Source organism: Panicum virgatum, chromosome 8K (genome assembly GCF_016808335.1).
Source record: "Panicum virgatum strain AP13 chromosome 8K, P.virgatum_v5, whole genome shotgun sequence".
Classification (NCBI taxonomy): domain Eukaryota; kingdom Viridiplantae; phylum Streptophyta; class Magnoliopsida; order Poales; family Poaceae; genus Panicum; species Panicum virgatum.
Genome location: NC_053143.1, coordinates 52,052,226 through 52,118,678, shown reverse-complemented (window position 1 = coordinate 52,118,678; position 66,453 = coordinate 52,052,226). Strand labels below are relative to the sequence as shown.

The 66,453-nt window shown below is 43.2% G+C and overlaps 8 protein-coding genes and 3 long non-coding RNA genes across 19 annotated transcripts in view; 6 read left to right on the top strand and 5 right to left on the bottom strand.

Moving 5' to 3' along the window:
• LOC120645162 overlaps window positions 1-3,939 on the top strand; it is a 10,130-nt gene extending 6,191 nt beyond the window's left edge. The window contains exons 2-14 of one of the 3 annotated variants that reach the window (XM_039921930.1): window positions 405-803; window positions 896-1,576; window positions 1,742-1,858; window positions 1,960-2,305; window positions 2,384-2,497; window positions 2,599-2,717; window positions 2,797-2,850; window positions 2,946-3,017; window positions 3,113-3,226; window positions 3,321-3,451; window positions 3,531-3,590; window positions 3,677-3,755; window positions 3,836-3,939. In XM_039921930.1, coding sequence (XP_039777864.1) covers window positions 441-803; window positions 896-1,576; window positions 1,742-1,858; window positions 1,960-2,305; window positions 2,384-2,497; window positions 2,599-2,717; window positions 2,797-2,850; window positions 2,946-2,951 — 1,800 coding nt within the window. In that variant the 5' untranslated portion in view covers window positions 405-440 and the 3' untranslated portion in view covers window positions 2,952-3,017; window positions 3,113-3,226; window positions 3,321-3,451; ... (1 more) ...; window positions 3,677-3,755; window positions 3,836-3,939. The remainder of the gene's footprint in view (window positions 1-404; window positions 804-895; window positions 1,577-1,741; window positions 1,859-1,959; window positions 2,306-2,383; window positions 2,498-2,598; window positions 2,718-2,796; window positions 2,851-2,945; window positions 3,018-3,112; window positions 3,227-3,320; window positions 3,452-3,530; window positions 3,591-3,676; window positions 3,756-3,835) is intronic. The other 2 variants (XM_039921931.1, XM_039921929.1) reach the window with 2 other exon arrangements.
• Window positions 3,940-4,308: 369 nt separating this feature from the next.
• LOC120645161 lies at window positions 4,309-5,590 on the top strand. Of its 2 annotated transcripts, none has more exons than XM_039921928.1 (4): window positions 4,309-4,512; window positions 4,600-4,710; window positions 4,806-5,096; window positions 5,189-5,590. In XM_039921928.1, the coding sequence occupies exons 1-4, from the start codon at window positions 4,420-4,422 to the stop codon at window positions 5,297-5,299; spliced, it is 606 nt and encodes a 201-aa protein (XP_039777862.1). In that variant the 5' UTR covers window positions 4,309-4,419; the 3' UTR covers window positions 5,300-5,590. The 2 variants fall into 2 exon arrangements, with proteins under 2 accessions (XP_039777862.1, XP_039777861.1); XM_039921927.1 differs by having other exon boundaries at window positions 4,785-5,096.
• A 2,403-nt stretch (window positions 5,591-7,993) lies between these two features.
• On the bottom strand, window positions 7,994-10,655 carry LOC120645947 (protein FAR1-RELATED SEQUENCE 5-like). Its single transcript, XM_039922647.1, has 3 exons — window positions 10,440-10,655; window positions 8,504-9,003; window positions 7,994-8,411 (listed from the first exon to the last, which is right to left on the bottom strand). The coding sequence occupies exons 1-3, from the start codon at window positions 10,653-10,655 to the stop codon at window positions 7,994-7,996; spliced, it is 1,134 nt and encodes a 377-aa protein (XP_039778581.1).
• Window positions 10,656-18,267: 7,612 nt separating this feature from the next.
• Window positions 18,268-23,517, bottom strand: LOC120645160. Of its 2 annotated transcripts, XM_039921926.1 has the most exons (10): window positions 23,291-23,515; window positions 23,095-23,178; window positions 21,645-21,786; window positions 21,247-21,534; window positions 20,998-21,151; window positions 19,982-20,920; window positions 19,651-19,889; window positions 19,504-19,577; window positions 19,118-19,229; window positions 18,268-18,705 (listed from the first exon to the last, which is right to left on the bottom strand). In XM_039921926.1, the coding sequence occupies exons 2-10, from the start codon at window positions 23,148-23,150 to the stop codon at window positions 18,682-18,684; spliced, it is 2,028 nt and encodes a 675-aa protein (XP_039777860.1). In that variant the 5' UTR covers window positions 23,151-23,178; window positions 23,291-23,515; the 3' UTR covers window positions 18,268-18,681. The 2 variants fall into 2 exon arrangements, with proteins under 2 accessions (XP_039777860.1, XP_039777859.1); XM_039921925.1 differs by having other exon boundaries at window positions 23,095-23,517.
• Window positions 23,518-26,914: 3,397 nt separating this feature from the next.
• On the top strand, window positions 26,915-32,339 carry LOC120645157 (kinesin-like protein KIN-14O). Of its 2 annotated transcripts, XM_039921922.1 has the most exons (12): window positions 26,915-28,869; window positions 28,969-29,028; window positions 29,240-29,463; window positions 29,564-29,647; window positions 29,727-29,888; window positions 29,957-30,063; window positions 30,172-30,359; window positions 30,451-30,615; window positions 30,716-30,922; window positions 31,052-31,089; window positions 31,191-31,318; window positions 31,481-32,339. In XM_039921922.1, exons 3-12 carry the CDS (start codon window positions 29,343-29,345, stop codon window positions 32,105-32,107), a joined length of 1,827 nt encoding a protein of 608 aa, XP_039777856.1. In that variant the 5' UTR covers window positions 26,915-28,869; window positions 28,969-29,028; window positions 29,240-29,342; the 3' UTR covers window positions 32,108-32,339. The 2 variants fall into 2 exon arrangements, with proteins under 2 accessions (XP_039777856.1, XP_039777857.1); XM_039921923.1 differs by lacking the exons at window positions 26,915-28,869; window positions 28,969-29,028; window positions 29,727-29,888 and having other exon boundaries at window positions 29,308-29,463.
• LOC120645158 lies at window positions 29,057-31,021 on the bottom strand. The gene is made up of 3 exons (XR_005664159.1): window positions 30,731-31,021; window positions 30,128-30,628; window positions 29,057-30,053 (listed from the first exon to the last, which is right to left on the bottom strand). It is a non-coding gene; the product is annotated as an uncharacterized LOC120645158 (long non-coding RNA).
• A 395-nt stretch (window positions 32,340-32,734) lies between the features above and the next one.
• LOC120645159 lies at window positions 32,735-34,288 on the bottom strand. Its single transcript, XR_005664160.1, has 3 exons — window positions 34,140-34,288; window positions 33,194-33,246; window positions 32,735-33,112 (listed from the first exon to the last, which is right to left on the bottom strand). It is a non-coding gene; the product is annotated as an uncharacterized LOC120645159 (long non-coding RNA).
• A 281-nt stretch (window positions 34,289-34,569) lies between these two features.
• On the top strand, window positions 34,570-39,167 carry LOC120645155 (sodium/hydrogen exchanger 2-like). Its single transcript, XM_039921921.1, has 13 exons — window positions 34,570-35,141; window positions 35,233-35,351; window positions 35,903-36,000; window positions 36,076-36,135; window positions 36,218-36,459; window positions 36,531-36,577; window positions 36,665-36,731; window positions 36,836-36,936; window positions 37,062-37,169; window positions 37,249-37,387; window positions 37,472-37,534; window positions 38,311-38,394; window positions 38,571-39,167. The coding sequence occupies exons 1-13, from the start codon at window positions 34,971-34,973 to the stop codon at window positions 38,913-38,915; spliced, it is 1,644 nt and encodes a 547-aa protein (XP_039777855.1). The 5' UTR covers window positions 34,570-34,970; the 3' UTR covers window positions 38,916-39,167.
• Window positions 39,065-39,959, bottom strand: LOC120645156. The gene is made up of 2 exons (XR_005664158.1): window positions 39,682-39,959; window positions 39,065-39,496 (listed from the first exon to the last, which is right to left on the bottom strand). It is a non-coding gene; the product is annotated as an uncharacterized LOC120645156 (long non-coding RNA).
• Window positions 39,960-40,289: 330 nt separating this feature from the next.
• Window positions 40,290-49,011, top strand: LOC120645154 (sister-chromatid cohesion protein 3-like). Of its 2 annotated transcripts, XR_005664157.1 has the most exons (23): window positions 40,290-40,444; window positions 40,548-40,701; window positions 41,429-41,541; window positions 41,653-41,745; window positions 41,914-42,077; window positions 42,158-42,394; window positions 42,559-42,703; window positions 42,807-42,985; window positions 43,502-43,647; window positions 43,744-43,871; window positions 43,963-44,136; window positions 45,110-45,271; window positions 45,352-45,552; window positions 45,624-45,761; window positions 45,857-46,057; window positions 46,158-46,302; window positions 46,445-46,551; window positions 46,696-46,836; window positions 47,631-47,896; window positions 47,975-48,099; window positions 48,182-48,472; window positions 48,593-48,660; window positions 48,755-49,011. XR_005664157.1 is itself a non-coding variant. In XM_039921920.1 (22 exons), the coding sequence occupies exons 1-22, from the start codon at window positions 40,424-40,426 to the stop codon at window positions 48,604-48,606; spliced, it is 3,345 nt and encodes a 1,114-aa protein (XP_039777854.1). In that variant the 5' UTR covers window positions 40,331-40,423; the 3' UTR covers window positions 48,607-49,011. The 2 variants fall into 2 exon arrangements, 1 of the variants encoding a protein (XP_039777854.1); XM_039921920.1 differs by having other exon boundaries at window positions 40,331-40,444; window positions 48,593-49,011.
• Window positions 49,012-50,077: 1,066 nt separating this feature from the next.
• LOC120645153 (nodulin homeobox-like) lies at window positions 50,078-57,534 on the top strand. Of its 3 annotated transcripts, XM_039921916.1 has the most exons (18): window positions 50,080-50,268; window positions 51,353-51,478; window positions 51,546-51,701; window positions 52,053-52,136; window positions 52,236-52,361; window positions 53,126-53,338; window positions 53,844-53,975; window positions 54,073-54,168; window positions 54,279-54,440; window positions 54,550-54,838; window positions 54,919-55,041; window positions 55,126-55,195; window positions 55,369-55,429; window positions 55,695-55,802; window positions 55,891-56,355; window positions 56,448-56,482; window positions 56,607-57,186; window positions 57,221-57,534. In XM_039921916.1, the coding sequence occupies exons 2-17, from the start codon at window positions 51,353-51,355 to the stop codon at window positions 57,142-57,144; spliced, it is 2,784 nt and encodes a 927-aa protein (XP_039777850.1). In that variant the 5' UTR covers window positions 50,080-50,268; the 3' UTR covers window positions 57,145-57,186; window positions 57,221-57,534. The 3 variants fall into 3 exon arrangements, with proteins under 3 accessions (XP_039777853.1, XP_039777850.1, XP_039777851.1); XM_039921919.1 differs by lacking the exon at window positions 56,448-56,482 and having other exon boundaries at window positions 50,078-50,268; window positions 56,607-57,534; XM_039921917.1 differs by lacking the exons at window positions 50,080-50,268; window positions 51,353-51,478 and having other exon boundaries at window positions 51,646-51,701; window positions 52,219-52,361; window positions 56,607-57,534.
• The last annotated feature ends 8,919 nt before the right edge of the window (window positions 57,535-66,453 follow it).

The following is a 66,453-nucleotide window of genomic DNA, read 5'->3' as shown; positions in this document are numbered from 1 at the left end:
TCCCGTCGTTTCAGCGCCTCCCTCTCGATCGGACTAGGGTTAGGACGGTGGGACACTGTGACGGCGACGAACCTCGTGACCAGAACCTCTAATCCCCACCTCCACTTTATAGGGCTACGTGACGGGGGCCCACCAGCCTCATCTTGGGCTGGGCGTCCCCGATCAGGACGCGTGTCAAAGTTGGCCCAGTCGTTGGACTGGCCCGGAAGAGATCAAACAAACATCATCGACCCTTCACACTAAACACACCACATAGTAAATTTCTAAATTATTTTTTGCTGGGAATTTTAGTAAGTTTAACATACATCAGAGCTCTGTGTAAATTATCGATGACCACCAATTTTTCAGTAAATTCTCAATGAGCTGCGATACTTTTTTACATTAACCGTGCGTTCCTGTTTCAGGACCCGAGTAGTTGTTTACCTCCTTTTCTGAAGGAGATGAGGCCCCCTCAGCAAATGCATGGGAGACTAAAATCATTCTCAGTAGAAACGTCACAAGGGATTTGGTCCATCGATGTAAGTTCCGTCACTAGTGCTGGACGGCCACCCGCCGATGCTGCTCGGCAGCCACAACCATCAGCACGACCTCAACCACAAGTTCCTTGTGATGCTAATATGGTGAAAACCAAGAACATGCCTCCAACCAGGAGTGTGCACCAATCTCACGCTGGACCTAGCACTGGCAGGGATCTCCATGAAAGTGATGATGATGATGATGCCTTCATGGAACCCCCGCCATGGCGTCGTGTGCTCAAGAAACAATGCACCAATGCAAATGTAGCAGCCAATGCAACTGCGAAGGTATAACATAGTAATCTAGTTCCTCATTTAGGTGCTTTTCGTATCATTGTGATCACATGTTTTTGAACCAGTTTTCTATCTTTGTTGGCCAGACTACCAAGACTCTAGTAAAGTATGCTCATGCTCCAACAGTTCACTGCGCCCCTTCGACATTCAACAAATTTGTTGACAACTTGACCCTCAACCAGCGTATAAAGATCATAGAGATGGGTTTTGGTGGCCTCCTTGGTATATCTGCAGAGAGGATAGGAAGCAGAGAACTATTGAAGTTCTTGTTCGACAGGCTAGACCCCAACAGCATGGTAATCGAACTTGGCAAAAATAGGGGAATCCATGTGACTCCCTTTGCCGTGAAGCAAGTGCTCGGCATACTAGATAGTGATGAAGATCTACCTCTACAAACAAACAACCATGCATCCAAGGCTCTGTCCAAACTCAAGATTATGTTGGGTCTTGAAGAATCCCATGACCTTCACGCGAGCCATCTCCAAAAGATCTTGAAGGATGATTTAGAGCTGTGCTCTAATTTGATTGATGATGAAACGGCAATAAGATTTTTCTTTATCATTGCTTCTAACAAGCTCCTGTTTCCTAGCATAGATAACAACATCAGATGCAAGGATATTTACCTGACTAGGGACTTGTCTCGTTTATCGGATATGAACTGGTGCAAGGCGGTTGTGGATGACCTTAGACATGCTGCTCATGCATATCATATTGACAAGACAAAGAAAGGGACACCATCGCTCCCTGGATGTGCTATATTATTGATTGTGAGTATACCATTGTGTCATCCATAAGTCTGCAGTGACTTTAGTCAATCAATTACTGGGTTGTTCTTCAATTACTATAACAATTCAGTGCTACACTTTTCCAGTAAATATTTTTAAAATTTTCATTATAGATTGTATTTGGATAACCTACAATGCAAACACCAGATCGAACACATGAACACTCCTCGTGCAAAGTACTTCGATCAAAATGTTATACAAAAGATCACTTCTGCTGATAGGACCAAGGACCAACAAGGGAAGGCTACGTTTGGGCTATTACTGGTGAGTTCTATTACTCAGTTTCTGTACATTTTTTAAATTTTTTCCCTGTATCCATGTTGTTTTGTAATGCCACTGTTTCACTCCACTTTTGCCGTGTGCAGCTTAAGAGTAGCAACAATACTTGCTACTATACGAGCCATCACCCATTTTCAGATGTGCCAGCAAACAATGAACCATTGGCTGCATCTTATTTCCCAAGTATACTCGCAGAACTGGGTGGATTTGTTGATCAGATTGATAGCAGGACAAGGCAGTCGGAGGCAAGGGCAGCTCTGGCAAAGTTTGATGCCAAATCCAAGAAAGCGTCAAGCTATATGAACACGGGGCAACTGATGTTACAGAATGCACACCAGGAAGTTATACAAAATCTGCGGGCAATTTTGCAGGACAAGGCACATGGCAACATTGGTCAAGATCATCATCATCAACCCAACACTTCTGATACAGGTACTGGGATGAGTCCAGCTCATTGTCATCTTCATTAAATATCTTTGTTTATTCATTTTTTCCATTCCATGTATGAAGCTCAAGCCAATGATGTCAGCATGCATGGTAGCCATAATGGTCATAACATGGGATCTGAACATGTATTTGACAAAGAGGTTCCATCTGAAACAAGGGAAAATGAGTTGCATTCTGGTAATCCCGATTCCCGACATCGAATGTTAGTTATCATTTGCACAAATTAAAGAACGCATCTGACATATGCCACTTCCCCTCATTTATATCCTGCGTTTCAGGTGGCCACCCTAATCAGGATAAGCCTTTGCAGTTTGCACAAAACGGGGCACGAGAACCAGATCTGCCAAACCATGCAACTCTGCACCATACCCATGATGAAACTTTCCCTCAGACTGATGTAAGTAAATAAAACTAATTTCTTGCTTTTATGGTCGCATTCTTAACTTCGCTCCTAAATTTTCCCCTTCTCTCATCAGAATGTACATTGTGATAAGGACATGGAAGGTGAACCTTCACTAGTTTCCTCTCAAGTTAGGGTACGGTTTTTTCAGTAAACAACTGTACTATTTACCGCACTCTGTGGCCTATCTTACCATTTGAATTCCACAGGTGCATGTTCACATAGGTCTGACTAGTGATCATGTACTACCTCCTGACGTGGCTGAAGGAGACACAACAGCAGCCTTGCCAATTACTAGTATGTATTCTTCTTAACCCCTTTCTTCAACATTTCAACTAAAATTTGCTTATTTCTTAAAACATTTCTTTCTCTCCTTTACTTATTGTATGAAGCTCAAGCCGGTGATGTTTATATGCATGATACTCACACTGGGCACAATATGGGATTTGAACATGAGTTTGACATGCCAATTCAATTAGAAACAAGGGCAAATGAATTGCATTCTGGTAATTCCCTTTTCAAATCAAACTTGCCAGTCCCACACAATCATAAAGGCACCTTAAATACTACAGATTCACTAATACATATTCTGTGCTTCAGGTGACCACACCAACCAAGACATCAACCACGCCACACCTATGCAGTTGGAACAACACATGGCCCTAGAATCAGGGATTCCAATCCCTGTAGCGTAGCACAATAGCAATGACGATAGTTTCCCTCGTTCTGATGTAATTCACTTAACCTGATTACTTTTTTGGTTGTCACTTTCATGATTTTTCCCTAATTCCTCCTTGCCCCCTCCAAAAGAATCACAATATACAGGATGATAAGGAAATTGAAGACGAACCTTCACCTATCTGTTCTCAGGTGACATTTGATGTTTACAATGAACACTTCTAACATTTACCACAATCTATTAAATATCTTACACAGATTTTATTTGACAAATGCAGGTTCCCATAAATGTAACCATTGATCAACTCATGCCTCCTATTGCAGCTGAAGGAGCTACTGGCCCAGACATTGCTGGCAGTACGTAATTTCTTCTTAACTTGTTTGTCCCACATTTCGCATATATTTCCCACATTTCACATGTATTCTACTCATGTCAGTTGCAGGAAGCCATCATAATGCTGATGCTGCAACCTCAAACTACAGTGTGACTATACGAACACCAGGTGTTGTTTTGGACACCGACGATACAGAACCATATCAGGTTGCACAACTTAACCTCCCACTGTAATTTATATACATTTTTGGTGCATTTCGTTTATGTCATAACATTTACTCAAATGTTGGCAGATGGAAGCAACTGATATGGCAACTGACGACCCCCTAGGCCCTGTTGTTCTTTTCCATCCTTGCACTCAAAACGAGCCCATCTAGCGTCCATCAATTGTTCCTAGACCACAATGCCTTACCAAACGCCCAGCCATGTACGTGTCACCTTTTAAAGGTGATCCACAACGAGCAAAAGTTCCTATGTCAAAAGCACTTGTAAGGAAGAAGTTCCACCCTCGCCTAAAGTGTTTAAGGTATTGTTTACGAAATAACTCCTAAACATTATATGCAACCAGCTTAAACTTACAATCATTGCTTTACCGGTGATGTGTTCATCCGCTACGGTCTGAAAGAATTCAATGGAGAAGAAACATTCAAATCGTTCGTTGATGACGAATGGCTTTCAACCAAATTCATGTCCTACTTTGTTGCTTGCTTGAGCCATGATGAATCAATCCACATGGCTGAGGGTGCTGGATACAGGGTCTTCCTATCTCTAGAGATTGGGGTGAGTCCACACGAATGGCACCTTAACTACTCCAGTGCTCAGCCAATAACATAATCCTTGTGTACTAACCTTTATATTGCATAGCAGGAATATGTAAATATAGAGGAAGATGAGGACTTTTCCCAGTGGGATTCTCCACCGGCCCTAGCCATTTTACAGCGTGACATTGAGCACGTCGACCCAACCAAAGTAAAGCTTGTAAGTACCTCAAAACAACCTCACATGATAGTGATTACTTTTTCCTACCTAAAATATTTTTTTATCATATACAGTTCTTTTTGCCTGTGATGGAGGAGGACCACTATAGTGTCTACTGCATCAATTTCATTCACGATCGGATAGATGTACTTGATTCTAGTCCAGAAGACCACACAATTTATCATAATGTTCTCGGTGACCGGATCATTCGAAGGCTTAATCTCCTATTCCAGCTGGCCACGGATTATAGAGTCAAGCAGTTTACTCGATTCAAGCGCCCAATAATTGACGTATGTATGCACTCACACGAGAACGATTGTGGATTCTTTGCAATCAAGTTCATGGAGCTTTGGAATGGTGAATCTTTCCATGTTCCCATCCTCACGGTAAGGCTTACCATTTTTACCAAATATCCATGGGTTTACTTTTCCTCCAACATCCTAAGTCCTGATTTTGTTTTTCACGAATTCAAACGTAGGCAAACGGACGTCTGTATAGGTCTGAGCTCTTATTCTACGGCCTCTACCATCCACTGGACACTATCAAGAAGCTCACTGCTGGACTAGAAGCATACAAGCCTCGTCTGTGACCCTCCTGTCTCCTCCAAATTATCGTCGAAATATGTGTGCAAGTGAACAAGTCTGTTATCAATTTTTTCCCACTAGGACAAGACTGAGTTGTCCCAGGGTTGTCAGTTACTGTATTGGAGTAATTATAGTTATCTATAAAAAAATTCTAGAATACTATGCCCATATCTATGGCATGGAAATACTATTTTTCAATGTTAATTATCATGATTCTGTACCAATCTACTACCTTGTATTATAAGTTACTGCAATAAGATGCCTAATTACCATAACTTAGTCACTGTGCTTGTTAACTCAGTCTGTTAACTATGCTGTGTGTTTACTCCAATATGCATCCTGCGGGTACCAATAACTATAAGTGACTTGTCAATTTTGACTGATATTTAGTTCTCAACTTCATCTGATGACTACTTCTCAACTTCATCTGATAATTATAGTCTATTTCCTAGTATCTACCTAACTTGTTATACAATAACGATGGCAAAGAGATAGCTATGACTTACATTAATTGGAAAAGTCCAAGATGAAATATAAAACACCTTGTTCCGATAATTATGATGTCCATTTACTAAAATCTGGATTTAACTGACTCTAGCCATATGGTTGTCACAATGGCATACTAACAAACTATTGTTGACCGGAATTAGTGCACTATGGTGACTCATTTTACTTGAACTACGTGATACACCTATGTAATCAGGAGACAATAATTAGGGTGATGAGCTAAATATAAAGTGCTAGCGAGGTAGAAGACAAGGTCCATATGTGTGCCGCTGTGCGCTGCGGACATGAATACTTCGCCACGAGTGACACATACAAAGAATTTAACAAGAGCACATCGATTAACCTTTCATTCCAAAGGAATTTCCCAGTCAGCACACTAAACAAAATCATAAGGTGCATGCAGGAACAAACCATGTACAATATAATAAGCAAAATATAGTAAACACATCATCGCCTTTGCCCACTGTTAGCGCCTCCATTATTATGTCCATTCTAATGCCTACCTCATGCAGCTTCGTCAAACTCCTCCACCAAATGCCTTTTAGTGGGGGGTCGTCCTCTCTTCCGTCCCATCAAGCCACGCATCCCCTTGCTTGCTTGCTTTTCTGCATTGTCTGGGTTTAGTTTGCATCCAGTAATATAGTGTCCCTTGCCTCCACAGTAGCTACAAACACGGATGCCTTGTGTTGTACCTTCATCACCATTATCAATTTGTTGCGCCCCGCGCTTCCTACCCTTTGTTCTAACCTCTTTCGGCGCATAATCTGATATTTGCGAATCATTTGCAATCTGGGGTGCTCTAGAGCCCTCTCTAGTTTCATTTTCCACATTTTGGTTATTCTCATGTTCCACCACTCGAGATGGTCCAGAATCTCCTGGAATAGCCTCAGCCCACGTAGCTAATGCAGCTAGATCATCACATCCTCTATCAAATCCTGTAGCTGACCTACAGCACGCCCTCACTGCAGCCATTGCGAGTTCTACTAGCTTTGTTGTTCTGGATTGCTTAGTTGTGTAGTTTGGACCCATAGTTACTATGTCATGCCTGTCCCACATAACGAAGAACCTTGCATCCCTACTATACCTCTTCAGCACATATTTTGTAGGTATACTAGTAATCTATAGATACGTGAACACTTTCAACAGATGGGGACAGAACATGCCTGAAATAGACAACATTGACTTCCATCACTAACCAGTAATAAAACAAACTGTAAATTGATAATTGTGCTCTAGCCTATTCATGTGTTCCTTCCTGACAATGATTTAACATGTAACTAAGTATAATTTTTTTTTACCTGTGTGTTCCCATGTCTTGCACTCACACGTATATTCACCTGCGTTCACATCAGCTTCCACTTTGAAAGAATAATGAAACCACGAATATGCCTTGGACTGATTAGTGTGGGTTACCAGGTAACTATTTGCCTTGCCTTCCTCGGGATCAATACGGAATGTAGTACTATATATGTATGTTTCCTGGTACTTCTTGAACACTGCACGGGTATATACCCGGCTCAATTGTTTGTCGAATGGTTGCAATGTCACTCTAAAGTTATCTGCCTGTTTCATTAGCAACAATTAATGACCAGTTACCGCATTTCTAAAAGGTAGCTCATAAACTAGCTTCTACAAAGAAGTTTATATGCTGGACCAAAGGTTTCAGTACCTGTGAACAATGTGTTTCACCAGCTGAGACATGATTCGTGTGTTGAATGAACTCGAGCATCCTGTGAGCAAATTTACTCATGCATGTCTTCCTCGTTGCAAAACCCCTTTTTTGACTGCCTTGTTCACACTCTCGCTCCTTTGTGTTGATGTCATCCTCCCACAGTACAGAGGCTTCAAATAGGCTGAAACCCACAGATGCCTGGACTCCCAAATGCCATTTATAGCATCATTCTCTCCTATCCCATACTCTGTTAGCAGCTCACTCCATGCCGCCTCAAACTCTATAGGTGTTAGTGGGTGATTTATCACTGTCAGGAGCTTGATCTTCAGACCTTCATGCTCCTTGTACAGCTTCTTTAGCTCATCTCTGTATTTCTTAAGCATGTGCCATCGGCATAGCCTGTGTTACGTATTTGGAAACACCCTTGGTATTGCAGCAGCCATAGAGCTGTCCTGGTCTGAGCCACAAAGTTGATCACAGAGTTAGTAAAAACTTTATGTATATAGTTGATGACATGTCATTACGACAAAACCATTGTTTTATTGTTCTCACCAGTAAGTATGCATTGTGGGTCCTCACTCCCTGACATGCAGTTCTTGAATGCTTTAAACAGCCACTCGAATGTGTCAGCTTTCTCGTCGTGCAGAAGTGCTTGGCCAAACACTACATTCTGAAGTTGATGGTTTGAAACGACAAACATAGCTAGAGGCATGCTATACATATTTGTGCGATAAGTGGTGTCAAACGTAACCACGTCACCAAAATCCTTGTATTCCGCCCGCTGGCTTGCATGACTCCAAAATACATTTTTTATCACATTATTTTCATCCACTTGCACCTCCTCGTAGAAGTATGGATTTTGGGCCTTCATCTCCTTGAAGAATTCCATCAGCTTTGGTATGTCATTCTCCCTCTCCGACCTTGCAGATGCAGCCCTCCTATAAAATGTGGAGAATGTGTTACTGCAATTTTCAATTATAAAATAATTACTATATCATTATGCACTCAAGATATTTATTATATACATTACCTGTTTTTCAGGTCCATCTCAGTGAATGTGAAGTTCTGGACACCACCATACATATCTGATAAATAATTGACTGTGGTATTGTGGGATGCATCAGCATGTTGCATCTTGTCAACAATTCCCATGATCACCGGATCCTTGTTCTTATGTGCATTCATGAACTGTGTTAGTCGCGGTGATGGATGCAATGGGTGGGAGTGCTCCAACCTGATCCTCTCAAAGAACCAATATCCCTTTTTAGTGTTCTTCTTAGCCTTCACAAATGCCTTGCATTCACACCTCATTGACATCTTCTCACGTGTCCTCTCTTCATCAGGCTTATAGAATTCCCAATGGCCCTGTTTATTGCATGAAAACTCTGCAACAGTCTTTCTATTAGTCCTTGTCTTCCGTACATCAAACCCCGCTTTGCCCGCATAGTAGCAGTAGAACTTGTAAGCTTCAGCGCTGCTCTCGAAACGAAGATCTTCATTTGGGACAACTTCGGCAGGCAACAGGGGATCCTGCAAGGATGGTCACACAATTAGATTGACGCACATTTTAGATTAGGATGGTTTATGAACCTTAAATCCTGACGTAAATCAGCCTGGTGAGGCCTGTCCAAATTTCGGATAAATGAACCATGCCTACTGAATGCCTATAGAGATAGAAACGTAATGCAAAAAAAAAAAGTAAATCACCTATGCCATCTGGTATTATGGACTATTACAGAGATCAAGAATCCAAAAATAAATCTGAAACCTACAACCTAATCAACCTGGTACCTTCATCATTTGCAGCCGACATAAACAAAATTAAATGAGTAAAATGCACCAGAGGTCCATCAACTTGTGAGAGGGTGTCACTTAGGTCCGTTAACTTTGAAATTGCATTTTTGGGTCCATAAACTTATAATTTGTGTCACATAAGTCCAAAAACTCTGAAAGTCCATTTTTAGATCCATAAACTTGTAATTTGTGTCACCTAGGTCCACACCCCTCCACCTAGCCTTCATGCATTGATATCGCACCTACATAGTGAAATTTGAGCTCCGATTTTGAATCAAGAGCATATGGAGAGGAGATAGGATGGATGGGAGATTTATTTCGGATGTTATTGACATGTATTAGGATTTAATGGGGAGCTTATAGACTTTCATTAGTGAACTCGGAAGCTTAGATCTAGATATGATCCTGTAATATGGGTGGAAATGGTGGGGTGATGGCTTGGGAAAGGTGGAGGATGTCACAAGAGACTCAACAACATATGTACCGTGCTAGGGGATATTATGTTCTTCGTGGTGCGGGTAGCCGGATATGGTGGCGCCAGAAGTTGTGGTGAAAAATATTGTGCCGACGTTAGAGCTGGGTCAATCTAGAGTGGTTCTCGGTGAGTGGTTGAAAGATATACATGGACAGCCAGGCGACCTTTATGGGTGCGTCTATGGCCACACGACTGGTCATGGACAAAATTTCTGGACCTAAAAATGCACTTTTGGAGTTTATGGACTTAAGTGGTACAAATTATAAGTTTATGGACCCCAAAAATACATTTTCAGAGTTTATGGACCTATATTTCAAAGTTTATGGACCTAAGTGACACAAATTACAAGTTGATGGACCTAAAAATACACTTTCAGAGTTCGTGGACCTAAATGACACATCCTTACAAGTTGGTGGACCTCTAGTGCATTTTACTCAAATTAAATTGAATCAAACTAATCAACGTAAGTTACTATAGTATAATATTGTTGCAAGAGTTAATACTAAGCTAAATCAATTGGTTGGAGAAAACTTACATGCATGTACATCTTATATGGATCAGGAGTCATCATCATCGACGGTGATACGGCTTGTGGAAATGTCCTAGTTGGCAACTTGGTCGGAGTCCCAAGAGATTGACAGGATGTGCCCTGCCCGATCGAGCCAACTCCGTTTCATGTCATCAGCCTTGGGGTTACGACATCTGCAAGGCAGGGGGACGCAACATCACCATGCATCATCTGCGACGCCTGCGGAGCCGACGGCGAGACCTCCATGGTCTCCTGAGAGAGCGCCATTGGTGTAGGAGCACTTGCTGATGCAGGTTGTACTGCGGCGGACGTGCCGTTGATGACAACCAAAGCTCCTTCAGGTGCACTAGAATCGAATGAAAGTGCTGGCTCAGTAGGCTGCATCTTGGAAGCTTTCAATCTGATTTTTTACTACTACAGAAGCTAAAAAACGGGAGGAATTGGTAACGCAATTAGAGAGCATGGGCTACGCAGGTAGTTAAAGGCTCATGAATATGCTAATTACTACCAGGCCGTCAATGATCATCCCGCTCGGCTCGCTGGACGCTCGGCTCGTGGGTGTTAGTGACCGTGGGCATTACGATGGTAAATCACAGCACGCCATGTGGACTGCTATTTTGTGGCCGGCTATAGAATATACCTTGTGTGTGTGTGGAGTCTTGCTAGTCTTGAAAAGAATCCTACTTCGCTGCCACCCGGTAGTTGACAATCTGATTAGGATCTGACACTAATTAATTGATGGATCAGATCAAACTCTAGTGCTTTAATTTCATCTTTGGACCTCCAATTAGGATACTCAAACTAACTGATTCATCATATTATGCTATAATGCTTGCTTAGGTTTCCATTATCTTTAGACTTGCTAAAAATATTTTTTTGAGGGCCGGGGGTCCTAAAATATATATGTGTGTGCTCCACCCTCCTGCTGGTTCCATTTTTTTTTTTTGAGATCTAAATATCTTTTTTTAGCCGCCACATGTCGCGTTTACATTTCCTTCTTGGGCCGCTCGGCCCGAACCCGCGTGGGCTCCACGGAGCGGCAACTAGGCCGGAAATCTTCTTCCTAAAAATATATACGTGTGCAGTGTGCTCCACGGGCGCTATTAGGGTCTCGCGCGTGACTGGAATTCAACGCGTCGTAGAAGCGGATTAGCGTGTGCAGGTTGTTTGGTGGGGGGCGTCTATTTATCGCTGTGTGCGATATGTGGCTGAGTCATCGCAGCTTCTTCTTCCTCCGCCAGTTCTTCGCCCCGCCCCCTCATCCTCCGCCCCGGCCGGCGGCTCTCGCCGCCGCGCCGCGCCGCCCACCAACCCCCGCCCGCGCCCAGCACGCCCTTCTTGCCCCCGCCGCCGGCCACCGCCCACCGAGGGTCCAACCCCGGCCGACCAGCGGCGCTTCCACGCCGCCTTGCCTCCGCCACCGGCCAAACCGCCACCACCGCGGAGCCGCCGCCCCCTCCTTTAGGTCCGGCGGCCATGGAGGAGTCCTGCCCCCAACCCCGGACAATAAGGTCTGCCGCCGCCCTCCACCACCCCAGCCGCCGGCGACCTCGCTGTGGGCTGCGCCCCTCACCAACCACCCCTCGCCGGCCACCCTCTCCCCCTCCCCTAGCTCTCTCAGCTCACAACCCCCGCGCGCCGGTGGAAGACGATGTACAGTGCCTTCACGGGCTTCTGCGATGGATCACCGGGAAATCGCATATGTGATAAATAGAATTGGCGGTTTAGTGGGCTGATATTTTGATGGCCCACCACCTCACGTTGATTCCATTTGGGTGCGTGTAGCGGACCTGCGGTAGCTAAGGGAACGACGTGTATTCTTTCCCGTGCTCCATGTGAAGTTTTTTCTTTTTTTCTTTTTTCACCAGTTTTATAGTAAATTGATACAAGGTTAAAGTTTGAACACCGCAATTCAAATTCCGAATCCGCCCACGCGCGAATACTGGTCCAAAAGTATGTTGTATTATTCCAAATCTTTTTAATTTTTTAATTATTTTGATTACAAGATTGAACAAATAGAATGACGAATCTTTTTTTGAAATTTTGAAATAAGTTTGATTAGACTAGATAGGTTCAGCCAGTACATATAGAAATATAGAATGATGAATCATTTTAGTAATATAATCATATTAGCTTAATATATTTGTGTATAAATTATGATTATTAGAATGAAATTCAATTCCAAGAATCCAAAACGGGGCCTTAGATAAATTAGTATATGATAAAAAAATCATGACACGAAAATCATAGTGTACAGCCTAACCAAACGAACAATCTAAATAAATATTATTACTCTGGAACAAAAAAAAAGAAATTGGAACTGAAACTTTAGAACAAAAGTTTTCCATTGGAACAAATATAAAAATTTATTACAATGGAACAAATTTTAGAATTTGTTATTTGAATTTGTTTTGCATCTAACTAGACCATTAGAACAAATTGTTCCATTGAAACAAATTGTTCCATTGGAACAAATATTAGAATTTGTTCAATTGATCCAATAGTACTATTGGAACAAATTGTTGCATTGGAACAAATGGTTCCATTGGAACAAATGGAACAAACAAATTAGAATTTGTTCAATTGGATCTAATCTTATCGTTGGAACAAAAAATTGTCTGACTGGAACAAATTGTTTCATTGCAACAAAAATGCATCTGCTAGATTTGAGAAAACACATAAAGTCATCGCATGAAGATTTATTATTAGATTCATAACTACACAGTGACCTTATTAAGAATATCCATAGTGCAAGAAAAAATTGACAGAGAGAACAGAGAACAAAATATTTGAATGTATGAAATAAGAAAATATTGAATAATAAAATAAGAGGATATATGTAAAAAAGAATGAGTATGAATAATGTAATAAAAATAATAGAATAAGAGTGAAAGATATTAGATAGGTCAAGGATAAACAATTGAAATGAAAAAGGTGGAAAATATGAACAAAAATATAAAAGATAGTTATTAAGAAAGAATACACGAAGATTTGAAACGAAAGAGAAAAAAAGAGAGTCGAAACACAAAAGAAAGGAACGAGAACTATGAAGAAATAGAAAACAGAATAGAAGGAAGAAGTAGAAAATAAAAGAAAAAAATAAAAAAATAAAGGGGGCTCCTATCTATCTTCTGGAAGATAGATAAGACATCCATCTTTAAAATCCACTTTGGCCCAATTATCTACTGCAAATATGTTCAATATTTTAGTTGGATTAACTCAATATTTTGTTAAATATGTTCAACATTTGACATTCAAAATGTTAAAACTATGAAGACAAAATGTTGAAACTAGAAATATAAAATGTTGAAATACTAGAATAGAAATGTTGAAAGTTTTATCTCCGGCGAGCTGAGCTTCTTCTCCGGCGTCGGCGTGCGGGGCGCGCGACGCAGCAGCGTGCTGCTGCAGCAGCAGCAGTTAGCAGGGCAGCACGCAGCGCGCAGCATGCAGCGCGAAGCAGCTAGCAACGCAGCACGCAGCGCGCAGCCCCGCAGCGTGCAGCAGTGCAGCGCATAGCCCAGCAGCGCGGCAGCAGCGCGCAGCTCGCAGCAGGAGCGGCAGCGCGCGGTAGCAGGAGGAAGAAGATTAGAGTTGAAAAGATTCAATGGATGAGATGGTTTGCACGAATCTCAAATATTGGAATGTGGGGGAAGAAAAAATCTTCTAAAAGATATATAGGATTCCCGTGCACGGGGGCCGTAGCAACAGCCAACAGACCATAGGAGCAAACCGCAACGGTAAATGAAATCAACCCATTAGTAGGCCCACGCGCTTCTGCGACAGGTGCGATCGCACCGGCGCGAGCGACTGCGATTATTAGCGGTGCTCCACCCTCCTGCTGCTTCCATCTTTTTTTAGAGGAATTATGCTGCTTCTTCGATCCATAGATAGATATCTAAAGCCCACATGTTTGTCGCGTTGACATTTCTTCCTTGGGCCGCTTGGCCCGAACCCGCCTGGGCTTCACGGAGCGGCATATGGGCCGTGAATCATCTTCCTACACCACTACATTGGGCTGAAACACAGGTCTGAGTCCGTACAACATCTAGTGGGTTGCTTCTCCATAAATTGGGCTCAGTGGGACCGGGCATCCGCCCGTTGCACCGGCCTGGCCACTCGCCGAGCCCATTACCATTAGGCTCCTTAGCTCTTCGTTCAATCCCTCCTCTAAAAAAACCCGAATGGTGGTACTTTCCCCTTTCCCCTTGCTACAGTTTCACAAGGGCGAATCGAGGGCAATCTTCGTTCCGGCACCGAATCCGCCGGTCCTCCTCGCCTCCGGTGACCTCGTCGTTGCTGGAGGTTGGGGGGACCTGCAGGATTGGGTGGCCATTGTCCAATTCCAGCTTTCCTAGGTTAGATCTAGGTAGGTTAGGAGTAGCCCTATCCATGTCGGCAGTAAAGCGTGGATCTTTCCTCCTCTGTTGTTTCGTCTCCGGTGAGCGACGCCATGGATGTGGTGAGGTCGGCATGCCTTCCTCGTTCATCGATGGCGGCTTCCCCGTCTCTATGGATGACGACTATAAGAGGTTAGTAAATAAGCTAGGGTTCTTCCCCGCTGACGGAGACGTCGGCACCGTGAAGATTTTGTTCCTCCTTCTCCTTTCTGTTGGTTTGGTATTTGGTAGTGTCGCGAGGTGCTCAGTTTACTCGGGCCTATCTAGCATCGCCGACGGCGGCGTTGTGAGGTTTCGTCTTCTCCTGCTTTTGTGTGAAAGGGCGGGAGATCTTGTCTTACCAATCTATGGAGCCGGGTTGGTTACTTGTCCCACCTCATCTGGTGGTTTACTTCCCCTTCGGGGTTCCTGTTGTTCGGCGAGCTGGGGTCGTTGTCTGAGGCGCCAGACACCCTAGTTCCGGCGATGCGATGGCTACCAGCCATCTCTCCTAGCCTATGCATTCATCGTCTTCAAGGTGCGTTGGTTTTCCGATATGCTGCTCTCGGTGCCTGTCAAAATCCTTTTCCTTCGTCGGTGTGGTGATCGGCTTCATGGATGGCTTCGATCGTCGGCGACGAGGAAGACAGGGGATTCTTGCAAGGACCTGGATGTAATTTCCATTTCTTTTGGGGTTGTCTTTGTAAGATGGGTTGTAAACTATCGGTTTGATAATGAATGATAATCCCGGTTCCTCTCAAAAAAACCCGAATAAAAAACGAAAAAGAAAGGGAGTGTGTATCCCTGGCAGACTGCTCGTCGTGCCTCAAGAAGGCTCAAGACGAGTGCTGCATGTAATAAAACCCAACAACAATTCACAAATCTAATAACCAGTGTAATTTATCATAATCTGATAGTACAATATGGTTCCACATAAACTCTGTTATCTTTTCTATTAATCTCTCTAGAAGTTACAGTTGGAACACGCTGTCAAAATCCCTTTTTATCCTCTGGTCCAGGGTGGTCTGCAATATAATTTCCAAAAGGATACTCATTTTGCCCATCATGCCATGGTTGCCCACAGAGCAAGCAACTGTTCCATGGGAGATGCCTTGCCCAGTTTTGCAAGCCATCCAAATACAGCAGTAAGAACGGCAGGCACAAGCAACCAGCACCTGGGAAAGAGCCGATGCAACCTGAGAGAATTCCACTGCTAGGAGAACATATCAGGTGTTACCACCGGGTTAGGTGTTACCGTGTTACCAACTTTAATTTCACTTAAATTTGTGCACCTAAATTTCAACAAAAATATGAATGGATAGAGAATGTAAGCATCTACCATCATGCAAAAATTGATATGTAACTGAAATTTGTGCTATGAGAAACAAAAAAGAGAAATCAGCCTATGAATAGTAGCGGGTTGCGGGTTTGAGATGAACAGTTGAATCCGCAACTATTTAAGTGCAAGATTCACTTTTTTGTTTCTTCTTGCACAAATTTTTGTTTAACCTCCAACTTTACATGATGGTAGATGCTAGTGCCTAGTGTGTTGTAAAGTTGCTGAGCCAAAATTTTCAAAGGTTGCAAGGCTGTAATACTACTAATCATATCTCCACAGCTAATCCACCAGGGCTCTGGAGAGTTCCAAGGCAAGGGCCAGGCACCCTTCTCTAAAAAATGGGAGAATGTGTAGATCGTGACCAAATCATGCATGCCCTAATGTTAGTTGTTACCTTATCCTATACTCCTATCCTATACTATTCCTAAACCCTGTTCCGGATTCCAGTAGCATGGATCCCAAACCAAGGGCACATGCTCAAAGAGAGAGAATGATGCAACGTACATGATGATTAAACAAATCAAAGTAAGTAGCCCCCTCCATTCACAGTGGTGACGTTCCTAGGCAGTTTTACAGGTCAAAAGGGGCATGTAATTTCTTCTTCTTTTTACTCAGCAAACATGTAGCGTCAGGGTGTGTTTAGTTGGTGAAAAAGTTTGAGTTTTGGTACTATAGCACATTTCGTTGTTACTTGACAAATAATCATGGACTAATTAGGCTTAAAAGATTCATCTTGTGCTAATTAGTTAGACTGTGTAATTACTTATTTTTTTCAACTACATTTAATACTCCATGCATATGTCCAAAGATTAGATGTGACGCGTACTGTAGGAAATTTTTCGGAAACTAAACGGGGCCTTGGATTATCTGTACTGTGCTTGCCACCCGATCGGTCGCGGTAATGCGACAACCATGAAGGGTCAAGAGTCTGCAGGCTCATGTGAACCATACCTTTATTCACTAGCAGTGGGCACCCACCTCTCGCACAACCAACACTGAACCACATCCCAGTGGAGTGAGCTCTCAAACTGTCTCTCACTCATGACCCGCTTGCGGCGCTTGAGTGAGAGACAGTTTGAGAGCGGCGCTTGGAGCATCGGAAAGCGAGGCCATTGCTTCAACGCTGCAGTTGCGATCACAGCACCCTAGCAAGTCATCAGGTTCAAACTCAGATGATGAGGGCGTGTCACAACTGCAAGGAACAAACTTTGCTGTACTCCATACACAATGCAGCTGGTTCCTAGTAGTACGAGAACCAGTAGCTTCAGATAACTTGGCGGTGGCAACGTCACACGGCTTCAGGATTCAGTGTCTCGTAGTAGGATGAAAGAGCCTGTCTCGCTCTTCGCCGTCAGGCTAAAACGGGGAATCTCAAGCCTGTTAGATCTGGCACTGTTGCACACATGGATGCGTCTACCTAACCAAACCCACATGTGGCATACCCGTGGGTGATGCCTGAATGCCTGATGGGCGAGGCAGCAGCACGCAACATGCGCGGCAGGCTTGGGCCTCCTACGTGGCTCCGTCCCCATGTGCAGCCGGGCAATACACGACGCAGGAGAAGAATAGACGATATCTTGCTGAAGGAAATGAGATCAAGGAGAAGTAGTTTCAAAGATCTCACCCCTCCAGATTCTTCTCTCTCTTCCAGTCGTTGCAAAAGAAATGGATTTCAACCAAGGATGGGAGCGCAAGATGAATTCAACCTAGCGGATGAATTGGAGCTGGCATCAGCAATGGTAAATGAAGGCTGAGAATGCTAAACGTCCATAAAACCTCCTCCGTTTTTGCTACTAGATACTCCATCCGTTCTAAATTATTGATCGTTGAGGGGTAGTACCAAGAAGGATATTGGCCGTGTTTGGATCGTGCTAGGATCCTAGCGCACACATTTTTTTAAAAAAAATCTTACATACATGGAGTACTAAATAAAGTCTATTTGCAAAACCTTTTCAGAAATAGGTGTAACTTTTCGCGACGAATCTAATGACAGTAATTAATCAATAATTGGCTACAGTGATACTACAGTAACTATCCTCTAATCACGCGGTCAAAAGTCTTGTTAGATTCTTTAGAGTTCCTAGCGCAAGAGTTCTGGAGTTAATTTTATAAACTGGCTTTGTTTGACACTCTAAAGCATTGGTCAAAATCCATTCTAGGATTTTCCTAAAATGAACCAAACAGGACCAATGCATACCAGTGCGAAGGAAGGGTTTACACAGATAAGCTGTCAGTAGTGCGGATTTCACATGTACAGTAACGCTGATGTTCAGTAAGATGAAAAGAATGGCGCATATTTGAAAAGTTAACACTAAACAGATACTCAAAGACGATATACAAAATTGCTGTTTAGAGGAAGATTACAGGAGGATATGCACAAGCCTATTATACAACTTATTACAATGAAAAGCAGTAAAGTGATCTGCGTATGTACAGTTTGCAGTTTTTTTGCTTCACTGCCTTGCCGGTACTTTGTACACAAGGAAACTGCCGGTTAGAGCTGTGTTACGGAACTTCCAGCGTTAGCACAACTTCTGAATTTGACTCTTCCAAGGCCTTTATGTTTTCCGAAGGACCTGATAAACTCAGTTACTTATTGTTCTCTCTCCATATTATGTTCGGCTTACATTGTTTTCTCTTTGCATTTTGAAGATTTTCCCTGAGTTAGTTTGTTAAGCTGCCAATTCCACTGTTATCTTGTTTTAGTCTTCCTTCTCTGCACAGAAGCACACCATGAACAAATTCAGAAAGTGAAAGGAAAGCAAAAGAGAATCTGAATCCTCATTCATGTCTTGTATTTACGTAGAATGTGGATGTTAGGATAAACAAACATTAAAGTTAGTCCTAATTACATTAGAGTAGAAAACTGACTGTATCAAAGTTCTCAATACATATCCTCTTACTAATATACAGTTAAATTTCCTTATACAGCTAGACCGTGACTTTCATACTCTTTTTTTTTAATAAAAAGTAGAAGTATAGGTTTAATGAAAAGATGTAGGTGCTATCACAGCATAAATGAATAATGCTAATTCCGAGGTAAGGTCATACTTCTATGAATTCATAAGTATTGTTGAATGAACACAAGACAAACAGCCTGCTGAAGTATTGAATGTGCAAGTACTTACAGGATGATTCTGGCTACTATACTTCCGAGCTCCTTCACGGGAGGTGGCATATGGTACTCTAGTTGAGACACGAGAGAGGCGCTGGAGGAACACCTGAATGTGATTGTAAATGCTGCAGGGAAGCAGTAGTATTAGCACCTAGAATCATAATGCAAACACGTGACATTGAAATTCCTTTAGGGCCATTTAAGTACTTGACTATATTACAGCTGGGGTAAGGGTCACTTAAAATTCAGCACAAACTGACAGAAAATAAAAACCATTTTGAAGGACAGTTCTGAGCTCAACTGTAAATTGAGGCTTCTTCATCATTCTGATTGCTCATCTAATATTTTTCTGATCTTACTAAACTGTAGCACTGCATATCGATGTGGGAAGAAAAATACCTGAGCCGGTGCCTATTACATGTTGAAAAGAAGGCAACAAAACCATACAAAATGCTCCGTATTGCACGGAAAATCTGAAAAAAGGGTCAAAGTAAATTATATGATAGTTCAATGTTAGTTTTAGCTATGTCAACAATCTGTTGATACCTGATACAGAAGATCTTTCCAGAGTGACCCCCAGATGCTGTTATCTGATGTAAGTACAGCTGATCTCGGTACAGATCCTGCTTGATATAATGCACTTAATGTTGACCAGCTCTGCCTTAGAACACTGACAATATCAACAAAAAGGTCCACAATGAAACTTGATAGCCCAAGCACTAGTCGAAAAGGTGCAGCTAGTATCTCTCCAAGGAGCCAAATTGCAGGGTACAGAACTGCATTTACTGGCCACAAGGAAACAACAATAGCAAGATATCAGGATCAAAACGTGGAGGGAAAATGAAATAGATGACTTGAGAGGTTAAAGCAACCATACCAATGGTAACAGCAGTACTGAAGACAAACCAAAATGGCCAGATGATCATCTGCATTGTACCAAAAACTACACTCCAAGATGTCTCCAGTGATACCATTACAACTGAACCCAAATATCCTACCGTCTCAGCACAAAGGTTCCACATTGGCAAAGTAAATTCAATAACCTCCATAATAGGTCCCGCAATTGGCTTTGTCAAAACACTAAAAGCAGACTTAACAGAACACACAATTTTTAGAGACCATGTAAAAGCCTGCTGGAAGTTATGCAGGAAAAGCATAGTTCCTAGATACTTAAGTCTTGATATCATTTCCCATGTTTCTATCCAATCAAAGAAAGGGCCAAACAATCTTGATGCAGTTGCCTTCAACATGGGGACATTCTTGTAGAGGTCATAAAATCCTATAAGAACAGTAATCAATGACATCAAGACATATAATGCTCTGGCAAGAGGGCACATCCACGGGCGGTATATCTTGCAAAACACTGGATATGACTGAAGAAATATAACCCATGAAGGAAGGCCATACTCGAGTAATGTTAACAATCTCACATCAGACAGTATAACCTCTTTCAGTCCGAACGGGAGGTCATGATCATCAAAACGGAAGCAGATCAGCACATCCTTATATGTGCTAGGCTCTAACAGAGGCTTAGCACTTTCATTATCACTGCCACATGATGAACATGATGATGACGAATATTTTGGCGAGGTCACAATTTCTGAGTATGATTCTTCAGGCGCACTACTTCCATCATCAAATTTTGCTATTTTTCTTCGCTTGTAAGGCCCAGAGCAAGGAGGTAGCATGTAAGATGAGTCTAAGAAATTTGATGACCCTCTGAATATTTGGACATGCCCAGAATCATCACTATCACTCGGTGAATTCTCACATTCAGGTGTTAAGAAATCATTCTGTGCATCATAGAATACATCACCTATACAGCAAGCATATAAATGGTTAGTACTATAAGCTAAGCAAGGAAGAAGAGAAGGGTTACTATAATATTTTTACCGTTAGAAGAGATGCTGTCCAAATACTCTTGCAGGAGCTGACATTCAAAGTGATTTCCTGAGAACCAAGAAGTGACCAATGATGAAGCCTGCTTGACACTATCAAATTCCCATCTCTTCATAATTTTGGACTCCACAGCCATGGATGTATCGGTCTACAATGATACTAAAAGAAATGAGCTTGTGCCATCACTTTAAATTCATCAATGTCATCCGCAATTGTAGGATTATCAACATTGACAGACCGTACCTGAAGTTCATTTAGATAATTGATGCCACGCACATCAGCCCAGTCTACCTCAAAAATGATAAAACCATATAAAGTTTGATGCAGCTCCCTATTCAGTATGCGAGCATCCTTCAACTTATTTACTTGAAGTTTCTTTTCCCGCATGGCCTCATCGATCAAGGAATACCATCTGGACGATTTATTTCGCAAACGGGGAGCAGATATTGAGCTTGTTGAGAATACAAGCTTTCCATCAGTTTCATCTCTCTTTCTCCTAGTCCTCGAGTTCGCGAAAGGGGAAAGCCTTGACTGGAGCACAAGATAGCAAGAACCACGTTGTTACCACAATGTAGTGAAATTAGAGCAAGAAAGAGAAACTGTAATATGCAAAATGGTGTATAAGCAGTGAAATAATGGACCTTAGTAACCATCAACTGCCAAAGATGAGCAGGTTTTGTATCCTGATCTAGCAGCCATGGGCGGTTGTCAAGCAATATGAGGAACTTCTTGGAATGAGGGCACAGAAATATTGTCAGCTCTGCAAGATATGACTGTAAATCCCTGCATTTAAAACGAAAGAAAAAATTAGTTTATTTATATCTGATGAAGGAAGTTCATGATAGATACAAATCAAAATTTGCTATCATCAAGCAAATCAATCCCAAAATTTTGTGCCAAAGACATATTCTTAGTTTATATGAGCTAAGGACAAACAGTAGCAGATGACAGAAATAAACTTTTTATATAGATGCCAAAGACCAAGAAACTAAACAGATTCAATCATGGAACTGAAACTGAAAAATGCTCCCCACCACAGTTATGCGCCATTTCCTACAACATGCAAACAATAAACATTCTTATGAATAACACAACACTTATTCTCGTTTGCTAATTTTTTTTAGAGGAACTTCTCGTTCGCTAATACTAGCGTCTGATGGGAAAGAACACACCGGACGTTCAACTGTGAACATATCTTGAGCTGCTAATCTTTTTTAGGTTTTATGTCATTTGGTCTATGGACTGCTCAAGTTTAAAGATGGAATAAGGAAGAGAATTCAAATTTTGGGAATACCAATATGCACATAACATACATACTGATCAATCCACAGGAAATAAGTTGATAGGCAACTTAGAAGCCTGGGGAGTTTTTGGTGGGACCACCGAAGAGCGTGCAAATTTTACTACGCGTAGTCCAGCACATTTCGTGGATGAACAAGTCGTGAGAAAGACGAATGGTAAAATAGACGGTCCCAGTGCATGCCATTTTCGACCATCTGTCGCCTCAAGTAGCAATATTCCCAACAGTGGATTTCCTTTCCATATGGCTACCATGTGTCCATGTACTCCCCGTTGTGTACCTCCCGAAACATCTTCAGAAGGGAATACAATACAACTACCGAGAAATTTCAGAATTTGGGTTCCAATTCTTGAGCCTTTGTAATAGTTCCTGTCTGTTTCTCAAAAAAAAAAAAAAAAGTATGCAACTTTCTTCCCAGAGTGGCACAAACAAAGAAGTCACCACTTTGAGGTTTATGCCAGCTTCACGGGCAGAAGAGGTTAACTGAACTTAGAAAAGGAAAAAGAAAAAGAAAAAAGAGGCCCAAATTATGAATTGCACACGCCTATGCCACTTACTGAACATCGCTTTCCAGAACACGTAACATCATCAGCGCAAACAAAACATGCCACTAGATTGTGATGTCAATAATGTTGCAAACCAACGCAATTCGCAAGGACAAAGAACTGGCAGCCAATCGCGCCCCCAGCACCAACCCCTCCCCCGGGAGCCGGCAGTCACATTGCCGTCAAACGAGCATCAACCCCACACGAAATCCCCAGCACAGGAGAGAAATTCCGCGAAACACGTACCCGATTTGCAAGCTGGTGAGCGGGAAGAAATGCCGCTTCTCGCCGCCCCGCACCATCTCGCCGCCGCGGCGTGCTCCTCCGCCCCTGAGAAACTCCAAATTCCCCGCATCAAGCGGCAGATCAGAAGCCGGAGACCCCAAATCCGCACGCGAATCGAGCAAAATCGGGGAGCCTCCCTCCTCCGCTCCTCGTGTACCTGCTCCGAGGTCAGCTCTGTCCTCCCATGGCGTCGCGCTTATCCGCATGCGAAGGTGGTCCGGCTCCACGGCCCGGAGTTAATGCCCGGCGCGCGGGCGGTAGAGACACCGCCTCGCCTCCCCCTTTCTCCACGCGGCACCAAATCGCCAATTATGATCTGCACCCGCAAGGCAACTCTCAAACCCGTACCCGCACCCACGACCCGTGACGGGTGGAAAGCCATGCCCGTACCCGTCACCCGCGTACGGCGAGATCCGCGCGGGTGGGCGCCAGCACTCCCTGCTCGCCTCCTCCGGGGTGTTAATGGGCCATGACCCTAATAGCCTCTTCACAGCCCAATAAAACCCTTAAAAATTTTAGTTCAAAAATACATATGTTTAGAGCCCGGCCCTTTTAGGGCCCGATCCTTAGATTTTCTAGTTCAAAATGTTGGGCCCTTTACCACCCCTACTCCTCCTCGCGACCTTGCCTAGCCTGGGAGCCTGGGGCGGGCGAGCGATGCAGGTTGCAGGGCGCCACTGCCCCACGATGCAGGCCTGCAGGTGCGGTGGGCGACCGGACGCGGGACGGTTGGAGGGCAAGCGAGCGGCGGCGGCTTGAGGGCGGCCGGACGCCGGAGGGCGGGCTGGCGACGGCGGCTTGGAGGAGCTGGAGACAAGGGCGGATCGGCGGAGATAGGGGTTGAGGGAGATGCGGACCGGCGGAGGAGGCCAGCCGGGGGTGAGGACTCGGGGGAGATGCGGATGGGGGCACGGGGCGTCGGGGTTGGGATGGGAGGTGTCATTTTTTTTAAATGCAAAAAAAAAGGATGGGAGGTGTCGGTGGAGTGGGCGGGTGGCGGCGGCTGGAAAAGGCAAGGCGAGGAGGGGAGTAGGGGGTAGAATGAGGCCGTGTTTAGTTCTTTTGCTAATTTTTTTTGAAACGGTATCTTGTTATTTTAGAGTACTAAATAAAGTCTATTTATAAAAATTTTTGCACGGATGGATTGTAAATCGCGAGACGAATCTAACGAGTCTAATTAGTCCATGATTAATCTATAATTAGCAGATGGTTACTGTAGCATCACTGTTTCAAATCATGGATTAAGTAGACTCATTAGATTCGTCTCGCGATTTACAACCTATACGTGCAAAAAGTTTTATAAACAGACTTTATTTAGTACTTCATACATGTGTTCAAAGATTCGATGTGATATTTTTGGATGTAAAGTTTTGTAAACTAAACACAGCCTGTGTGGAAAAACCTGAGCTTGCTTATATATTTGTATACGAGATTCAGATGTCAGTTGTCGCGGGTTCACGGGTAGAGCAGGCACGGGTACAGCTTTTTCAAACCCGTGAAGTTTTACCGGCCGGGTTCAAATACAAATCCGCACCCATACCCGTGGGCATAAACGCATACCCGGATTCTCGCCCTAGCGGGCTTTTACCTGTGAGCACACGTGTAATTTGTACCCGTTGCCATCCATATCGCCAATGGCTACCTAGACCTGTAGGCAGCTCCTCCCGCCACCGCCGATCGGTGGTCTCGTGCTGCAGGGTGGTGACTGGATCGCGGAGAGGCGCGGCGCCCCACGCGGGAGAAGGCGGGCCGCCAGCCAACCAACCAGAGGCGGGCGCGGCATCAGATCCCAACACAAACACACCTTTTTTTTCACTGCAGAAGCTGCACAGGCAGAAGTGTGTGTAGACCTGGACATAATTAACTGTATAACTGAAGACCGAACCGAACTACCCGAAACCGAAACCAAAAATTTCGGTCACAGTTCGGTCTTAACTTTTTACTAACCGAAATAAGTTCGGTTTATTCGGTTCCACCCCTCGAGTAACCGAAATACCCGAAGTAACCGAATTGTACACTATGAGGCCCATTAAGCAGTTGGCCCAACCCACTACCGTGAGAAATGCAAGTATGTGCAGCCTGCACCCACAGGCCGTCAAACAGGTAGCCAAGCTCCTCCCCCTTCTCACTTCTCACGGTCATTGAAGCCCAAGAACGATTTGTGTGATCTAGTTATATCAACTTCGGTCCTTGTAACCCTCTCCTGGTGTTCCAAGTATGTATTTTTTATTTTTATCAAGGGTGTCTTTGTATGAGCTGTAATCACCAAAACCTTGAATGAAAAACTATCCCGGTTTCTCAAAAAAAAAAAGTTATATCAACTTCGGTTAATTCGGTCATGACCGAAAACCGAACCGAATTAATCGAAATTGAACTCCTCGGTCTTCATTATTTTAAGTACCCGATCGGTCCTGATTTTTTGATAACCGAATTTTGCAAATGACCGAAGATCGGTTCGGTCTACCCGAATGCGTGTGTGTGACCTTCAAGTGTGGCCTCGTATCACTGTGCAAGGCTTGTCTGGCTTTGACTCCAAGCCAAGCCTGCACCAAGCTTTGCATGCATGCACACACAGCGCTGGCGAGAACTGGCACTGCACACATGGAGTAGAGAGATGAACTTCTCAGTTCAGTTCAGACTGCTCAACCCAACCAACCCTGCACAAACCCAAGCCATGCATGCATACTGTGACTGCCCAGTGACCTCACATGGGAGCTCTACAAACTGTTGTCAGCTTGTCCCTGATGTGTCGGTGTCGCCCTCCCTCCACCCCATTCTCTTTCACCTGGTGGTTATGGCAGCCCGGGTGCTCTTCAGTTTTTATATTTACTGCACTGGACAATTCAGGACAATAGCGGCAAAATGCTAGTAATGGACTTTGCACTGGGATGGTAACTGGTGAGCAGAGTTGTGACTCTGTCTGAACCCTGAAAAAAATACTTGATCTGGTGGTACAATTCGTGCCTCCTTATTTTTTTCTTCTTCTTCAGATATTGTATATTTGTACAGTGCTGGTACCACTACTGTTTCTCTTTTCAAGTACAAGAGATCAACAAGGGGGCTATCTGATCTGATGCATGTAATACTGTTTTGCTCACATCAATGTGTGAAAGGAACCGCATGATGTCTCCATTGTTTGGATTGTTCTGAAAGGTGACAAATTCAGTAGTTAGCATGTCTTAAAAAATTGATTGTGGATAGCAAACCACTGCTTGTCCCAGATTAAAACCGCAATGATATAATGAAGATATGCACATCCGCAAAAGGGCCCTAAAGAAATGCCTGCAAGTATGGCATCCAATGCCATTGGGTTGACAGGATAGGGGCGGTTAGTTGTAGGCAGTTTGGTCCATATCTTAATCAGTTCAAATCTTGGCCTTATTAGGCACATCGCCCTGTTTCTTAGGGTTGGCATCCACTAACTTGCAAACCACAGCCATACTTTACACAGGAGATGCAGACTAATCTTGTTATTTTGTTTAGGTGATCAGGACATGTTAACCATCTGAACGTGGCAGCAATGCAGGAATACTTAAGACAAATAAAGTTGCAGTTTGAGGAAAAAATACGACAATATGAATACGAGAGGTACATTTTTGGATCTTACTCAAATTAAATTTTCTATAATTCTTGCTGAGAATTGCTATAGAACAACAAATTCTTGCTACAGTACAGTATGACAGGACTTGCTACCAGATGATAGAATTTCTATACAAGCATACGTTTACTTTTATCAGCATCCAAGTGTTCATGATAGAAGAGTTGTGATGGCAGGGGCAGCCGAATGTGTGGTGATCTTTATCCATGGAATTCTAGTATGATTTGCTTCTCTTTTTTTTTTCTTTTCGAGATAAAGACATTTCACATTCAGAGTCATCTGATATTTTCTTGAAAAAGGAGAAGTTTGAGGACCAAGGTTCTCTTCTCTTGACTTCTGTGCCATCCCCTTTGTCATGCAAAATGTGTTTCCGTGTTCCCGTATAATGCACTGCATTCATTGCTTATCAAGTGACATAGGATGCTGATGTTGTCTCGTTGCTAACTTTGGTGCTAGAGCAATTTGGATGGATCTAGCAGTGAAATATTGTGCTTGTCAGCTCATTTATATGCACGGAAGGCCCAAATGGAATATAAATTTTTTTGAGCCAACTTTGTATGGTTTGTAACAATGCATGTGAAATTCTTCTAAAATGTGTGCATTCCAGCTGAAACATTGGATGCCAATGTTCCCCCGTACCGTTAAAGAGCTTTACTGTGGCGTTTTTCAATTAACAAAAGATGAGGGGTGACTTTTTTGTATTCCCTTCATTTGAGGGAAAGAAATCTGCTACATGCAATGTGGTTTTACAAGAGTACAAGGGAGATTCTTTTACTGCCAGGTAAGATCTATCCAGTTTGATCCCATTGATTATAGTTCTTCTAAAGTCTACTGTAGTACGGATCCCTTTGTAGGTTTGCAGTTTCAGAGTCAAATTCATGGACCATATAACCCCTATCATTCATCACTGGAGTATGTAGGATACTTTATCAATTATCATGAAAGATTGTCTGGATTTTCTGTGACGCTTCACTGCACTACAGTATGTGGAGGAGCAGTGCACTTTTGTTCAGTTCATGATCATTAGTTTGAACGAATTAAATGGAATTCTTTGGTACCTGCTAATACTACCGGAACAAAAAGTCAATGGTGTGTATCAATCAACTAAAAAAAAGGGACAATGATTCATTTATTATGAACTGAAAGTACAATATAAAAATCATACCTTGAAAGATCAAAGATACTGCAGCATAAAGCCATAAAGTGACAATGTGCAGCATCATGAAAGCAAAAACCGAGCCATGATGCCTGCTCTCAATTCTCAACCCCATAATATACATACTCTGTTTCCAATGTTCCAAGTAGAAAAATAGTTCAGTGCTTTTCGACGTCAGCTTTTCAAGTACAAAATGAAACAAATTACCAACAGGCTACCAGCAAATCAGCAGCTGACTGTATCCCTTTTTCTGCCAAACCTCCTGCCCAAAGCTTAAATCCAGCAGACAACACAGACACAGCAAATGCTGGGAGACACAGTATCCACCACAAACGATCCGGCCCCACCCCTTTGCGCTCCGCCTTCGTTTTCTAAATCTGATCCCCACCAGGCCACCACGCCTCTTCTCTGGATCTTCTAAATCCAGGCAACCTCCACGCCACGTAACTGTTTTCCTAATACAAGAATACTACCTATTCTAATGCCACAGACACATGCTCTCTCTCTCTCTCTCTCTCTCTCTGATCCCTGCACTTCTCCTTCCTTTGATGATTTTCCTAGTGTTATATTGCAAAGATCCCTTTCGAGGCTTCCCAGTGTGGTGCCTGTCACTTTTTTTTGGGTGAATAGCTTTGCTTGCTCCATTGCTGGGACTACAGTGGCTTGAGAGATAGGATTCTTCTTCATCTTTGTTCACAGGCAGCTGTTTGCTTTGAGCTTTTGGACTTCAGTAATTGCTGCCACTCGCACAGCCCAACTTTCGGCATCGAGATCCAAGAAAGATCAAGGGCAAAAGTCTTGGGCCGCAATCATTAGCATCTAGCTGCATTGCAGAGATTCTCTACTTGGCTGTTGGCTTACTCCTCCAATTCTACTCTTCCCTGTTATCTCACACCTTCAGCTCTCCTCATTCATAGCTGTTCTTGCTCTGGCATTGGGACAAGTCAAGAACAAATTCAGGAAGCAGGAGATTCTTCTCAAGGTACCTATTCAAAAAATTCTCTTGTTCATGTTTCTTGCACTTGAGACGGAATCCTCTTCTTGATGCTTCCTACAATCTTTTCCTTTTTTTTACCTGCAGAGGTTACATTGGAAAAGGAGATTGAGAGGCAAGAGAAGGCGAAGATGCAATAATCATAAGGTATTGGGGAAGTTTGTTGACGTTCTTGCCTGTAAAGATTCCATTTCACGCACCCGATTTGCTGTCTTCCAGCCCTGCAGAAGTGCAGGCTAATCATGCAAAAGTGAAGGAATAGATTCCTTCTGCTGTCATCCTGTTCATTCTTTTCTTGCTCTGAGCCGTTTCAGATTCCATCTACACAGTTATGCTGATAACAGGCACTTTTTTGCAGTTCCATTGGGAAGAAAAAGCAGATGAAGATGTTCAATAGGCTTCTTCTCTGATCAGCAATCAGCTTGTCTGAACTCTGAAGAACAGCTCTTGTTTTCCTTTGCATGGAGAGCGAAGCCATGGGAGGCCATGTGAATGTGATGGTGCCATTGGAGAGCTTGAGCTTGGAGCTCCCGAATGGGGAAATCTTAGTGGGCTACGACAAGGACATATCAGATCTGCAAGGTTGGAGCAGCATCAATTTACTTACTGTGAGTTGCCTGTAAAGTGATGGTGACTTTGCATCGAGACCTGATGGAGTTATCTCAATCCAATGTTGTTTCAGAGGAGATTTCAGTTCTACGATCAAGGCAGCGACATCTTGACCGGAGAAGACGGGAGGCACTCGACAAGCTCATTGACCTGAAAGGTACAGTCTTCAATTCTAGATAGCAGTTCTTGGTGCTTGAATTTCCAAAGATCTGAGCGCAGAGCTTGGCCAAAATTAGGAAGTATTAGAGTCTTCTGCCGGGTACGGCCATTTGTCCAAATGAACAATTTGAAGACCAAATCATCAGTTAATGTAGAACAAGAGAAGATTGCAGTCAAGTCAGTGGGGATCAAAAAAGAGTTCAGCGTTGATAGGGTTTTTGATCAGGAGTCAACACAGGGTAATCTTTCACTCACTTGTCAATTTTTCTTTTCAGCAGTATGATTCATTTTAGTGTGGTCCATGCAGAGGATGTTTTCCAAGAAGTAAAACCAATCCTCAGATCTGCACTTGACGGGCACAATGTCTGCATTCTCGCTTATGGCCAGACTGGGACAGGAAAAACCTACACAATGGTTGGTTGGTGCACGTTCTGAATAGATTTGAGCTAAATTTATGGCACATCTGTGTTCCACTCACCTTTTCCCGGAAGTTCTGATAAAAGAAGGTATAACTGATTGCAGGAAGGAACTGATGGTAAGCTCGGTATTGTTCCTCGAGCTATTCAAGAACTGTTTTCTCATGCTTCAGAAGACAGTTCATCCACATACTCTTTCTCCATAAGCATGCTTGAGGTCTACTTGGGAAGTCTCAGGGACTTGTTGGCACCAAGGCAGCCTCTATTCAGGCCATCAGAATGTAGCACAGCATGGTAAGACTATATGTTCACATTTAAACTATGAAGAAAGATTACCAATTCTCAATCCGGAAATGTCGATGTTCAATTTCTTTCTATGCTTCAGTAATCTCAGCATTCTGGCAACTAAAACCGGTGCTGTGGAAGTTGAGGGGCTGACCGATGTCTCAATACCGGACCTGAAGAAAGCCAACCAGTGGTACTGCAGAGGACGGCGTGCCCGATCAACATCTTGGACAAATGTCAATGACGTCTCGAGCCGGTCGCACTGGTGGGTTGACAATCTGTTTCAACCACAAACTTTCATTTACAGCCGTATGGTAATTTGAACAGTACCCAATTTTATGTGCCTTAGCTCTGTCTACGTGTAGCTTGGCAAGGATTACCATAAGAAGGCATGGAGCCACTGAAGAAGTCAGCAAGCTCTGGCTCATCGATCTTGGAGGTAGCGAGCGGTTGCTGAAGACTGGTGCATCTGGGTTGACAATGGATGAGGGAAAGGCCATAAACCTCTCCCTATCAGCACTTGGAGATGTTATTGCTGCACTAAGGAGAAAGAGAAGTCATGTTCCTTACAGGTAACAGCTGACTTATTCAGTTAACTTAGCATATAAATTTCGAATAGTGTGCTAGGGGTAAAAAGAGTAACATTTCAGTTACTAATTAGTGCTTATGTTCATACTGGCCCTTTTTTTTTACTCCTGCAGAAACAGCAAGCTTACACAGATTCTCAGTGATTCACTTGGTACGCAACATCCGTTATATCAGTTTGGATCTTTTTTTTTTACGAAAACAATATAACCTGCCAACATGATAATTTGAAATTAATCTTATTCTAAATAACAGGTGATGGTTCAAAAGTTCTAATGGTGGTGCACATCAGCCCTTCTGAGGATGATGTTGGCGAGACAGTCTGTTCCCTGAGCTTTGCAAAACGAGCAAGATCAATTGAGTCAAATAGAGACATTCCAGAAGTAAGTATACAAATGGAACTAAAAATTGTTACCATATTTGCAAGAGTTTCATTATATTTGAACCAAGAAATAGTTTAGGGGATTATCTGGACTTTGATGATACTTGGGGCGAGTAATCTGGACTTTTTCCTAATTTAAAGATTGTGCCTTTCCGTGATGTAGGATCTGAAAATGCTTAAGCAGAAGCAAATCGCAGAGCTTGACAAGGTAGTATGTGATGCCGATGAAGAGCAAAAGTATCTCAATGAACAAATAAGTAGAGCAGAGATCACTCTTGAAGAGAAGAAGAAGCTCAATTCATCTATTTGCCAGGTTCTCAGTGATGAGAAGGGGTCACCAAGAAGCACTCTAGTGATAGGTCACACTGATGCCACAGAGAGCCCACACCCAACTGAGAAGGCAAAGATCAGGGTTTCCCATGGCTCAGTACCCCACTTCATGTCATCGACAGTGTCTAGCCGGCAAAGACATAGCGCGGGAAGCAATTCTGTCAGTAATCCGAGGCTGGCAAAGTCAGTGAATAGATATCAAGCTGAGCTGAGTGGGAGCCAGTCATTCAGCTACTCCAGCTGCAAGAATGCAGCCAAGGCTAGGTCAGTAGCATTCTCAACCAGTGTGCCTAAGATGAAGTGTTTGCCAGTGAAGTCGTCTGATCTGATCAACATAAGCAGTAATAGCATGGACTCGACAGCTGCATCAGCACCGCAGCGGAGGGGAAGCTTCGTCTCCCGGCCGGTTCAAAGAGCACCCTTACATCAGCACAGGAGAAGGATGTCTAGCCTAACGTAGCCATACATTAATACCGATTAAAAAGCTCTGATTTTAGTTTGTTTTAGTGGTGAAAAGATTCTGAAGGTTGTTTGTGGTTTTGTGGGTGTTTGATGGTATGTTTGTTAACTTCATAGTCCTTGACTGTTGTAACTATCTTAGGCCCTTCGTCTGTTGTTTTTGGTTTGACACAGAAGGGCAAAAGGATGTGAGGGATATTGGTAAATGGAAATAGAATTGTAATTAGTGCTTATGCTTTTGGTTGTGATGGTTTCAAAATTTTTGAAAACAAAAAGAAACACCCTACAGTATCATAACAATAACATTTTGGTTCCGATGCACAGCAAGTATTTTCCGTTCCGTTATCATTTTTGTGGTTTTTCATCCACAGAAAAGTATTTATATATAATGTATTTTGTACAACAATCCAAAGATTATAGGAGATAAATTTAAAATTAACGCTAAAAAATAGTAATTTCTAAAAGTTACTGTGCTGAGAGCTAGAAAGCACCTGCCATCATTGCAGTAAATTAGACAAGACACTTCTTAAGTTCTTTGTAGGAAGAATCATTTCATAAGTTCATACACATGCTTGAACTTTTTTTCCTACAATGATCCGGCTTATCATGTCCAAAAACATACTCAACCTAGTAGAAACATGGGTGCTAAAAAAATTATTAAGCAGCAACTTATTGTTCAACAATTGTTATTGGTCGGAAGAAATATTTAAACATGATAATAGATCAAAATGTAGGTACTATGTCACAAATAAACAAACGAGTCATCCAAATAGACGGTCAACCACCGTGCATGATCCGAAGAAAAGGGCATTCAACGTAGCTACAGCTTGCCCATGTGAATTAAAGCATAAGGACGCCGATGGACCCCTACTTGCTTCTGTGATCCAGTAAATTATTACTAACAGGACAAGTAATGTTCAGCGCCATAAAAACAAAAGAACGTGCTGCTTGTCCTGGGATTCAGACTTGTCACCCGGAAACAACTTCAGAGTGTCCGTTGTTCAATCTGTTTGCGGTGCCAAAGTTACCAACCCTTCAGTTAAATATTTAACCATGGCCCGGTAGAAGAAATAAGCTGCCTGCATACCTTGGTATGTTCTGATCTCCTCGCACCTGTAAATTGCAACTCCATCCGTGGAACTGCAGCCAGGAAACCAAGAAATCAATGAACGAGTGCTGTATTAAACTTTGAATGTTTTTTTCTTTATTTATTTTTAAGAAAACTATACTGAATCGTGCATTGTTTTTTCTATGAAACAGGCTGCAGTGACAATTGAAAAGAAAGGGAAACCAGGGCGAACTCGAGTTCCTATGAGGAATCTCACTGAAAATGTTCCAACACAGGGATGGACTGTAGTGGAAGTCCCATAGCCATAGGAATCTTTTTCTTTGACACATGAACAAGCAAGTAGCCGACATCCTTTGCTTTTTGCATCAGGTCACCACACTGACAAGTCATCCATGGGACCATGAGTGACCTACGTCTCTGATCTTTGAAAAAACCATGGGAGTGAAAGCTGAAACATCAATCCCAAGTTTCAGGTGCCGCCACAACATTCTGAACATTCAGAGAAACTAAACAGTGCAGGACACCGCCTCAAATCACCAGAGCGCGAGCCACAGAGGCACAGAGCCAGTGGCCAACTGGCTTGCAATTGGAATATGGCTCTTCCGATGGAATTTGGAATAGGATGCAAATGCAAGAAAATCCTAGGCAGTGCCTTGATCCTCATGGCAGACCTGACCTCTATTTCGCTGTACCCCGTGCCCTCTCCCAAATCCAGAGCAACCCTCACGTCAAGGCGAACGGAGCTGAGCGCGGAGCCAGGGGTGCGAGCAGAGCACAGCCACGAAAAAGAAACACAAGATCGCGACGCGATGTCTCGGGATCGGGCACCAGGGGTGGCCAACTGGCCATGGCCGTGCACGCGCCCATCCATCTCTGCCTCGAGGTGGAGCGCCGCGGCGAGCATCAAGGAAAGAATGGGAAAAGTGGAAAACCCAAGAGTTCGGCAGAATCTGGAGCGCCTCACCTGCAATCCGCGTAAGATCCTCCAGGCCCCCGCCTCCTCCGGCTCCGGCGATCGCCGCCGGCGAGGTGGCGCGGGGTAATTTGCCCGCCGGGGCTTCGGATCATACGAGGGCGCAGCGCACGCGCCCCCCACAGCCAGCTGGGCCCCCCGCGAACGCCGCCCCCACCAGCCACTGGCGCGTGGGCCCGCGCTTGCCTACCTGGCGAAACCTGGCCCATGGGTCCCACTGAACCGACCCGCTGCCGGCTGCCCGGTGGGTCCAACCGGCCACGGCACGCGCGGGCCTGGGACCACCACGTGTTCCCCTCCCCCCGCGGCGGCGGCCACTACCACCCCGTCCCACTGGCACGTGGGCCACCCCGCCGCTTCCGGATTTTAACCATACCACTTTTCAAAAAACTCCGAACAGAGAAAAAAAATCGAAATCCCGTTCGAATCAAACCTCCGCTCCGCCTCCTCCGGCCTCGCCGTGGCGCGCCACCCACCACCCGCCCGGCCCCCGCCCCGCCGAGATTCCCTCCGGTTCCCGCTACCCCAGCCCGAATCTCCGTGGCCGCACCCCCAGATTTCCTCCGCGGCGCCGCCTGTCGTCAATTCCGGCGGCCTAGCGGGTCCGTCGCTATTCCTCGTAGTACAGGACTCGTGGTGGGTCGGGCCTTTTTTTTTTGTCCCCCCGGCCTAGCGGGTTGCGGCGGCGGCGTCGCTTGGAGGCGAAGGCAAGCGAGGGCGGAATCGGGTGCGGCTAGGGGGGCTGTGTCGGGCGGTGGTGGTAGGCGATTGCTAGGGTTGGGGGTGATTGGTGGGGCTGCGGCCTGCGGGGAGGGAGGCGGGATGGTGGGGCTCGTGGCCGCGGCGGGGGTGGCGCTGGGCGACCCGCCGGCGGACTACGCCTCCATCGCGGCGGTGGGGCTGTTCGTGGCGCTCATGTGCGTCTGCATCATCGTGGGGCACCTCCTCGAGGAGAACCGCTGGGTGAACGAGTCCATCACCGCGCTCTTCATCGTGAGTAGTCGAGCTCGACCCCTGCCTCCGTGCGGTTTTTGTGGGGAATTCAGGTTGATTGTGTGTTGTGTGCCCTGTTCGTGGATTGCAGGGGCTCGGGACGGGAGCGGTCATCCTCTTTGCGTCGAGCGGGAAGCACTCGCGCGTGCTGGTGTTCAGCGAGGATCTCTTCTTCATATACCTGCTGCCCCCGATCATATTTAATGCAGGGCATGTTTTCTGTGCAATTGATGCTAAGTACTAGTTTTGTGGTGCTATTGTTTATTGTTGGAATAGTTCAATATTTTTTTTCTTGCAACAAAATAAAAGAAAGAAAGAAGAGCCTGGCAACGGGAAGTTGAGTTGCACGACATATTGGTGGTTACAAAAACTGTTGCAGTTAAATTGTTGTTGAAGAGCGTTGTTGTTGCCATGCCTGCTTGGAATTGTTGCCCCCCTCCCCCCTTTCCATCCTATTAACACGCAGATAATGATTACATCCATTTGGTTCTCTATAATTTTAGGACCTGTTTGGGTAGAGTTTTTTTTTAGTTTGGATCTTTGCTTGAACTAAAAATCCAAAAATGATCCCCTCATTTAAACATTTCAATAGCTAAGCAACTATGGTTCTATTGAACAAATTCAACAAATCAGCAATTGTTTTACTGAATATTTGACGTTGAGCCTGGTGTTGTATTCTGTAAAATTTACTGTATACCTGGGACTAAAAAGTAAGAACCTAGGTTCACAATTCTTCTTTCTTTTTTCTTTTCCTTAACCAGGTTCCAAGTAAAGAAGAAGCAGTTCTTCCGTAATTTCATTACTATTACACTATTTGGTGCAGTTGGGACCTTGATCTCTTTCACTGTAATATCTCTTGGTAGGTTTGCTACCACATTTCATTTCTACAATGTATGTCAGTTTCTATCTGCCTCACTCGCTTGTTTGTTCACAGGTGCTCTAGGACTAATATCAAGGCTTGATATTGGTGCACTCGAGCTTGGAGACTATCTTGGTCAGTTTTTTATCCAAAGTATGGGCACTTCTGTTGCCTTATATTGTTCTTGCTTTTCTGACTGGTATATCTGAAATTTCAGCACTTGGGGCAATATTCTCGGCAACAGACTCTGTATGCACGTTGCAGGTGTTAAGCCAGGATGAGACACCCTTCTTGTACAGTTTAGTGTTTGGTGAAGGTGTTGTCAATGATGCGACATCAGTTGTGCTGTTCAATGCAATCCAGAACTTCGATCTTGGCGATATCAGTACCGCCAAACTACTACAATTTATTGGCAACTTCCTTTATTTGTTCAGCACCAGCACCATTCTTGGAGTAGCCGTAAGTTGTTTCCTGCTCCTGCCTTTATCTTTGCTGAAACTTTCTTTACACTAAGTATGTTATGACTGCAGGCTGGACTTCTCAGTGCTTATATCATCAAGAAGCTGTACTTTGGCAGGTTGATACTTGACACAACAAATGTTTTGCTTACTTAAAATTGATGGGAGTACCACAACTTATTCCTCTGATTTGACATGTACCCCAGGCATTCGACAGATCGTGAAGTTTCCATTATGATGCTAATGGCTTACTTGTCATATATGTTAGCTGAAGTGAGCAACCTGTACTATTAACCCACTGTAGATATTACATTTTTTTTGAAGAAAACAGCTAAATTCAGCCTTAATTGTTATTAATCGGTTGCTTTGTGTGGCAGTTGCTTGATTTGAGTGGAATCCTCACAGTGTTCTTCTGTGGTATCGTAATGTCACACTATACCTGGCATAATGTAACAGAAAGTTCCAGGGTCACAACCAAGTAAGTAGCATCATTGTTTCCCTATGTGGACATTTGTGTTTGAGTTTGATTGACTTGGATGTTTTGGACTTGTATTGTTCACTATGCTTTATGCTTTTACTAATGTACATTTGGATGGACAACAGGCATGCCTTTGCGACGTTATCATTTATCGCTGAGACTTTTCTATTTCTCTATGTTGGCATGGATGCATTGGATATAGAGAAGTGGAAGATTGTCGGTCAAACTTACAGGTATGCTCTCGTCTCTTTCTCTCTCCATTGCTCAGGTAGAATATTATTTCAAACTTGTCACATTTTCTGTCATGTGCAGCCCAGTAAAGTCTGTTGCTTTGAGCTCCACCATTTTAGCCTTGGTGTTGGTTGCAAGAGCTGCTTTTGTTTTCCCACTATCCCTTCTATCAAATTTGACCAAAAAAACTCAAGAAGGAAAGATATCTTTTAAGCAACAAGTGAGTCTTTAACTGAGCAACATTGTAGACTTCTTTTGTCCTCCTCTTATGTTCCTTAATCTTTACATGATATTGGTCGTTCAGGTAATTGTTTGGTGGGCGGGTCTCATGAGAGGTGCCGTGTCCATTGCGTTGGCTTACAATAAGGTAAAATTTTGTGTTTGATCTATTTGATTGACATGGAAATTCATGTCTGCTTTGATATAGTCATGAAGTTTTACCAGTTTTGATTTGGTATGACAACTAATGCATACCATTTGTTAGATCATTATTATGCTGTGGCACTGTAATTGGTTGGCTTAACTAGGACTCTGTACCAACAAACAAACAATCAAACGTTGCATTAATGCAAGCCATATCTTCTTTTAGAAAAAAACTAGGACTGGGACCGTTGAACTAGTCTTCTTTTGGAAAACTGCCGTGGACATCATAGGCTAGTATATTTTCACACTGAAACTTCTATCTGAGTATGAAAATAGAAGTTAGAACTTGAGAACTTGAATATAGTTGCTATTTATCATTGATTAACATCAGCACAGTAGTTATTTTTGCACAACCATTTATGAGCCAAAACATGCTATACAAGCATGTCTATGTCCATAGAATTTACATGTGGTTACTACACTTTATAGCTGTCATTGTTCTACTGAAAGATAATTCTTTCAAAAAAAATTGAAATCTTTATTTATCCATTAACTCTTTCATATATGTCGAGCTCCAATTCATTCCCAGGTCATGTGCGCGTTTCTTACAAGTCACATGCAGGTGTCTAGGGGTCTTGTTTGTAAATTAAGTTTCTGTCTGAAAGATTGGTTTTCTTTGCTTTTCTTGTTTATATTCCTGATTAAAAAGCCTGGGACGTTAATGGTTTATTTGTCTGCCAATTCATGCTTTGATCCAACCAGTGGTTTTCTAATTTGCAGTTCACAAGATCAGGCCATACTCAGCAACCTAGCAATGCAATCATGATCACCAGCACAATAACCGTTGTTCTTTTCAGCACCATTGTAAGTTTTTTTCTCAATCTCCAATGCCCACAGGTTACTACAAACACATAGTATAACATGCTAGACTGTTTCAAGCTGATATAACATGCCCACAGGTTACTACAAGCACAAGAACATGAACATTCCGAAATTTTATTCCTAACCTGGTTCTGAGCAATTTTTTTCTGATCATGCAGGTCTTTGGGCTACTGACCAAGCCACTTATCAGGCTCTTGATTCCTCCAAGGCACCTCTCCAGGGAACCAAGCGCTCTTTCCGAACCATCCAGCCCAAAGTCCTTCCTCGAGCATCTGGCTGCAAACAGCCCTGGTCATCCAGATCTTGAGAACGGCATAAGCCTCCGCCGCCCAACAAGCCTCCGCCTGCTCCTCGCGAGCCCATCACGGTCCGTCCACCATTACTGGCGCAAGTTTGACGACGGCTTCATGCGGCCTGTGTTTGGCGGCCGCGGCTTCGTCCCCTTCGTCCCTGGCTCGCCAACTGAGAGCAGCGTGCCGCTACTTGCTGGAAACGAGAACTGAAACCAGCACCAGCACGGCAAGACGGCGAAATTCAGCAAAACTTTTGTAAATTAGCTTGGTTTAGTATTTTTGGTGTAAATTTGAGGTGGTAGATTTACGTACACGCTGATGTAGGCTAGTTGCCTGGCTGTACATATCAGTACACGTTCTTATTTAATTTGTATTTATATATTACGTATATTAGATTAAAAAAAATAGAGCCTCCAATTTTGCAAATAAGAACATCTCCAAGAGCTCTTGTATCTTGAGTAAGTTGGCTAAATAAGAAAATAAAGACAAAAAAAAACTCATCTAACAGCTCTTGTATCGCGTCTTCTATCTCGTCTTGTATCCAAAGGGCACCGCGAGGCAAAAATGCAAGTCCATCTGCTCTTGTATCCCATCCCGTGGCCCCACCACACCTCCCGCCAACACCTAGCCCGCCGGCTCCGCCTCGCCCCCGCCTCGCGCTTCCCCGCCGGCGACCTCGCCCGCCGCCTCCGCCTCGCGCTCCTCGGGTCCACGGCAGTGGTGATGCTGCGAGCGGCGCCGGGCGCTGCGACGGCCAGCGCGAGCGCCTTGATTGACACTACACACAACACCTGAATATTTACGACCAATCCACATCATACGATTCAGAGACAGGATATTTGGGGATCAAGATTCAGAAACATCATATTCCATCACGATTCAAAGGCTACACCCTAGGACATGCAGCTAGAACCTGAATCCATGTCTACATACAGATCCGTAGCACCAACAGAGGAGCAGAAATTTGGATTTGTACTTGGGAAACAACGGAGCCGAGGTCGCCACGGGTAAACTGCACGGAGGCTGCAGAAAGTCAATGGGGCCGCAGCGAAACAACTGGAGATGAAGGCAGGGCTTGCCGGCGTCGCCCCCTTGGACCTTGCGCTGGCGTCGCCTGCGAAGGACGGAGAGGACGGCCAGCGCGAGCAGCGCCGGGCGCTGCGACGGCCGGCGGCGGAGCGGTGGTCCTGCGGGGAGGCCATGGCTGCTGGATGGATCGAGGAGGTGGGGAAGAAGATAAGAAAATACATATGATATGTGGGGTTCACTGTCAAAATAACATTTGGAAAATGCAGATTTAAAAATTCTTTTGGTTTATCCATGCTATAAGAAGTCTTCTATTTTTTTACAAAGCTTATAAAACTTTAAATTTAAATAAAATTATACAAGAGCTTTTGAAGATACTCTAAATCGTGCTGAATCTTTCGCATATCCATTTCAAGAGAACATAGTTATGTTTAGAAATTCATCGAGTTATTTCCCATAAACCTGTCACGAGAAGTTTAATAAAAAAATTCACTTCCTTCCAAGTTTCCGTATCCGCACTTGGAAGACGGGTTTGACGTGTTTACGCCTTCTCCGTCTTCCCTCGCTCCGACCCCTTCCCTTCCGTACCGGGTGGACCCCTGCCTGTTTCCGTTTCCATTTCCCTCGCAAACGGGCCCCAAAATCTCCTGCCTAGGGTTTGCTCCTCCGGCGCTAGTAGATCCGGACCCCCGATGGAGGAGATGCGCCGCCCGGTAAGCCTCCGTCCCGCTGGCTTCCTCTCTGGAACCCTTGTTTGCTCGGATTCCGGCGAGCGCCTGCTGAATTTCCTTTTGTTTTGGTGTGGTCGTGCTGCAGAAGCGCGGGCGCCCGCCGAAGCCGCGGGAGGTGGACTATGCGGACTTCATGGAGGAGGACGACGACGCGGCCGGGCTCGCGCCGCCCCACACCAAGCGGAAGCGCGCCGCCTCGGCCGCCGCCGCGGCGTCTCTGGAGGACCAGCCACTCATCGGTCTGCTGCCGTCTCTCTCTCTGTGATTGCCCTGAATTTCACGGGTCCCCAAGGTTCTGATTGGGTTTAGCTTAGCTGCTGGGTTCAGAAAAAAACTAGGCGCCCTGCTGTTGTACTACTGTTTGAGTTTATGGTTTGTGCCAACACAGTGGCTTCTTGCGCTGCACGGGAGGCTCATTGACTTTCAGTGGTGAATTGGTGGTTCCTCTCCTTTGCCTGGTGCTGGATTAGTGTACTTTGGTGAACAATGTGACTATGTGATGCCTAGTTAGTTTTGTGAAATTTTGTAGGTCCTTGGGGTCCATTTGCTATGCGATGCTAGGTTCCTTGGTGTGAAGGCGTACAATTTGCACACTCTTTCTTGTTCTGGCACTCATGTTCAGTAGTGAAACTAGAAATTAGTGACATTTGTTTTGAGTGTGAAAGAATAATGGCACATGGTAGACAATAAAAATGGTAGCCTTAGATGTGTTAGAGACAAGGAGTTGAGATCTGTGAAGACATAAGCGACCCCATCCGATATGGTTCTTGCCCTAATTCATCCTCTGCTCATTCAAACATCTGATTGCTTGTAGGAAGATAGCTTTAACAGCACTGTTAGATAGTCACTATTTAAGCATTTAAGGGATAGTATCAGGACATGCCTGAACTAAATTCTCTTGAAGTAAATATATCATCGTTTCTCTGTGCAAAACTTTCTTAATTCTTACAATCTCGCAACCTGCAGATATTATCAAACACAATGGCAGGCTGATCAGCCATGCTGTCAAAAAGTTGGTTGAGGATTATGAATCAAACAAAAATTCGGTGATATTTCAAATATTAGCCATGCTATTTGAGGTAATACTAGCACTTGGTATAGTTTTTCTTCCTGCTGCATTCACTAAGGAAAGAGCCATCTTATGTCCATGTATGCTGCAAACTTGAGACCTGTGAATCCCGTTATTGCAGGCTTGTGGTGCCAAGCATGAGATTTATCCAGACTACCTTCATGAGTCAGATGTGGATGACATTGTATTGTCCCTTGTTGACCTAGCTCGAAAAGTATCCTTTTTTGACCTGTTCAGAAGAGTGAACAGAGAATCATCATCTGTATAATCTTATAGGTTGCCCAATGTTCATAGTCAGTGCATCATTATTGTATATGTTGCCCCGAAGTCAAACTAGCATATGTTTCTCTTGAGCAATTTGTGAGACCTTAACTCAAAATAGGGTCTGGTGGAAGATAATTATAGCACAAAACAGAAGGACCTTAAACACTTCAAGGAGAACCTGGTTATCTTTTGGGATAGCTTAGTCCTTGAATGTCAGAATGGCCCACTGTTTGATGATACCTTATTCCAAAAGATCAAGGATTATGTGATCGCTTTATCATGGTAATTTAGGCTCACTATCCACGTTTGTTTTTCATTCTGTTGTATGTATGAATGTAACATGCTGATTTGGTACACCTCAGTACTCCTCCAAGAGTATATCGTCAAGTAGCTTCATTGGTCGGACTCCAGCTTGTAACATCATTCATATCTGTTGCTAAGATTCTTAGTGGACAACGCGAGACTACTCAGAGGCAATTGAATGCAGAGAAGAAGAAGCAGAGTGATGGACCACTTGTTGAATCTCTCAACAACAGATTAGCTCTTACTCATGAAAACATTACATACTTGGAGGATTTGATGCGGAAGATATTCAGTGGGTGAGACCTTTTACAAATCATACATGCACTTGTACTTTATTGTACATATTGATTTTTACTACATTTGTGATTTCACACGCACCCAAATAAACTCGTATTTGATGTCATGTATATGCATTCATGCTAGCTTAGTTGGCTACTGAAATTTTCTTTACCACTTGTAGGTTATTCATGCACCGTTATCGTGATGTTGATCCTGAGATCCGGATGTCATGTATCAAATCCCTTGGTATTTGGGTTGTCTCATATCCATCACTTTTTTTGCAAGATATATATCTGAAGTATCTTGGGTGGACACTGAATGACAAGGCAAGAAATATTTTAGTTCATTCATTTTTTTACCTCATTAGAACTTCTACTGAGTCTGACAATGAAGACTTCAATCTTTATTTTGTTCATTCCATTGTTGTAGAATGCTGGAGTTAGAAGGACTTCCATTCTTGCCTTGCAAAGTCTGTATGAAGTGGATGACAACATACCTTCCCTTGGTCTCTTCACTGAGAGGTTTTACAGCAGGATGATCCAGCTTGCTGATGATATTGATGTTTCAGTAGCTGTGTCAGCTATAGGACTCATCAAGCAATTACTGAGGTGTGTTTAGGCAAGATATGCTTTTTTTACCATTATTATCCAGTTCCCTGCAAGGCATGCTTAACTATTTTGCCTTCACATTCATGTGCTAGATTTCAACACTCCACCTAGCAAAAGTGTCATGTTTTGGAATCTGTAGCCTTTGTTAATATGGCTTTCTAACATGCTTAATTTGCATGCTCAAATGGCAATAACATGATGCTTATGAAAAAGGGTACAATTTAGTTCTAGTCAGCACTAATTTTGTTGTAGAAAATGAAGTGTAAACAATTTTTAGGCTTTAGAATTCAGACCTTTGGGTTGGAGTTGGAGAGTGAGTGAAGTGATCACTCCTCAGGAAATTCTCGGTACATACATGCTTGGCATGTTGCATAAGATTTGTCTGGCCTAATATGACTAAGAGTCAGTTATCCTATTTGCTAAACAAGTCCAGTAACCATCTCACACAAGGCAATAGGAGAATACAGCCTTTTGGTTCTCAAAACAACTGAAATATATTGTTCCTTTTGTTTTCAGGCATCAGCTGTTGAGCGATGATGATTTGGGCCCGCTATATGATTTGCTTATTGATGAGCCTCCAATGATCAGGCGTGCGATAGGTGAACTAGTTTATGATCACCTAATAGCGCAAAACATCAAGACATCTCAGCCTGGAGCTAGAGGTACCTTCCTGTGCAAGCATTCTACTTTCATGTGCCAAATTGCCAATACCTATCAAACTCCTTGGTCAGTTTAGTTATTAATTATATGTTTTCCAGATGGGGAAAATGAACCCTCTGAGGTTCATATTGGCCGAATGCTGCAAATCCTTAGAGAATTTTCAGAAGACCCGGTCCTTAGTTCATACGTCATTGATGATATTTGGGATGACATGAAGGCCATGAGAGTATGCTCCTCAAATTCGATTAGATTATTCTTGAAAGATCATATATTGTTGTGAGTGAGCCGTTACTGATAGAACTTATGATGATTTATAGGACTGGAGGTGTATGATCTCTGTGCTCCTCGATGAAAATCCAGGAATTGAGCTTACTGATATGGATGGAACAAACCTAGTTCGAATGCTGCATGCCTCTGCAAAGAAGGCTGTTGGGGAAAGAATAATTCCAGCAATGGATAACAGAAAGTTGTACTATAATAAAGGCCAAAAGGTGTTTAGTTCATTTCTGCCGTATCATAATTTAGTTCCATTCTTTAACATTTCTCGCACTGCCTAGTTATTTTTGTAATTGGACAGTTGATTTTTGTTTAATTCCAGCTTGGGATATATTAGGTCTTCAACCATTCTACAAATAAACTAGTTGAAGTTTATTGAATGCTAACAATATCCTAAATTTGGTTGCATAATAAAATATTCCTTTTGATTATTAAGTAGTGATGATTATTTTTTGTAACCTTTATTGTGTTTTTCTGTTAAAATGCAATTGTGAGCTAATTTTTCTGGACTTCAGGATGTTTTTAGTGTTAATTAGCTCTTCCTATTATTATTAAGGGAGTTCTAGGTTAGCCACTTTGGTTGTGAACTGGACTGTCAGGATGAGCTAGGTTTAGGATTGGATTGTGCTGCTTCTGTGGTGCAAATGAGCTGGCACATGTGCTAGTTACAAGCAAACAGCGCCCTACGATTTCAGTTCAATCTGCAACCCTGGTTTATTGGGTGTACGGTTCTACTAACAAATCCCAACCCATAGTAACTAACATGAACAGTCTGATCCAGTTATGTCTTGGTGGGTTTATAGTTACTGTTGTTAACTGCTAATGCCAGCTGTCTACTACTTACCGGAAGGAACCCAAACTATTCTGAATAGGTAGACATCCTTGGATCAGCTAACTTGTAAACAGAAGACACATTAGCTAGTTTGTTGAATTCAAACTTCTATATTGGGAAAAACCATTTTAGTTCCTAAAAGCATCTATGTCCTACAAATCTGTGTTAAATTTCTTTCTTTTGTCCCTTATCCCCTTGACTGCTTCAGCTTATATCTGTGCTATTTTCAGATTCTTCCTGATCAAGTCTTGATTAAATGTTGCTCATGTCATAAATGCTTTTCTTTGGAACAATCTACACTTTCAATTCTATTAAAAAGTTGCTACTGTTATTACTGAGGCATAAAAGTATTACAGGAAACATTGGAAAATAGCAAGCGTGAAATAACAAGTGCCTTTTTGACGAGGTATCCACATCTTTTAAGAAAATACATGTCTGACAAAGCTAAGATATCACCCCTAGTTGATATGATGGTCCTTTTGAAACTTGAGATGTATTCATTCAAGAGACAAGAGACGGTCAGTAGCTAAAGTTATATCTTCTGCTTACAATTGCCGTTGAATTTGTTATGACAGTTTTTTCTAATATCTTCCCTCAGCATTTCAAGGCAGCCATAGATCTCATCACTGATGCCTTCTTCAAACATGGTGAGAAGGATGCACTGAGATCTTGCATCAAGGCAATTACTTTCTGTTGCACCGAGTGCCAGGCTGATCTTAAAGACTATGCTGAAAATAAACTTAAGAATCTCGAGGATGAGTTGGTTTTGAAAGTCAAAACTGCAATCAAGGAAGTAGAGGTATGTCTTATTCGTGTCATTTTTGTCTGTGCCAAAGTCATGAACACAATATGATATGATTGGCATTACAGGCTGGTGATGATGAATACTCTCTCTTGGTTAATTTGAAGCGGCTTTATGAACTTCAGCTGTCAAAACCTGTTAAAAATGATAGTTTATTTGAGGATATGTACAGAATCCTCAGCCATCTAAGAGATATGGACAATGAGGTGCGAACCCTTTCATTTTTGAGTTTTAGCACTCTTTATCTTTTCAGTACAATTAGCTGTTGCTAGCATATTGAGCTTGTTTTCATGATTTTTAGGTGAAGAGCTTTCTTCTCCTCAATATGTACCTTCAGGTAGCATGGTGCCTTCATGTGATCGATGGTGAAAACCCATCTGAAACATCTATTGATGAACTTTTATCTAAGCAAAGCTCACTTTTCGATCAACTCTATTATTATTTGGTGGTCCTGCCTACTTATCAAAAAGAGGGGAGGAGCACCACTGTTCTCTCTTGCAGAGTAAGACTTCTGAATTCTGAACTCAATCTATCAAGATCATGTTGGTATGCCTTCACGGTTACGTTGGGCTAATTGCCTTATTTGTTTGCTTTGCTTTTAGGTCTGCATCATTACTGTAGAAATGTGGTGCTTGTTTAAAAAGTCCAAATATTCTTCGACAAGACTAGAGAGTTTGGGTTATCTCCCACAAGTAGATATGGTTCAGAAGTTCTGGAAACTCTGTGAACAACAGCTCAATATATCAGGTCTTGTTGCTAGTCACACTCCTGCTTTGGATGTAATTAATAAGTGTATCAAATACCAGCTTTCTCATGATATTAGCAGAGTATGTATCTTTTCCGTTGTTGATGGCTGAAAAGTGAAAATTGATCAAGTATGTGTCCTCAGATGAAACAGAAGATGAAGATGCAAATGAAGAATATATTGAAGACACAAACAGGGATGCTGTCATGATTGCAGCCGCAAAGCTAGTGCTTGCTGATACAATACCAAAGGTTTGTACTGCGCTCTCTTCCGGTGATAGGTTCTCACCATATACTTCATGCTACAATGTTGCCATGTTAACCTTTAAAAAACTTGGTTGCTTTGGATTCTTCTTGACAGACAAGTAAAATTCCATTGTTCCTTTCTGTTTGCAGGACTACCTTGGTCCAGAGATTGTTTCTCACTATGCATCCCATGGAGCAAGTACAACCGAGATAATCAAGCATCTAATTACCTCTCTAAAGAAAAATGCAGACTTCGATATGGGAGCTCTGTTTTATGAGGCATTGAGAAGGGTAAATATTTGATCTCCTAGTGCATATAGAGTATATGTAATATGTTCATAAGTGAAAGAGATTGGATTTGTGGGAATAATAGATTGATTTTGAGAGATACAAGAGGTTACATATATAGGGGTGAGGAGATCTTGGGGCAAAAGGAAACCCGAAATAAGATCTCCTCAGGACTCCAACCCTACCATATCTCTACAACCACAATCAGGGGCCGGCCGGCTAATAAGCCTGGCCCGGGCCCACACCCCACAGTCTGGCCTGTTAATAGCCTGGCACATGACCAATACAAGCATGATTACATCAGTTATCTAACAATAAGATGAGGGTAATATTAATTATTAGTAGTGTGTACTCAGCATGAACAACGATATTTACTCTTATATTTTTTATTTATTATTAGTAGTGTATCCCGAAGAAATATTAAATACTAACTGTTTTGGAGAATTCAGTTCATCCTGCATTGTCAAGGCCAATGATGTACATTAGTAATCTATAAAACTGGAAAACAGAAGTAGGAAAGAATATTTGTAGGCCATAGGCTAACTCCACAAATTTTCACAAAAGGTTTTGTCTAGAACTGTATAAAAGTGCTTCTGAAATGAAAATTGATACCATGTTATATTTTAGTGGAGGGAGTACTTATGGCTCCTTTAGCTTGTTTTACCACTGTTGTTTCCAGTTTTTGGATATCTGCTGACTAAAATTTAAGAATATTGCTTTTATAAGTGCACCAGTTTATCTTGCTTTCACGTTTGAGTTTGTTTGAGTAAATCATTCTATGTTTTTCATCCATATAGTTATATGAACGGTACATGACCCAAGTTAATGATGGAGAAAATCAAACCCTGATTAGCAAGTCTTATTCGGAATGTCAAGATCTTGCTATTCGGCTGGCACGGTCCTACGTTGGTGCAGCTCGCACTAAAAACAAGTCTGAGATCTTGAAGATTATCCAAGATGGTGTTTCTTTTGCCTTTGCAGACCTTCCAAATCAGTTGTCATTCCTCGAGGCCGCACTTCTGCCATTTGTTTCTAAACTTGCATCGGCAGATATACCAGACATGTATGTTATTGGGCTGCATGCTTTCCTGTGCTTCGCTTGCTTCAAAACTTTAATTTTGAGTTATCTTTTTGCATGTAGCCTGGCAGATGTAGAGAAGAGGACTCGAGATGCAAATATGAATGAAGATCAAAGTGTTTGGCGCCCATATTTTACATTTGTGGAGCACCTACGTGAAAAACATGCGAAGAATGAGGTTTTGCAGGGTGTGTTGAACTCCCTCTTTTTTTTTGACTGTGCTTGTCTCTTCTCCTATATATTGTGGTTGATATCTTACTCTGAATCCAGAGGAGGAGGAAAAGCCTGTGAAGCGACGGGGCCGACCGAGAAAGGTTAGAGATGTACCAAACGTATCAGATGTACGTGGGAAGAAACTCTTTAAAGATGATGGGAACAACTCTAGCGACGAAGATTCTATCAGTGCCTCTGACCATCACGGCCATGGCGAAGACGAAGACAGCGACGACGATGCAAATCAGCCCCTGATCAACACGATCAGGTCTTCTGCTGCTAAGCTACGGTCACTGAAGGTGTCTCAACAAGGAACAAGCAGCCGCAAAGGAGCTGCTGGGCCGTCAGGTAAATTTCATGATTTTGTCTCTTACTCTATTTAGGATATCCTGATGAAGTCGTTGGAGGATGAATGTAGGATGTTTTCTTTCAGTCTTCCTCCTTGATAACCTGAGCATGCCATTTCAGGAAGCAATAGCTGAGATGAAGTAGCGTAGCAGCTTCAAGAACTTTGATTAGGACATCAGACCGTGCGAGCTGCAGTCTTCATCTGCAGTTAACTGCTTGATTTATGGACATCTAGGTGTTGTAGATCACGTGGGCAATCCCTACCCAAGACACTACTAGTAGTTTTTATATTTGCCATGTCATATAAGCACTACTCATAGAAACTACCATCCAATCATATCTCTTCTCTCTCTTTTCCCTATCCAATCCTCTCTTCTTTTGTCTTGGTTTTTGTGTAGATATAGTTTCTTGTATGAGACACGGTTTCTTCATATTTTTCCTTCTCTTCTCGTTAACTCTCATGCCACTTCAATCTTTTGTTTACATGACAACACATTTATAATGCTATAAAAACCAATTGAGTTGGAGGGTTAGGACTAGCCTAAATTTGGATGGCACCGAAGTGATGGGTTCAATTTCCAACGGTATTGAAGGAATTGCCCCTTTTCGTAGAGTGCCAGATCAGGTGCTTCCCATAGAGAGCATGTCGTTCTTTTGTGTGAACTCGTGGGTGACCAGTGTCCACTGCCGCTTGGATTCTTGGAATGTGGCCCTGATTACCACATTGCTGTGGGAATATGATGATCAAGAATCATGATTTTGTCTCTTTCTGAAGCTACTATACTCTTAAGGTCACTTGAGCTGCTGTCGTGAAATCTGCGACACTCTATTTGGATGAGCAACTCAAGTTGTCAATTTGTTTCAGCTGATTTGAAATCTGTTATATCAGCTGGAAAAGCAAGAGGACTTCTAATAAAATATTTAATGTCACTTGAGCTGCTGTCCTGTGAAATCTGCGACGCTCTATTTGGATACGAGCAGCAAACTCGAGTTTTAAATCTGTTTCAGCTGATTTGATTTCTGTTATATCAGCTGGAAAAGCAAGAGGACTTCTAATAAAATATTTAATACTGATTCTATCACTTTGAAAAAGAAATAAAATAAAATATTTAATACTGATTTTATCACTTTGAACTTTGAAAAAGAAACCAAAAAAATAAATATTTAATACGATTTTATCGCATTGCATCTATCACTTTGAACTTTGACAAAGAAAAAAAACAATATTTAATACTGATTTTATCACATTGCAAAAGAGAAAAAATCTGTTTAATAAATAAAAATAAATTTGCTAGAAGGAGGGCTTGAAAAGAGAAAAAATCTGTTTAATAAATAAAAATAAATTCGCTAGAAGGAGGGCTTGAACCTCAGACCTTGTAGTTAATAACAGCCACACGCACGCTCCAACCAACTGACCTATTCCAGCAGTTGCGTTTTCTAATATTCCGTTTCTTTTAAATACTGTAATAAAAAACAAAACGACGACGGATTTCCACCGAACCCCTGCTGGTGGAGCCCTAGAACAAAACAAATAAGTCCACCTCGTCGTGCTCTCTCTCTCTCTCCCACCTTCCCCTCGGCCCTCGCCGGCCGGCTGAGCCCGCCCCCGCCTCCGCCTCGCGCTCTCCCCTCCCGTCCGCCGGCGCGAAGCTCGCCGCCAGCCGCCACCTCCCCGCCGGCCTTCTCCCTCCCTCCCGCGGCCGCTGCTGGGCCTGGGCTGCGGCGGAGCGGAGGCCGAGGGAGATCCGCCCGGCTCGGCCTCCACCGCGCTGCCGCCGCCGCGGCGCCCGCCGAAGGTCAGTCTCCCCCCACTTCCCGGGCGCTGCCCGCGCCTCCCTCCCATCCTCCCCGCGATCCGCCGCTCACGTGCTGCGTGTGGTATAGTGGTGCGTGCCTGCTAGTGCTAGTGGCAGCTTGCTCTGCTCGGGGCTAGGTTTCGAGCCGGATTTGTTGCGCAGCTGCCTGCATTACGTAGCTTGTTGCTCTTAGGTGCCCCGTGCAGTCCTGGCTTAGTAATACCAGCTTGGAGAAGTTTTCTTCAACTGCTCGTCGCTTGGAACCAATCTGAGGACTGCGCAACCGCCTCCATTTCCTGCACCGGCAGATGAGAGTGAGCAGCGGAGGAGGTGTTGACCTGTTGCAGATATATATATTTTTTGGAAGCTCTTAGGGTTTTCTCAGCCTGCTAAAAAACTGGTCAGCGTGCCCCTGTACCATGGCCCCCACTGTCTCACATCCTCTGCGCATGCGTACAAAATTATGAGATTGTGGGGGCAAGAGGCCTCGCATAGAGTTTGGATGGATGTGGTTGGGTGTGAGCACTCAAGCTCATGTGAGTTACTGCACTGTTTTTGCAGAGCTTGTTACATTAGTGGTTCTTACTGAATCCCATAGGAAGTTAATGCAATGTTCGAAATTTGCCGTTTTCCTAAATTTCCCTGAAGATATTTGTTAGCTAACATAATATAACATGGAATTCGAAGTAGTATATTTTGGCTAGGTGCTTAAAACTTCCCCTGTTTTCTGTGGACAGGGCATGAAGACTGAGTAGTTAAAGATTTATTGCAGTGTGCTCAAAAGATGCTATTGTGCTGTGTGCTTGGTGAATGTACTTTACATGACACAATGATTGATTCCTGCATTTCTTTCCCGTAATGGATCTTGTACTGAGTAAATATCTCAGCTCTTATTAGATACTTTTCAAATATCATAGATACATATTGTTTGATCTGCCAGCAAGCGATGTTTCTTGGCCACTTCCTGGCTGTACAGAATAGAAATATTTGTTCTAACTTCTAGCTGATAGAATAAAAATTATATTTCACTATAGAATTTTCTTGACGTTTCTGGATCACAAGAATTTCCATGTTTTGGGTTCAGATGATAGACATGGTGTCTGCTATTGAAGAGCTTAGTGGGCTGACTTCTAAAGAACTTGGTGAGATGCTGAAGGATTCGGACAGCTTTGTTTTGCAGTCCAAGGCAGACGATGGAGGCCCAAAGCAGGTACTTACTTTAGAATGTTTACATATGTTGCAATGCCCGTTTCCCTGACATATGTTCTTCGTTGTAGGTGGACATGGAAAAACTTGTGTCCTCACTTCCTCTTCATCTCCTTGCTGTATGTTTCGAGCTTGGGCAAGGCTCGGATCTGGCGTATGTGCTTCGTGGTGTGCGCTTTTTGCACAGTTTGTCTGAGTTAGCATCCCGGCATACTAGACTGGAGCAGGTTACTCCTTTCACTATGTCACATGAGTTTCACATCTAGCACCATCCATATATTTCTTATGGAATATGGATTACGACATGCTTTGAGGATTTTTTGTTTTATTATTCCATTTCGATAGGACACTAGTGAAATTCTTATTTCTTTCATTACGATTTAAACTGAACCAATTTAAGTTATTTATTCTTTGGCTCTTTGGAATGTAATGGAGCTCCTTTGTTATCCTTAGACTGATAGTTTTTGGTTCTAATCAAGCCCATCTTGTTTAATATTTGGAGTTTTACGTTCTGGTTAATTTATTTTAGCCAAATGATGAGCAGCACTTGGCGTAACACATATATTATTTCCATGCAGATTCTTCTCGATGATGTCAGATTATCTGAACAAGTCATGGACCTAATATTCTTCCTACTTTCTATTCTTGCTCGGCGGAAGAAGGTTGCAACGAGTTCAACCAAAATATCTATTCAGTCCTGTGTGCTCCACTTCAAATTATATTTGCTACTAATTCTGGTAACAGCTGTTGTTTTAAATTAGGAGAATAATGTTGGTGCATCTCCGCTTGTACATGCGTCGCTTGTAGCAGCGAGTCTTCATCTGTTGACAAGTTACTTCTCCTCCCAGTGGCATGAACTTGTCCATATTCTTCTTGCACATCCAAAGGTAACATGTGTCTTTATCATAGGATCGCTCTTCAGTATCTTGTGATGTGTTAATTTCATCTGAAACATCGCTTGTGAATTTTTCCAGCTTTGCTTTTTATTTTTCTTCCTGATCTGCTAAATTTATTTATGCTATCTTCGCTAACAGCTTATCTGTTCTAAGTTTATGTTTCAACAAAGTTTGGTTCTTAGGTTTATCCTCTTTATGAATTTTGAATGTTAACCTTATTCCGAGGTTCCATACAAAATTCCTTTCAGCTATCCATGTGTGGCATTTTAGTTTTTTCAGTCAGATCAGCACACTCTTGGCTGCCCTCATTGTGAATCCAAACTTTCTGTATCAGAAAGTCTTGCAGTTGACTTGAGACTCCTTTTGTGCATTGGATTTACTCTCCTTGAATTTTGTATACCTACCTACATGCCTTATCAATGTTGTTAAAACTTAATTTTTTGTCTGATCTATATTACATTATAGTATAATATAGTATGATAGATCCCTTGGTAATCTTACTGCCTTGTTACGGTAGATCCCTTGGTAAACTAACAAGTTTATGCTAAAGTTTTGCTGGCTATTTCACAATATATGTTCTGACTCTGATTCAGGTTTTTGCTTGCGTATGTTGTTCTGAATGATTCCTTTGTGTACTTACTGATTCACAATGGTATTCTTTCGAAATATATGCCATTGCAATATTTATTTCTGCTTATGAACACTTAATAGTATATTATTTGTCTCCATATTAACATTTAATGTTTCACGGCCAGGTTGATATCTTTTTGGATGTGGCCTTTGATAGTCTGCATGAAGATATGAGGTTGTTGAGTTTCAGATTATCATCAATGGGCTTTGGTTCCACTCCTAGTTCTTTGGAATGTCGTCTTGCTCACTTCATCTGCCAACAGTGCGAAGCATCATTGCAATTTCTTTTGCTGCTGTGCCAGCAAAAACTGTTTCAAGATCGTATTTTAAAAAATAAGGTCCTTGCCTATCTTTCAAGGCATCGTTTTTATACTATTGAGGGGGAAAAAGAGTACTTAGTGCATAATTTACATGGTTCATGTATTGGTAGCCTTTCCTGTGCTTCGAAGCAGGGACAGAACCAGGATGAAACAATTGTAGGGGGGGGGGGGGGTCATAGTCTTTAGCTTATGAATTCTAACCAGTCTATTGATGCATGTATAGTATGGAGTTTCATTAATTATAGTGGGGCCATGGCCCCTGCCGGGGGGGGGGGGTTGCATTACCAAGATCTTAAGCATAGTCTTTAGCTTATGAATTCTAACCAGTCTATTGATGCATGTATAGTATGGAGTTTCATTAATTATAGTGGGGCCATGGCCCCTGCCAGTGAATTTGTTTTCTTGAAGCTAGTGCAATTTTATTGGAAAAAACAGTAGTTAGGCCATCTGTATTGGCAACTACATAATGTTATATGCAATACTCTTGGAAGCTGGAATCTTAATGAATTTAGCACTCATGCAGGAACTCTCTAGGAATGGAGGCATACTTTCACTTTCCCACACTATACTAAAGTTGGTTGTTCCTGACTGTTTGAAAGGATCAACTGATACTGTTGCTTCCATTTCCAGGCTCAAGGCAATGATACTTTCTATTGTAAGTTAACCACACATGATTTATCGTAAGTGGAATGGAGTAGCACATACCTAGTATTGGGTTACTGATTAAATTGTTGATATAAACAAATTTCCAGGTGGTGCAACTTTGTGAAGCTGAAAGTGTTTCTTACCTTGATGAAGTTGCCTCTTCACCAAACAGCATGCGACTAGGGCAAACCTTGGCTCTAGAGGTCAGTTCTCATGTGGCTGATCACTGCCCAGGAATATATTACTCTGTATCTGCTGCTGCTAAAATTTAAGTTCAGTTTCTCCAAATTTTTATTTTGCATGATTGCTGCAGGTTCTTAATTTGCTGAATACTGCATTTGGAAGAAAACAACAAAATACTTCTGATTCCCATGATAAGAGTTACCCCATGGGATCTGTGCTTATCAATGCGTTGCGTCTAGTTGATGTGTTTTCTGATGATTCAAACTTCAGATCGTCCTTTTTGATTAATACTGTAAGCTTTTTACTTAGTAGCTACTTCCACAAACTTTTATGTCATGCATTTTCTTTAGAATCTCTTTTTAAGCCAAGACAATACTTTATTTCAATTTCAAATTTTGCAGGTTCCCTTTTTGACCCAGATTCTGGCAATTCCTCATGATGAGTTTGTTTTAAGTTGGTGTTCAGTCAATCTACCAGTGGTTGAGGAAGATGCAAATCTAGATTATGATCCGTTTGGTGCAGCTGAGGTGGCACTGTTAGCTTCTGATAATGTGTTGACTGAAGCTAAAGCTAACTATTCATGCCCTTTTCGCCCTAGCCTGCCTTCAATGGCATACGCTCAGACAAGAACATCATGTGTAGTGAAAATAATAGCAAATTTGCATGTCTTTGTTCCAAATATATGTGAAGGTCAGACTATTCTTACTTGTTATGAGTTCTACTAATTTGCGAGATATTGTTGAAAGCAAATTCTATTGTACTGTCAACAGAGCAAGAAAGGGATCTTTTTCTTCAGAACTTTCAAAAGTACTTGGTGTCGGGGAGTCCTAAACTATCAGCGGACCAGCCTGCTTCTAATGATTTTAAGGCCACTAAAGTTTGTAAGAACTTAGGTAAAGTTAGCTCTGCCATTTCTAGCTATCTGTTGGTTTATATTCATTAACTTACATGTCTAATCTCTTGTTTGGATTTTGTAGGATCTTTGTCAGATTATGCTAAAACTTTGATCCCTAACTTATTAAATGAGGAAGACGTGCAACTGTTAAGGTGCTTAAAGGCCTTTTTTTTACTATGTTTTATATCATCTCCAGCTGATCATTTTTTTGTTACATGCCTGAATTTTCTGTTCAAGTTTTGATTATACTTTATTGTGTACTCTTGATAATTTACCTCTCTGAATGCTGTATAACATTTCTAAGCTTTTGTCTCTCTTTTGGCAGTGAGTTTTCTGATAAGCTACAATTTTGGTGTAAATCACAAGCAGGACAGGCAGCACTACTGGTTTGTTTTCTTTACTCAATGATTATGAGAATAAGATAGATATATCATCATATCAACAATACTGAAGTTTTACATTTTGTTGGCAGCCAAATCTCATTTGTATCAGTACAGATATTTTTTTAGCAATCAATTCATTAAGCACTCTTGTAGGGTCATTGATTGCTTGGGTACTTGCATTGGGTGGTCAATTTTCTATAGCAGTTTGCTTCAAATTCCTTTTTCAATTGTGTTCAATTGCTGGATGTCCTCGTTATGACTGTTTCAGGTGGGGCATACTGATTCTCCAGAAAGCAAGGAAGACATGAAGCCGGTGCAGCAGTCCTTGCCCACACAAGCAAGCACTCTGGACCCCAATATGAATAACTTGCCGAAGGTAAATACGTAGTTGACATCATCAGTCAAACATCACTGGTGATTGCATTCATTGTGAGTGGATTCTAATCAGAAGCTGATGACAACAGGATGTGCAGAACATGGAAGTGTCTATACCAGTGTCCTCGATAAATCCAGAGGGAAACGCTAAGGATCAGACTCCAAAGAACTGTGTCGCTAGAAATGGCAGTTTCCTGCAGAACGCAGTTGGTCAAGACCTAGTCCATCTTGGTGTTGCAAGAACAGCGAATGCAGGCTTTTCGTCCATCTCATCCGGTGTTAATACTGGACACCAACGCAGCAAAATGGATCTCGATCCAGCATCCAGCAGTGTGGATCATTTCAAAACATCGGAACTCTCAAAAGAAAGCAGTCTCCAGGAGGACGAGAAAGGAGAGAGTAGTGTGTATGATGAGAGGCAACCTAAGAGAAGGAAGCGGACCCTTATGAACGATGAGCAAATAGATGAACTAGAGAAGGCTCTAGTAGATGAGCCTGAGATGCACAAGAATGCTATTTTATTGCAGAATTGGTCAGAGAAGTTAAGTGTGCAGGTATAGGTCTTCTGACTTGGACATTCTCTTGTTAGGTCTGACTGCTCTCTATGCATTTCTCATTCATGAAAGATACGGCCGTGCTTTTGTAGGGCCCAGAGATCACAGCATCACAACTTAAAAACTGGTAAAACTGTGAATCTTCTTTAGTTATTTGTCCTTATTTGAAGCTACTTTCTCCAATTCTATAACAATACTTTTATGTTTTCCATCAACAGCTATTTGTAACAGCATTTTCTTGTAAATTACAGGTTGAACAATCGGAAAGCTAAACTTGCTCGCATAGCGAAAGAAAGAGGAGTACCATTTGAAGGGGAGAATGCTGATAAGCCATCTACACCAGCTACTCCCCATCTTGGTGAGTCCTCTGAAAGTGCGGGGGAGGACAGCTACATGCCCCCTGCAAGGGTGATGAACGCAATATCCAAAGGCAGACTGGTGAGCCCAGATGGCAATGAGCTGACATCGCAGGCCGAGTTCTCCCAGAACATGATGCTGAGCCGCCCATTCACAAGGTCCTTCTCGTTCGAGCCTGGCCGCCTCGTCTCGCTGGTCGACGGCGACGGGAAAGAGGTCGGCAGGGGTAAGATCGTCCATCCCCCACCAGTAAAAAGCTCCATGGAGACCCGCCTCTGTGTGGTCGATGTCACTGAGCTCAGGATCGAGAAGTGGAGGGAGCTCCCCCACCCCTCCGAGGCATCCGGGAGGACGTTCCAGGAGGCGGAGGTGAGGAATGGTGGTGTGATTAGGGTCCCGTGGGATGCCGTCAGGCTAGCACCTGTGACATAGTAGGTATGAGGCAGAAACTCTTCATTGTTGCTGTGGAGGCAGAAGCTTTGGATACCATACACAGCCGCGCAGGGCTAAGCTTTGGTCAGAAGCTCATGGGTCTTTGGGAACAGTTGTCGGGGAAAGGCAGCTGCTTAACAAGTGACTTACTTTGTAAAACATGTCATTAACGGTGACTGTTGTATCATCAACTAAATGCTGGACATGTTCACTGAGTTATGCGGAAAATGGCTACCGATGTTACTGCTAGAGTGTGTGCGTACTGAGTCCCTGCAAGAAAGTTCAGTACTCTTTTTTTTTGGCCTTCGTTGAAGTTGTAGGCGGGGATGCTATTGTGTCGAAACACATGTGAAATAGCTAAGCAGTCACCCACCCCCATTCAGTTATATATATTAACCTCATTCTAGGGCCTCCAGTGCAGTGGAATACTAGAGTATAACATGATACTTTGAGAGGATTTCACTGATCGATGGAGATGTTTGAGAGGATTTTGCTGATTGATTGAGAGGAATTTACTATCGATTGGGATATTAGAGAGGATTTTGCTCATCGGTTGATGTATTAGAGGGGATTTTACTGATCAGTTGTGGAAGCAGGGCTGCAGCATGAAGTTCTTGTGTACTATGAGAGGTAGTTGTAGGTCAATTCATGAGTTCCTACCCCTAGCTAGCTCATATGCAGTTTAAAACGAAATACGTAACGCCTCGGGCTTCTTTTTAAACTTGTACTGCATGCTATCAGTAAATAAAATATAATGAAAGTCTAAATCAGTTGGAACATTTTGTCAAACAAAATTTGATACGCGTCTTATTGAACAAATGCCAAAATCTCCTGCTTGCAATGTCAGTTGAGAGAAGATCCATAGCCGTTACAAAGATGCAACTTTCAGCTGTTCGTGTGCTACGACTTTTTTCTTTCTTTCACAATAGTACAACTATGTTCATGGAGTCTCCCGAATAATTCACGATGCCTAATCGTAGTGTTAACAAAAAGGTCAGATCACCCACTCTCGAGCAGACTCACCCATCAATGAAACAGTACACCCATGTTGAGCAGACTCACGAAATTTGACCTCACATCTTTAGATCCTGGCATCGTTCCCTTGTGAGCGAATGAAGGATGGAACTCTTTCCTTAATCTAAAAAAAGATCCTGGCAGCTCATTACTCGAATGCGCACAGGTTAGGAAAAGAAACATGGACTTGCTCAAATGAATTTTTCAGAACGCCCCTGTCCCATTCTACTGAAGAACAGGAGACAGGAGAATTTTCCCGTGTCTGTGGTGTAGCATCCTAATTCACTTCCGGCAACAGAGGCCATCAGTTCAGGAAGCCAGCTTGGCTGCATCCTCTGCTTCCCACCGCTCCTCGACAATGGACGCATCGATTCTCTTGGACGGTGGTGACCTGCAATAATTAACCTGGTGTGACACTCGAGAAATTTGTCACTGGCTTTTAGATCCGAGCAGTTCATAGCTGGTTGGTGAGCTACTGCAACTGAACATGCAAACTAAATGTACAGGGAGGTCAAAGGAATGCAAAACGCATGGAGTAGTTAGGACTCTTGCCTATGAACTCGGAATTGCTAAGCATGAGCATATATATAATAACCTCGAGGCAAGGGTTGCTTTAGGAGCAACATGAGGATCACAAAAACCTTAATGGTACACTTTTTTCATAGTGAGGAAACAAAAGCCTGAAAATGTGCCGAAAGAACGGTGGCTGCCATGATCGCCGAGTGCAGTTCCACAAAAGGGCTGCTTTTGAACCGCACACAATCATCAGTTGCTACAGAGCTGACCTTTGCGATGAGCAGAAAAAACATGAATTGCAAGACTGATTATGCTAGACATGCATCATAGGCAGGGGAGGAGCACTCGATATGGCAAGGTGTGGCCATTGCCATACCTTGTTTTACTAGGAGTGTCTCTATTTCTTATACATGCTTGTTTTTTCTAATAATTTTTTCTTCATTATCACCATGAATGGAGGCTTGGAGCTCTATCTAGCCTGCGCAACACCTCAATTTCCATCTGTCCTCCGCCACTGATCATAGGTTTACTCACTCGATGGCATATAAATTTTATCATCTATTCTTGTATTGCCAAAGTGTGCTAGTTGCGTGTTACTTCACGAACATCATGATGGGACCATCACACATGGGGGGTTATTAAAAGTTTAAAACCATGGATATGTGTATCATACTCTGGAACACTTTGTTTGTCCTCTGTTCTTGTTTATTCTCAAAAGGCTGACCATGCTGGTATCTTAACGGTGTTGTTTCAGTGAACTCAATCTACGATGGATCATAGATTTATCATGATAAAAACTCAAAACAACTAGGTCACTTGTAAATTTCTTTATTCATTCAAAATAGAACTTTATATCATTATTCGCTTCAAAAAGTTCCAGCCAGCTTCTCGCCGCCTTGTGCGTCTGGCAGCATACGCACAGCCACTGAAGGACGTATTCGTGGCAGTGGTGGAGCGTGAAGCCAAATAGTCAACCTAAGGGAGACCCACACCCACTGATACCTATACGCCTGCAACTCCGATAAGGTCTGAACCAAGAGAAACGCTCTGATCCAAAAGCAACAATCATGTTTCTGAAGCTAAATTAACAACTGCAAGGCTCATGAAATTTGTGTTCCGACTCCTAGATGTGGTTAGTTTATCCCTTGTTAGCGTCTTAGCGAGCTAAAGGAATGACTACACATGCAAACTGAATGTACGCAGATACAGAGACCCCGTTTGCATGTACGATCACTGAATACTGATGATCACATTCACAGGAACACCACGACATTTGTGTTGATAAGCTGGTGCCGATTCATGTGAAATAGCTGAGAATGCATATTAGCGCTTCACCTCTATATATCTACCTCATGCTACACCTTCAGGTTGCTGCTTGAAGGGAAAAAAGTTACCATGTTCCTTACATCATTTCGGGTTGAGATATTAGAGGAAACCAAATAGACTTCGAGAAATCTTTCTGCATCAATTTGTCGTAGAAAGCCTGCAACATGAACCATGGGTGTCATTTGGCCGTAGTAGGTCAATCTCTTGCATAATCCTATGCGCTCTGAAACATTTATCATTACCATCACAAAACAACAAGTTGAGCCAGTGAATCACAAGAACTATCTTGCGATTTTGAAATATAAAGTTTGATAGAAGAAAATGCGTGGTGGTGTTCTACAGAGGCATGGATATAAATAAGCGATAACAATGAATTATGGAATTTGAGTTTTTCATTTACCAGTTTCCGTGCATTTTAGTACTACAGTTTTCATGAATCCAATATGCAGCTATGGTGCAACTGTTAGGTTCTTTAGGATCTCCTAGTCATGGATCAACGGGTTTCTCACATTGACATGGTAAACAAATCTCGGGTTACACCGAGAGGAAGAAGGGAAGTGAGGGAAAGAGAGACAGAGAGAGTGCTGAGGTGTACAGAGAGACCATTAGTCTTGGTGGCGTAGGAGACGGCAGCGTTCATGGCGGCGATGGTGTAAAGCTGGCGGCAGCGCTTCCCGTCGCTTCAACACTGGATCAATCGGGATTCAGGGTTGTATTGTCCTGGCGAACCTTGGGTTGTGTGCCCTCTTTCCCCTATATAGTGCTGCGCGACGGGGGCCTACCAAGCTCGTTGGGTCGGACGCCCCCGATCAGGGCATGAGTCGAGGTTGGGCTTCGTCGTAGGACCGAGCCCATGGAGATCGATGCTAACAGCAACATTCTGTATTTGTATATCATGTTTCTTTGCTAGTATGTTACCTCAGCTTATGTTTCTTTTTGTTCTGGGTGGAAGTGATTATATTGTTTGATCTGCATGTTGGACAACTAACGACTAAGGCTACATGTAAATTCCTTCATTTTTTTACAACACATGTTGGCATGTCACTTCAAAATGATAAAGTTTAGGATGCACTACCGATGTTTAAACCACGAAACATGCATCTGAAAAATGATGGGTTAAAATCTTTGCATGTCACATCTCACTTTTAGTCAGTTATTAAAGATTACATACTTTGTTAAATTAAAATCCATCACTTGTATTACAAGGGATGAACTATAACAAAGCAAGTCTCCTTTAGCTTATCAAACATGACAGGCATTGATTTGTCCTGAGTCAGACACCGGTAATGGAAAGACACCGGTAATAGGTCGTCGAATACCTATTGATCTCTTGGTGTGTGGTTGTTGGTTTCTGTGGTGCAGAGCGTCTATATACAGCAGAAATGGTGCAGGAGATAAAAGGGTACATACACGGTACGCAGGCGTTTTCTGACATTCATGTCGAGGGCAAAGGATGGTAATGATGATTCTTCAATTCAGTCTCCTCGTGTAGCACAGTTCTTGCAGGGTAAGTAAATTGCAATTGCAGTGCAAAACGTGGGGTAATTCTGCTCCCTAATAACTGCAAACTCCGTCTGGATTAAACTGTGATTAGTATGATTACCAACGAGTATCTGAAGCAACACCTCTGTGACACAGTTCCGGTCATACTCTGGTTTCTTGAACAGAGGAAGAATATAGTACAAGTTGAGACTTCAGGGTGCAGAGAGAGACAGCAAGCAAGAAAAGCCGGAGGCAAGAACACAAGGTGAGCCAAATCTGGACCGACCGTCCACCCCCCTGCGCTGCCACTGGGCGGCGTCCTCTCCGGCGGCGCTACGACGTGGGCGCGTCCACTCGGCTTGGTTGGTCCCCGCCAACGGCCGTGTTGCCGCTCTGATCGACGCCGGCGCGCACCTCGACGGCCCGAGGTCGATCGCCTCTGGCCTGACAAGCAAGTCCGCGTCCCGGCCGGTCGAGCGGCGACCATGCGATTGGATCAGCGCCTAGAAAGGAGCTCGAGCGTCCTCGATGAAGGACGACGGCGGAGCTGGACGTCTCCTTGCCCGTGGCAACGGACGCTTTTGTCCAGAACGATGGACTGGGTAGGTAACTAGGTATCCCGCATCCTCGACGGCCGGCGGGCAGCCGGGCACTCGCCGGCGAGCCCGAGCAACGCCCCGCGCCTGCTGAGAGAAATTTGGAATTCTGCCATGGTCGGAAGTGGGCTTCGGTGTTTTGCCATCCCGCAAATTGGTTTCGGTCGATTGCCATTATGAAACGGTGCCCAGCCAGTAGAATGCCTATTCGAGATTTCCCAATTCATTTGCTGATTTCTCCCACAATAAACCATATGGACGTACCATTTTACCCTTGTGCTTCCGCATAACAGGGACCTTATCCATCTGTTCGGATCTCAGGTCTGGCTCGCTCCCATCCACATCTCACTCCTTCCTCCCTGTTCTTGCCACCGGCAAGAGGTCACCCGTCGCGGCAGCGGCGCCGCCCGTTCGTGCCCGTCAGGGTCCAAACCCCCGACGCTCGCGACGCCGCCCCTTTCTGCGCGCCTCCCTCGCCCCTTGCTGTCGACCTGGAGCTCTCCCGCAAGCTCCTGCTGCCACCAAAGGACCCATGTTACAAGGCTCGGTTTGACTAGCTTCGTGGATCTGAGCCATGGATTGTGATTGGATGGATCTCGTCCCTAGGTAATCCATTGATGCTGTAGGCTATCTAACTCAAATGCATAGGGTACTAGTTGTGCATCCCCATCTAACTGCTTTATTTTCTTTCTTCTGTGCATCGATTTAACTAGGCTCGATGGGGAGCCTGAGCTTAGTGTAGCACTCGTAGAAGCTCCTGGAGATGTTGATGGAGCCTTCCCTCATTCAGAACTTGTTGAGAAAGGAGCACCAAATGTAGGAAATGTTGATTGGAGTACACTGCAAATCAATCAAATATATGACGAGTGTGAGGGAAGGTTAGAATTCATCGAGGATGAACATATGTTTGAACTGTTTGGTTTGAGAGATAAGGAAGAGAAGGCTAGAAAAACGGTAGCGGCAGCTGCTAAGTGTGCCGACAAAGAAAATGTTTCTGAGATGTGAACTCAGTATCTATCATGTGTTTGCAATGTTTTATGTATCTGAGATGTGAACTCAGTATGTATCATGTGTTTGCAATATTTTATGTATCTGAGATGTGAATTCAGTATCTCATGAATTTGTCATGTTTTATGTACCCCATGAATCATGGTGGCTGAATCAGATTTTATATTTGTGAACTCAGTATTTGTGACCTATCTGCAATCAAAATGCAAGCCAAGATATTGCATCACATTGTAAAGTGCCAATTTGAGAGATATAATATTACATCACTGATACATAATTATCATTGCTAGAGAGTCACAGTTACAGATAAACTAAACATCACTGATACATAATTATCATTGATAGAGAGTCACAGTTACAGATAAACTAAACATCACTGATACATGGATGGCCTGATCACTTGACAAGCAACACTACTACACCAAAGAACATTACAACAGCTATGACAATGCATATCAGCACTAGGAACTGAACCAAATTGATCAACTTGTCAATCTTAGGAGTGAGCTCGGCGCGAAGCTAGCTCTCCCGCGCCTGCCTTAGGAGTGAGCGAGGAGGACGACCCAGTCGTACGTTGACGCAGTCTACGCTCGATCTGGACCGCTCGTGCTTGATCTGACGGACGGCAGAGCCTCAGGGGTGGACGGTGTTTCAAATACCGCCCACCCCTTCGCCGACCACCCATGGGCGACCGCGGCATGCGCTCGGCACCGTGCACGGTCGCTCGCGGAGGCCGGCGCAGTTGTCCGCGAGCGCAGGGGGAGACGGACGGCGGCGGCGCGGCCCTGTTGTGCCGGGATGATGGGCGGCTTGCTGTTGTGCTCAGCCGCGACAGGCGAGCACGGAGACGAGAGCCTCCGGACCCGGTGGACGTGGTCGGTGTGGCCACCAACTTCCTCCTTCCTGAAACGCTGATGCGCCGCTGGACGGCCGTCGACACGCGCGGCCCGCCGGCCCGTCTTCGTGTTCGCCGCGCTCCCACCTCCGTGCGCCCACGACGCGGCTGCGCGCTCGTCCGGCCATCGTCCGTCGAGACTAAATTAACCCCGGGCGCTGCCGTGTCGTGCTCCGGCGATGGCCACAACTCCGGCGAGCGCGACACGGCTCCGTCGGCGCTGAAAAAGAGTGCAAGGTCAGCTCCTCTCGCAGCAGTTCGTAGCATCTATGCAGTTCTTCGACAAAATACTGAAGATATATCCTTCAGGTTCTCGCTTGCTTGCTTTGGTGAAACTGTGAAAGGCGGCGGCGGACAACATTTCTGGTTGTGGACAGAGCATGCCTGATGTTGTTTTATCGTCGAAAAAGGTTAAATTAGCATGGTTATTGCAGTTCCATACAAGCATGGTGATTTTTTTGTTATAGCTGTATTCACACATTGCTTTGGTTTTACTGCCCCATTTCTATTCACACGTTAAGATTTGGTACAGAAGCAAAAAAGAAGAAGAATTAAAATTGAGCTACTTTGCTTGGCTAATGTAATCATGTTCTAGCTGAATGCCTAAAACATGGACATTATCTTTGAAGCTTTACTGATTTTGGGTATGTGATGTTCAGTTTACCAATGGTAAGGCTATACTTTTTTATAAAACGAGTACATAATCTATTGTTATTTCCTCTGTAAAGGAGATGATCTCCATGCTTTCTGATAGCTAAGGAGTTGCTCGGGCATAGTGCACTCTGGTGGTAATTTATAAAATGAGTCCCATATCTGAATTTACCAAATATTAATTTTAGGCTTGCTGTTTCATGGACCATGTAACGAACATGGCACCATTTATGCCATTTCGAGTGATTTTGGTGATCGAATGACAACACAACACTTGGACTAATATGATTGTTAAGATGATCATTCTCAGGCTTTTAGGTTCAAGTGATGACAAAGAGAAAGAGAAGATAGGCGTAGCAAGGCCCAAAGGGCCACCCATACGGGGTTCCGCCATTTGAAGTTTGCTGGAGTTGCTGGACATCCCACACACACCCAAGGACATCTCCAAGCCATACAAAAGCATCAAGATCATATCCTTAGCCCTTAGCACACTTTGAGAGTGTTGTGTAAAGGATTAGCTCTTAGTGAGTAAGATTGCAAGGCCTTGAGCCTTTGTGCTGTGGTTCTCTAGTGAACCAAAACAAGAGCTTGGTGCGCCGGCACCTTGGAGCGTGAAGCTCGCCGGCAACGTCATCGACCCTCCGACTTGGTGTGGAGCGGCGACGACACTTTGTGCGGGGGACGTGGAGACCCCCATCCTTTGTGGAGAACCTCCTTAGTGGAACCCGGGGCCAAGGTGACCGTGATTGTGTTCACGGAAGAGACTTGGTGGCCGAGTAGCAATACTCTTAGTGAGTGCTACAACAACGTGGATGTAGGTGTGCCTTTGTGGCTAACCGAACCACGGGATAAACACCCGCGTCAAGAGTTTGCTATCTCCTATCCCTCTCTTTAAGCTTCCGCATTTCATACTAGCAATTTGTGTGCCTTTACTTTCATAGAATAGTTTCTTGATAGGAAAGGCTATAGGTTGCTAAACTCTTTTGGGATAGGGGTTTCACACTAGAACAACCTAGTTGCACATCTAGATAGCATGTTTTAGTTTAAGCTTTGTGCAAACTAGTTGGAGCCATAGGTCTAAGTTTTTATTAGTGCCTAATTCACCCCCTCCCCCTCTTAGGCTAGAGCACCCGATCACTTTCAGACCAAGATAATGTTTTGTCGACCAGCAATGCAGAGGTTGTTCCTCTCTTTATTTATTCCAGCATTGCCTTGTTCTCAATATTGTTCAGAAAACATAGATATATTAATAGATGCATATTTCAAGTCCGTAATATATGATCAGTCCTAAGGAAAGCACTAGGAGCAGCTGTGTAACAGCTTCTATGTTTAAAAAAAATCACCATGTGCATGTTCATAGCATTTTTTAGTGATAAGTTATCTATCTTAGTAACCAACTTTTAGCATTTTTAGTTCAATAGGCTATGCCAGGTTATTCTTAAATGCTATAACTGAACTGATGCCTTGACTCTAGCTGGAACTTGTTCATATCTACAATGTCATTGGTCAACAATGTCTGAATAAAGTAGAAAAATGTAATCATGAAGAAACTTGGTTCAGGTAGTGAGAATCAATACATAAATTTGTTTTATGTGTAGGGTGGTCTAGCCACATGAATGCCTATTTGAACTTTTGTTACTGTGCATATTTGTCAGGATTATTAAGTCTTCCACTTATGAAATGTGAGAGTTTATTTTACATTTTTTTCCTGACGTCATATTATAATTTACCTGTTTTGCTACAACCTGATAGGTTGATCGAGTCCTGTACTCATCAGTTGTATACCCTCACAATTACAGTTTCATTCCGAGGACTCTTCGC

Coding starts and splice junctions, on each gene's coding strand:
- LOC120645160 (XM_039921925.1), bottom strand. CDS start 23,339: ATGCGGATAAGCGCGACGCCATGGGAGGACAGAGCTGACCTCGGAGCA. Junction 20,921..20,997: donor GGACAGCATCTCTTCTAACG/GTAAAAATATTA, acceptor CTTGCTGTATAG/GTGATGTATTCTATGATGCA. Junction 19,578..19,650: donor GGAAAGATCTTCTGTATCAG/GTATCAACAGAT, acceptor CCCTTTTTTCAG/ATTTTCCGTGCAATACGGAG.
- LOC120645154 (XM_039921920.1), top strand. CDS start 40,424: ATGGAGGAGATGCGCCGCCCG. Junction 45,272..45,351: donor CATTCAAGAGACAAGAGACG/GTCAGTAGCTAA, acceptor ATCTTCCCTCAG/CATTTCAAGGCAGCCATAGA. Junction 46,303..46,444: donor ACAACAGCTCAATATATCAG/GTCTTGTTGCTA, acceptor ATGTGTCCTCAG/ATGAAACAGAAGATGAAGAT.
- LOC120645157 (XM_039921922.1), top strand. CDS start 29,343: ATGGAGAGCGAAGCCATGGGAGGCCATGTGAATGTGATGGTGCCATTG. Junction 30,064..30,171: donor CAGGAAAAACCTACACAATG/GTTGGTTGGTGC, acceptor AACTGATTGCAG/GAAGGAACTGATGGTAAGCT. Junction 31,319..31,480: donor CAAATAGAGACATTCCAGAA/GTAAGTATACAA, acceptor TCCGTGATGTAG/GATCTGAAAATGCTTAAGCA.
- LOC120645153 (XM_039921916.1), top strand. CDS start 51,353: ATGATAGACATGGTGTCTGCTATTGAAGAGCTTAGTGGGCTGACTTCT. Junction 55,430..55,694: donor CAGGACAGGCAGCACTACTG/GTTTGTTTTCTT, acceptor TGACTGTTTCAG/GTGGGGCATACTGATTCTCC. Junction 56,356..56,447: donor CAGAGAAGTTAAGTGTGCAG/GTATAGGTCTTC, acceptor GTGCTTTTGTAG/GGCCCAGAGATCACAGCATC.
- LOC120645155 (XM_039921921.1), top strand. CDS start 34,971: ATGGTGGGGCTCGTGGCCGCGGCGGGGGTGGCGCTGGGCGACCCGCCG. Junction 35,352..35,902: donor CCGATCATATTTAATGCAGG/GCATGTTTTCTG, acceptor TTCCTTAACCAG/GTTCCAAGTAAAGAAGAAGC. Junction 36,937..37,061: donor AGTTCCAGGGTCACAACCAA/GTAAGTAGCATC, acceptor GATGGACAACAG/GCATGCCTTTGCGACGTTAT.
- LOC120645161 (XM_039921927.1), top strand. CDS start 4,420: ATGTCCTACTTTGTTGCTTGCTTGAGCCATGATGAATCAATCCACATG. Junction 4,513..4,599: donor TCCTATCTCTAGAGATTGGG/GTGAGTCCACAC, acceptor ATTGCATAGCAG/GAATATGTAAATATAGAGGA. Junction 4,711..4,784: donor ACCCAACCAAAGTAAAGCTT/GTAAGTACCTCA, acceptor TATCATATACAG/TTCTTTTTGCCTGTGATGGA.
- LOC120645947 (XM_039922647.1), bottom strand. CDS start 10,655: ATGCAGCCTACTGAGCCAGCACTTTCATTCGATTCTAGTGCACCTGAA. Junction 9,004..10,439: donor CCCCCTGCCTTGCAGATGTC/GTAACCCCAAGG, acceptor CCATCCTTGCAG/GATCCCCTGTTGCCTGCCGA. Junction 8,412..8,503: donor GAGATGGACCTGAAAAACAG/GTAATGTATATA, acceptor CACATTTTATAG/GAGGGCTGCATCTGCAAGGT.